Below are 72089 nucleotides of genomic sequence, written 5' to 3' on the forward strand. Positions count from 1 at the left end.
GACAAGGGACGGGGGCACCTCAGCCGGGAAATGAAACAAGACCACTGGTTCTAAAGGGGGCAACATGCCTTGTGCTTGGTCCTGGGGAATGCACGGCCAAAGTCTCTGGAGTGGGTGACTTGCCCACATGCTCTGGAGGGGGCAACATGCCCTGTGCCTGATCCTGGGGAGTGCAAGGCCACAGTCTCACAGGTGGGTGACTTGCCTACATGCTCTGTAGGGGGCAACGTGCCCTGTGCTTGATCCTGGGGAGTACAAGGATACAGTCTCTCAGGTGGGTGACTTGCCCACATGCTAAGGAGGGGGCAACATGACCTGAGCTTGGTCCTGGGGAGTGCAAGGCCACAGTCTCTCAAGTGGGTGCTATGCCCACTGGTTCTGGAGGGGGCATTGCGCCCTGTGCTTTTGATCCTGGGGAGGCTTGGGTACGTGGGTGTCTCACCCACTGGTTCTGGAGGGGGCATCGTGCCCTGTGCTCTTGATCCTGGGGAGGCTGGGGTAGGTAGATGTCTTACCCACTGGTTCTGGAGGGGACATCGTGCCCTGTGCTCTTGATCCTTGGGAGTGCAAGGTCACAGTCTCTCAAATGGGTGTCATACCCACTGGATTTGCAGGGGGCAGGTCGCATGGCAGCCCATGGAGGCAGGACTACATACCGTCTGCCGGCAGTGATGGCTGCTCAGTGGTGGTAGTGGTGCTGCTACTGCTGTTGCAGGGAGGCTCCAGTACATTCCCTGCAGCCTCAGATGGCTGCCCACTGGTGGTGGTGGTGGTGGTGCTGCTGGTGGTGGGAGGCTCCAGCCCATCCCCTACAGCCTCAGATGGCTGCACAACCATGGTTGGTGGTGGGGGCTCCATCAGAGTTCCTGCCCCAGGCCCCTTGCCCTTCCTTCCTGCTAGTGCTGGCTCCTTGGCCTTCCTAGAAGCAGCTGGGGCAGTCTCCTTGGTCTTCCTGGCAGGAGCTGGGGCAGGCTCCTTGGTCTTCCTGGCAACAACTGGGCCAGACTCCTTGGTCTTCCTGGCAGCAGCTGGGGCAGGCTCCTTACCCTTGAGGCTGCCTGATGCAGGCTCCTTCACCCTCAGTACATGTGCACTGGATCCTTTCCCACCACAAGTGGGTGTGGTGACTACTGTGCCTGTGCCCTGGGTGGCTGAGGTGCTTAGCTGGGTATTTGCCACCCTGGCCAGATGTGCAGGATGGGGGGGTAGGGAAGAGGTCAATGGTGGATAGGAAAAGATTTTTAGGGACATTGGGGCAGGAAGAGGGAGAAAGCTTGGAAGTGGAGGAAGAGGGAGTGGTTGTAGGAGGTGACTGTCTGCTGATTTTGGGTGCTGTAGGATGCAGCTCCCTCCGTCGCCGGTGCCTCTGCTCCTCCGCCAAATTATGTTAATGCACTTAAGTACAGGGTGACAAAACAAAAAGGGGGGAGAGACAAAGGATACACTTGGTCAATGGCTGCATCAACACCACCGTTGGCGTACACAGCACACTCACACTCAGGGCACAGGCCTATGCACTATGCATTGCACTACCAGTAATATTGCTAGGCACCAAGGCATGGGGAGGGGTACACACGGCAAATGCAGCACACCTGGGCCCCACCCAGCCCTGACCAGTAGTGGATGCCTACGAGCTAGGTAGCAGGATTATCTCTTCAGAACCCTTGCCGCCAGGGGACCTACGCTGCAATGTCAGGCCTGCCCTAGGGGCACCCACTGACACACATCCCCCACCCTGATACCACCCTAACATGTGCAAGCTGTAATGATGGGCACTGTACTCACCCCCTTGTGGCTGGTGTGATGCACTCAAGTGCCCATCCAGCTGATGAGACAGGCCACTGCCAGCATGTGGGGCATCAGGGGGGTCAGGGTTCGACGGGCACCCCTTCCTTGTTGGGAGGCCATCCCCAGCTGAGCCTCAGCCATCTTCCCTGCCCAGCATCTCAGGTCCTCCCACCGTTTCTGACAGTGGGTGCTCTGCCTGCCATAGACCCTCAGGGTCCACACGTCCCTGGCGATGGCACGCTATATACCCTTCTTTTGATGGGCACCGACCTGCAGAGGAAATACACACAGGAAAATTGTATTACACTTATGGTCCACCATAGCCCTTCGCATCACCATTTCCACACACATGGCCCAGCACACAACCAATACGCCACCCAGTGGACATCCACCCACCCCCTTACATGAGGCCTTCACACACCCACTCCATGCATTCAAGCCACATGCATTGTGTCCACAGTGTACTCACCTGTTGGTCTGGAGGCCCATACAGCAGTCTGTACTGGAGTAGGACCCCATCCACCAGTCTCGACAATTCTGCCGAAGTGAAGGCAGGGGCCCTTTCCCCAGTCACATGGGCCATGGTAGGTTCCAGACACAGGTCACAGCAGCACATGCAGTGTAGGTCCTCTACTGTTGAAGGTCAGGTCGCAAGTGAGGAATCAGATAGAAAACGGCAGTTATGTCCGCAGCGGTGCATACTGTCAACGCCTGCGTACATCACCATTGGCCACTGTAACCCACAGGGCCCAATGTCAATCAATGAGGATTTGCCTGGCATTCCCGACCGCCTCCTACAACAGCGCACAACATCAGCAGAATTACCTCACTTCCACCTGTCCCTCCACACAGGGCAGGTGGACCCCATTTTGGGGGTGGGGGTGGCAGGCCCTGGATAATTACTGCATCACTGTTTAAATTTAAACATACAGGACAATTCTCAGTGACCCATTACAATTTGACTGCATGCACTGTACTGTTGTTGCCCCATTGTTCAGTTTGTGACCGGCTCCTCACTCTTTTGTCCCTTAGATTGCCACCGCTGCAGATGAGTAGGTGATGGAGACATACCCCCATGTACAGACCCCTGGTGGACTTGGCAACAATGGAGGGCAGGCACATCATCCTCACCTATAGACTGGACGGGGCCACAATCACAGAGCTCTGTGCCCCATTGGAGTCTGACCTGATATCTGCTATCCGTCACCCCACTGGGATCCCCTTCTTGTGAAAGTTCTATCAGTGCTCCATTTCCTGGCAACTGGTTCTTTCAAAGTGACAGTGGGCTTGGCAGCAGGAATGTCACAGCCAATGTTCTCAATAGTGCTAACCAGAATGTCGTCTGCCCTGATTAAACACATGTGCAGCTACATTGTATTTCCCCAGGTGGAAGATTTGGCCACAGTGAAGGCTGACTTCTATGCAATGGACATATCCGCAATATAATTGCTGCGATTGATGGAACACAAGAGTTTCCACTCAGTGAATGTACAGATGATGTGCTTGGCAGACTAGAACATCTCCCATGTCAATGCTAAGTATCCTGGGTAAGTGCATGATGCCTTTGTCCTGAGGAACAGCAGCATCACAAATGTGATGGCCCAACTACAGAGGCACAGGGTGTGGCTAATAGGTGAGCCCTGGTCCCCACGCAGTCTATGTTGGTGTATGGGTATGGTGTGGGCTATATGGGATAGTGTGTGGTTAAATGTTGTCCCTCAATATTTGCAGGTGACTCCGGTTACCCCAACCTATCATGGCTACTAACCCCTGTGAGGAATGCCAGGACAAGGGCAGAGGAACGTTACAATGAGGCACATGGGTGAACCAGAAGGATCATAGAAAGAACCTTTGGGCTCCGGAAGGCCAGGTTTTGGTGCCTCCATCTAACAGGTGGATCCCTGTGCTACTCACCCAAGAAGGTCTGCCAGATAGTAGTGGCATGCTGCATGTAGCACAACCTTGCATTGAGACGCCATGTACATTTTCTGCAGGAGGAGGGGGGAGGAGATGGCCATGTGGCAGCAGTGGACCCTGGGGACAGAGAGGATGATGAGGAAGAGGATGAGAATGAGGCCAACAGAACAGCAATGATCAGACAATAATTCCAATGACACACAGGTAAGACAGTGTTACTTCACATTTCATTGTCATTATTTTGACAATATTTGGCACTGGCATGCACTCATTTTCCACTTCTATGCCCTCTTACTTTACCTTTTGGAAATTCATTTTACAGATGTTTATGCCTCACAATAGCTCCTGGTTTGATCACAGCAGCCAACTACAGTTCTTTCATATGTGTTCATTTACTGTATAGTTGAATTGCAATGTTGTACATGGTTAAAAATTTTGACATATTCCATACTTCTTTTTTTTTCCAAGGGTGATTATTGAAGTGCTAAGATATTGAGGGGCAGAGCAATGGGATGGGGTGATGAGGGAGGATATTCCAGGGTATAGTTCCAGTCTGTAGCACAGGTGCATTGTCCATGGGGACATAGGAAGGGGAGCAATGGCAGTTCAAGGTGGACAGGGTGACAGAGTGGGACACAAGGGTGACAATCAGGAGAGTCTCATTTCTTGGTGGGGGTCTTGGCAATTGTCTCTGGCTTCTGCCTGGATTTTAGGGAACATTTGCGGGGTGGTTCTCATTCTACAGGGGGAGGGGTGCTGGTGGGCTGTGGGTCCAGTGACGGGGCCTCCTGTCCACTAGCGGCAGGTGGAAGGCAGTTCAGATGTCTGGCTAATGGCAGGGGCACCCTGTTGTGTGACTGCCTCCCTCATAATGTTGGCCATGTCTTCCAGCACCCCTGCTATGGAGACCAAGGTGGTGTTGATGGCCTGCAGGTCCTCCCTGATCTCCTGGTCCTGTCCCTCCTGCATCAATCTGTTCTCCTGCACATTGTCCAGGATCTGGCCCATCGTGTCCTGGGAATGTTGGTAGGCTCCCAGGATCTCTGCAAATGCCTCCTGGAGAGTTGGCTCCCTGGGCCTTTCCTCCCCCTGGCACACAGCAGTCCTCCCAGTGTCACTGTTGCCCAGTGCCTCTGTCCCCTGAACCGTGTGCCCACTGCCACTGACCCCAGTTCCCTGATTGTCAGGGGTATGAGGTGTGCCTTGGGGTCCCTGTAGAGATTGACACACTGCTGATTGACGTGTCCTGGGGACAGAGGTGTGGGTACGCTGGGTGGGTGCTGTGGTGGTGTTTCCAGATGGGGGAAGCTCTGTAGTTGTCTGTGACTGGGCTTGGGTAACCGACTGTCCAGAGGTCCCTGATGGCCCAGGTTGGTCATCCATATCCAGGCGACCAGAGTTGCTGTCATCACTGTGGGCCTCTTCAGTTGGGGTACTGGAAATTGCTGGCACCTCCTCTCCAGTGACATTGACTGGGATACCTGTGGGGATGTAAATGATGTGTTATTGTTTCTGTGTGTGACATATTGTGCATCAGTGGCTTGCCCTCTTTGGTTGTATTTGCCATGGCGGCTTTCACTTGTGTAAGTTGGTATGTTGTGGGCTAGCTGATTCTCTCTAGTGTGCATGCTTTAGTGACAGGTGTCCATGCAGGGCTGTGAGTGATGTTCATGCATTGCTAGATCATGCAGGGCTTGGCATTGGGATGAGTGAGATGTGATGGTGGAGTGTTTCGGAGGTGGTGGAGTGATGGGGGTGAGGGTGAGGTGAGGGGATGTGATGGCATGCAGGGGGGTAGTAGTAATAGGGTGTTGACTTACCAGAGTCCAGTCTTCCTCCTACTCCGGCCAGGCCCTCAGGATGCATGATTGTCAAGACTTGCTCCTCCCATGTTGTTAGTGGTGGGGGAGGAAGTTGATGTTCATGCATTGCTGGATCATGCAGGGCTTGGCATTGGGATGAGTGAAATGTGATGGTGGGGTGTTTGGGAGGTGGTGGAGTGATGGGAGTGAGGTTGAGGGGATGTTATGGCATGCAGAGGGGTAGTAGTAGTAGAGAGTTGACTTACCAGAGTCCAGTCTTCCTCCTACTCGGGCCAGGGCCTCAGGATGCATAATTGCCAAGACTTGCTCCTCCCATGTTGTTAGTTGTGAGGGAGAAAGTGGGGGTCCCCCGTCAGTCCTCTGGATCACGAGCTGGTGTCTTGCTGCAATGGAACATACCTTCCCCCGTAGGTCGTTCTACCTCTTCCTGATGTCATCCTAGTTCTTGGGTGCTGTCCTACGGTGGTGACCCTGTCTGCGATCCTCCCCCATAGCTCCATCTTCCTAGCTATCGATATCTGCTGTACCTGTACTCCAAAAAGCTGGATACCACCAGTTTATCACTGACCTTTGATGTGGCGGAATTGTGTATGTGGCTGAATAGTGACGTATTGGTGTGTGTGTGTGTCATAATATGGTGAACGGATATCTGAAGCGGCGGCAGTATGTTGGCAGCAGTCAGCGTGGTGGTAAGTGGGATTCACTGCTAATGTCATAATGAGGGCCTATGTGTGTTATGTATGCAGGCAAACACACACATTTCTTTAACTTCTTTCAGGTATGCCTTAGGTACTGTTGACCATTGCTTTACACATGTATGCTCAACATATATGTGTTGTTGCACATATTGTACATGGAGTAAGGCATATAACACCTCAACACCTCAACATGCAAACTTTCATGTTTAGACAGAAAATTACTAGGATCAGATTATCTTGCAGACATTTTGAACTACATCGGTAGTGACAGTGCCAACATGTTTGACACTCACACACACATTTGTCCTATTTTCACCTATTATGTCCTTGCTTGGCTACATAACAGTTGGACGGCCTTAGATTAGTTGTCATAATTTAGCATGTCTGTTTGCTTAATAAATCTTACCAATTTTCAACATGTAACATTGATATTTTAATTGGCTTTATTCATGAGTCAGCTAATGCTTTTTGTATGGCATATGGTTATATTGCTGATCTTAGATTGAGATATAGGTATGGCAATATAGTCCTTTTTCGTATGGGACAACACAATACAGATATAAGTGACTATGTACTACAGACCTGCACACCACACTTTCTGTATTCACATAAATGTATGTGACTTTGCCTTGTAGGTGATTCTATACTTAAATGCCTTGATTCTTCCGTCATTTCTTTAGCATAAGACAGTTCAGATTTTGATTGTGAGGGTACTGTGATAACTTACCTTGGTTACGTTTTACCTAGGTTATTTCCTTGTGTATAACATCTTTCACAGCCTTTTTATTCACTGTGACAGTTTTACATTGATGGACTGAGATGCAGAAAAAGTATGCAACTTAAGGCACTAAATTGTTCATCTATCACATTGTTGAGGTATGTGAATTAGACTCATTAGCTATGTATATATTTGGACGTATGTTGGAATGCCTGAAAATTAGGTGCACTTTGAAATTTGGTGTCACAAATGTACCTGAAGTTGAAATTTAGACAAGATTTGATAGAAGACTTTTAGTGTGTGAAATATGTGGAATTAGAAGTTCTTTCTCCATTTGTGCTCCTGATACCTTAATCAGCCTACAGATATACCTCCATGTGTGACACATGTGCTCAGGATCACATGATTTGTTCAATGACCGTTATTTTATTGGAACATTGACAAATAATACAGAATTGCTATTCCATTGCACATACACACAGTTACCACTTTTCAAAGATTTACCCATTGTTCTTATAATTTACAAAATCGTTTACCAAATGATTTGTCAGTTGATGTCTTGGACTTTGCAGAAAGTGTGCTCTATTCACTCACATAGTGTGAGATGACACTGTACTTCTCACTGTAGAATCGTATTCTTCCATGGCAGAATCAGTGAGGGAATCACATAATGTGACATCACTGGCTACATGTTAGAGTAAGGTACTACCACTATGTGCACATGACTCAATATCCAGACACAAACACCAAGATGGCTATTATGTCATCCGTTACAACTTATTGGTATTATATATTGAATAGTACTGCTTTCCTTTCCAACGAGTAGGCCATTCCTATATCTCTCTCTCTGAAACCCCTCATTGATGGTATTGTGGTGGAAGACGCACACATCATGTGCACTTCCTGAAAAATGTACAAGGACATTGATGAACATTCCATGATGATCTATTACCCATACATTTATCAAGTAGTTGCGCTCGTGGTTTCGGTAGAGTTGCAATGTTGTTGCAGGGGGCACACATTGAACATGTGTGCAATCTATGGCACCAAACACATGTGGAATTTCAGCATTGGTGTTGAAGCCTTGCTTGGTTTTCATTTGTTGTTGGTTAGTTTTGTGAAGAGAAGGTACTGGGTGTGAGTTTTATGATGGGATCCAACACAGATTGGAGAAAAGGAGAAAATGTTCCCTGTGAAATACCAGCCAATCTGGCCGGTATGATTTAGAAGGATCCTAATTCCAACATATGTAGCACAGCCATCAATTTTACGTGTGTTGGGATGGCAGTGGTCCTTGCAGTAGCTGGCTGGAGACTTGGTGCTATCTTCTCCAGCAGTTCCAGATGGACTTTGTCTTCAGTCTGTAGAACTATATAACCTCCTCCTCCCTGAGGACAATGAGGGATATGTGCTGCTGGAAAACACGGTCCTTCCTCCTTCACTGCCTACATGGTTGTCTCTTAGCTACTCTCAGTTGCAGTATAAAGACCTCCATGGTGTAGTTTAGCTCGCCAGATTAAATTGTGATGGTAGGAATTTTGTGCCACTGCTTCTGCATAGTTTCCTACACCTGGGTTGCCGATAAGTAGCATTTTTGATGTATTTCTATTGTTGCGTTGCGCTACTCCATGATACTTGATGCAGTGATCTAATATTAAATACCACTGTATTACGTTTGCATAGGATTTTGCACAGGAGCTGTATTCAGTGCATCATTTACACCACACAATAATTAGAAAACAACACTTTTGTGCTTTTGCGTCACTTTACAAATATGATTTACTGATTGCTCCGGCCTTGTGTCACACTATGTGATGAAAGGCTAGCTTAAAACCTTGATAAATATACGAGCTCTACTCCATCATCATTCATTACTTTATTCGGTACAAAAAGACCATAAAAGTCATCCAATAAATACAGCATACAAATTTCTTAGTCATAAAATTACTAAAAAGCGTTATTAATACATTTTCCGAATACCATGAGCAGCATATATAAAATTTAACACAGCCTGAATTATATCCACATTTCCCAGGTTATGTAAATATAAATAAGCAAGCTGGATAGTTCTAATACTTTTAGATAAAAATAGCGGACGTAAAAACCTTTTTCTCGGAACAAAATATAAAGTGCAAAAGAGCATAAAGTGCAATGTACTCTGAGGTGTCTTTCCATCACAGCGACAAGGAGGAAGGTTCTTAAACCAGGTTCCACATGCTGGGAATGCTACCAGGTAATGTAAAGTATTTAAACGTAGCCTCGTAAGTAAAAACCTTTGTCGCTCGTGATTAATAATAGTCAAATATAGCTTTAGTTGGAGTTGTTGTGTCTCGTGCCTCATCAATAATCTAATTGCACCCAAGGCTGGCTCCATGGCCTGGTTTTTCAGCCAATATATGTCTTTAACCTTTTAAATGTCCTGTTTTGTTAAAATATCCGGTTTAAGAAAAAATTCTCCTAGTCCTAAAGATAGGAGGGAGAGATGAACGTATCTAAGCCAGGGTATATCCAAAGATCCTGATAAGAGGAGACAGTCCTATATCACCTTTCTACATAAAAACGCTTCTGGCTTAGTCCAAATTTTTAACCACAATAGTACGGGTTGAAGCTTTATATAGCTAGATATGTATCTCAAACCTACTTCTTTATGACAAAATGTTACTGGTGTAGATTGGGGGACTGCTAATAGCCTTCTTAGAAATTTATTTTCTACAATCTGGAGGCCTGAGCATTCTGCATACCCCCAGACCCCGGCACCAAATGTCGCAATAGAAAGACATTTGGAGGAAAAAACAGTCATCATTTCTTTAACGGATTTGTGTCGGAGTCTTTTCGCAAACCTAAAAACTGCTTCTTTGGCTTTTTGAAATTGTATTGAACGTATGTTTACTAAAAATTTCCAATTAAAATCTACGTCAATGGGGACCCCCAGGTACGTGAAATGTGGGACCTTGAGTATCTCATGCCCATCTAGAGCAAATCTTTTCGTTTTTGCTAATTTGGGTCCGGTCTTCATCACAAATGACTTAGTTCTATTAATTTTAAGACCAAGGTTCCCCATAAAAGTATTAAAAGCTTTCAATAGAATCTGGAGGCCATTTGCTGTCCTTGAGATGAGTACAGCATCGTCCGCATACAAGAGTACAGGAATTGGAGAATTATTGATGACTGGGGAGTCCTTCCCCGATTCACAGAGAAATTTCTCTAACCCATTTATATATAAAAGAAAAAGAAAAGGGGCCAGGACACAGCCCTGTGTAACCCCCTTTAATGAGGAAAATTTCTCTGTCAGGCCTCCCTCCCGGGAATAGCGGACCCGAGCCTCTGTACAGGCGTGAAGTTTATTAAGTAAGATGATTATATCTTTATCCACGCCCATATCCAGCATCACCATCCACAGTTTCTCCCTGTTAACCGAGTCGAAGGCGCAGGACAGATCCATAAATACTAGATGTATACACCCCCTTTTGACTTTGGTATATTTCTGGCCTATGAGGGTCAAGTTAAGAGTTTGTTCTACTGTGCCCACACCGGGCCGAAAGCCAAATTGGATTTCTGAAAGGGAGTGAGATTCGGTCGCCCAGTTTTCTAACTTATTTAGGATCACTTGGCCTAGGATTTTAACTGAGCTATCCAATAAAGAGATTGGGCGATAGCACAAAGGATCTGCCCTGTCTCCCTTCTTGAAAATCGGGACAATGATCGCCTCTTTCCAGGTATCTACTAAAGGGCCTGTCACAGCCAATCTCAGGACATTAGTAAGCAATGGCCCCCAGAAATCTGGAAGCGCTTTATATAAATCAGCAGGGATTCTATCTGGGCCAGGAGCTTTCTCAGAAGGGCAATCTTGAATGGCTTGTTTAACATCATCCACGCTTATAATATTGCTGAAAGCCAGACTTGACTGATTGTTTCCCATTAACTTCAAACAATTTGACTTTTCTAGTTGAACATTTTTCTCTATAGCAAAAGTTTTTTTGAAATAATCCACCCAAGTTTTGGCTGGAATGACAGTATCCATGGACATCTCATGTTTGTCATTCAGCAGTGAAGAGTTAACCACACGCCAGAATGCAGTTGTATCTTTAGTTTTGCTTGCTTCCATCAATTCCTCCCACGCAGACTCACTTAATTCGGCTTTCCTCTTGGCAAGTGCTTTCTTATAATTTTTCCTAGCAATTTTGACTGCTTGTCGGTCTTGGGGAGATGCGCTAGTTATTTTCTTTAGATAACTTAAAGATGTGGTACATGTGTGGTTAAACCATCTTGGACTATATACCTTATTAGTGCCAGAGGGCTGTAGTTTCTCAGCCATATACTTTGTCAGGGAGTAAAATGCACGGACAGTTTCATGGGGAGCCCTATCTTCATCCAAGGATATCATAACATCTGACCGTTTGTTCAACATTAAGGGGGTTATTACAACTTTGGAGGAGGTGTTAATCCGTCCCAAAAGTGACGGTAAAGTGACGGATATACCACCAGCCGTATTACGAGTCCATTATATCCTATGGAACTCGTAATACGGCTGGTGGTATATCCGTCACATTTGGGACGGATTAACACCTCCTCCAAAGTTGTAATAACCCCCTAAGTCTTTAAAAAAGCTATTGCTATCTATCTTCCCCCATTTAATTGTGAGTCCTTTTTGGGTTGAAAACTTCATAACAGGGTGTCGCTTCCCTCTTCTTGAATCACTCGTCAAGTCCAAATTAATCACAATAGATAAGGGATTGTGATTGCTAATGCAGGTCGGGGTCACCCTAAATTGCCCTGCAATAGAGGATAGTTCTCTAGAATAGATAATATAATCAATAGTAGTATGGGTGTCTCCCCTTATAAATGTTGGTGCCCCTCTAATAGCTGGTATGGGGAAAAGTAGAGAATTAGCTGTTATCAAAGAGTTAAGAGCATTCCCATATGGAGAGTGTTTAAAATGCTGAGTGGGGTTATAATTTTCATCCAAGAGTCCGCAGCAGTCCAAATACTCTCGCTCACACAAGTGGGCATTAAAATCGCCGACCCAGATTATTCCTAGGTCCTTTCTACTAATGGTTGTTGCCTTATATATTAACGTCTCCAAGCTGTCAACCACACTTGTGTCAGAATTATCAAAGGTATTATTATAATAATTGATCAATAATATGTCAAATGGCTCTACTAATTTCAGAAATAAAGCCAGAAAAAAAGGGGATATGCCCACAAAACGTGCTTCCATCCCCCCGGCCTTTACAGATAGAAAGGTGGCCAGGCCACCCTTAGCCCTGCCTGCAGAGGCCTTAATTGCAGGAACACTATAGGGGTCATTACGACCTCGGCGGTCTTTTTGCAAGACCGCCGAGGGACCGCTGTGCGGAAGACCGCATGTGCAGGCTGTTTGCCGCTCTGCGTATTATGACTGTTGGCTGCTCTCCGTCGTTATTCCGACAGAGAGCCGCCAACAGCCATACTTGCGGGCGGCGGGGAAGTGGAGGTTGCTCCACCTCCAGCGCCACGCCAACAGAACACCGCCATGCGAATCACGTCGCTGTTCTGTTGGCGTGGCGGTGTCGGCGGAGCTGCCCCCATGGCTCCCGTCCCCTCCCAGAGGATTGACGGAACAGTTAAGTCGATTGCCCGTTAGGGGAGGGGGGTGGGGGGTGTTGTGTGTTGTGTGCATGCATGGGGGTGTGTGTGTGTGCATGTAGAGGGGGTGTGTGAGTGCGTGTATGCTTGCGGGGGTGTTGTGTGTATGGGAATGAGTGCGTGTATGGCTGTGGGTATGTCTGTATGGATGTGTGCGTGTATGTTTGAATGTGGGTGTGCGTGCCTGACTGTGTGTGTGGCTGTGGGCATGTATGTCGGGGTGTGTGCGTGTGTGTGTTGGTGGTGCCTGCATGTGTGTTGGGTGTGTGTCAGTAATGTTATGTTGGGGGTCGGGTGGGGAGGGGGGCCCTGCCACCTTTGGGGGGTGGCAGGGGTGGTGGGGGGCATAGGGGAGGGAGTCGGGGTGGGGGTGGGGGAGACCCCTATCAGTGCCCGGGATAGGAAATCCCTGGCATTGATAGTGCTTACCGCCATGGATTTCATGGCGGTTCAAACCGCTGGAAATCCACGGCGGTAAGCCGGGTCCAAATACCGCCGGCGGTATACTGACGGCCGCAGGGCTGGAGACCCAGGTCTCCAGCCCGGCGGGCGGGACGGAGAACCGGCGGATGACCATGGCGGTAACCGCCATGGTAATAATTCACCTAGGTAAGACCGCCAGCCTGTTGGCGATCTTACCGCCGGTTCTCCGCCATCAGCCAGGGTTGTAATGACCCCCTATATGTGGTGTAGCCATTAATATGCGGGGATTCTTCAAGCCAGGTCTCCTGGCAGCAGATAAAAAAGGTTTTCCGTCACTAATTTTAACCAGTCAGGGTTTCCAATTTTTGATTTTAAGCCTGCAACATTCCAGGAAATAATCCCTAAGGCTACCGTACCTTGAATATCATGTATGTCAGAAGCTCCCTTAGATTGCGAGAGGGACTGTAGCGATATGTTTATCTCCAAGGGGCCTTGTAATAAAGGCTCTACTATTCAGAAGTAAATACTGCAGTGCTAAAAAGTTTCACTTACTGTCACTGTCTTTACCTGTACCTGTCTCACTGCATCTCTGCCCCACTGCGACATCCTCTCAAATGAAATAACCTATCTACAGAAATTCATATTTTGGAGACCTGATCAAGAGTTTGCTTCTAGTAGTGTTTGATTCCATTTTGACTTCACTAAACTGAGCATTGCAGTCATGCACATATTACGTTTTACAAACCACATGAGGCAATGTCTGTGAAAAGGAACTAAGCATTCTTTCTTACTGCAAAGAAATGTTTTAGTCTGTTTAAGTGGTAGGTCCAACCTGCACTCTGGCTAAGCTATTATTTGGGGTCCTAATCAAAAGATCCACTTAGATGTTTGCAATTGTTATGGACTATTTTGCAACAGGGATATGCTTTATTCAGTGTGCATCAGAGGCCAATAAAAAATATTTGCGCAATTATGTTCATTGGCTCCATAAAAATTACTTATGTTTGTCATACAAAAAGTTTTGTTTGCTAGTGCTTTAGTCAACTGTATCGAGCAAAATATTAGATGATGGATATTTGCTTCAACAGTCACTTCTTAATTTAACTGGCCAGCCTAGAATATTGGACAAAAGTATCAGCAAAGTTGTTCCTGAACCCAACGAGGGCATGCATGTTTCACTATCATTAAGTTATGTGCCAAGACTGAAACAAGTTTAGTGGAAGGTAAGCTTTTACTGAAGGTTTTCCAGCTATTCAGCATATGTTGCATCCCTCAAAATGTTGAAAGTTCTCCATCCTCACTCTTAAGCCTGAGGAGGACATAATAATATTTTTTAGTTTTTATGCGTTGTGTTTCACAGAGTCAAGCTATGGAGTATGCTCCAGACACCATGTCAACCCAATACACTAATGCCCTTTTGAGTTTGTCACCTTAGACGCTCACCACTCCTGCCATCAAACATGATGACTAGGTGTAGCAAATGTGTAAGATGAGTGTATACTTCACAGAGTACTGATGCAATACCAAAATGTAGTTGGTGAGAACAATCAACATGCCACTGGCATATATAGCAAAAGCAATTCAAATGCCTTGGTAAAACTGTCATTAGTTTGGCCACCAATCCAAGCTTGTATGGGGAAATACATTTTAAGTTATTATCATTGGACAGGACCAAATGTGAGCATGACTTTCTGACATGCTCTGCTCACACAAATTCCAGTTCGAGGTAATGAAAGTATTGTAGCTAAACCAGTATGTTTCATCCTTTTGAAGATATTGCAATTAAATAGTGAGCATGATCCATGGAATCTTGGGATGTTGCAGCCAATGACAGGGTAGGAATTCTTGCATGACCATTGTTTGTTTACCTGCATTGAATTGAATTTGGTGGGCAGCCTAATTGCCGTTTTGTACCATGATCGCTGGTAACTGTTATCTCCCCTCACAATGCAGCCCTTGTACTTTATTAGTGGGCAGTCATTTGGCTGAAAGTAGCCCTCTAACAGAAGATGCTGGTAACTTAGGGACTTATTTACAAGCCCCTTTCGCCGCCGGTGCATCACTATTTCCCATATAAAGACGGATGTACCAGCGGCTCATGGGGCTTGTAACTAGGACCCTTAATGAGAAGTGTGTGATCATGACAGATTGATTTGACTCTTCGCTATTAAATTCAACCCATTCAGGTCCCTTGCCACGCAATAAGAAACCCTGAGCCACAGTTTAACACTGCTTAGGAAAAAGCTAAGAGTTTGCTACCACTTCTTGTAATTTTAAGATTTATTTTATCACAATTCTTCACATTTTGGGGCAGATTTATCTGAATTCTGCAATGCTGCAGCACTCATGTAAAGCAATCACAAATATTGAAAGGTTATTTACTGGTGCTTCGCCCTGTTTTGTGCAACTTTGTATCAAAGGGACATTAGATGGGTTGTACTTGGGTGTTCCAGGGCAAACACTCATGTTTTATGCAAATCCCTATCTACTAAAATTGTCTGACTGGGTCTTACATTAAAAAATAATGCCTCTTTGAGGCAAATGCAAAAGTTGGAGAAATACACTTATATCTTGAAACAATTTACACATTTCACATGTGCTAGTCTGAACAGTACACATCCCAATGTGTCAATTGCTTAAAAAATTGACTTGACGTAGAATTTTATACTGAAAAGGTATAATTCCAGTCCAAAACCTACGCAAGACATCATGCACACTTTGCACCTTGGTGCAAAGATGTGTGTGCATGGGGCTAGGCAACCGGTTTGTGCAGAACCACAGGACATGGGAGCAGTCATATTTAGTACACTTTAGTAAACCTGCCCCTTTATAACTTAACAGCACCGTTCAGAAATGCAGTCGTAGGTACTTAGTTGGTGTGTGTTTCAGGTTCTATGGAAAATGGGCCTAGGGCCACCTCCTGTGCTTACCACAGAATGGAATCATGATATGCCCCCAAGAACCTCTGCATATATCTATTTAAACTATGGACTCTGCCTTTTATAAACAGGATGCACATGCCATTTTTCTTGGGCCTCTTAATGCGTGACGACTAACCAGTAATGGAAAGGGATCAAATGAGTTGTTCATCAGCTCAATCTTCTGCTGCTCTCAAATCCGAGAGCTACTCAGATGTTCCCCAATGTATGAGCAACCCGTCCTTAAACTAAGCAGATGCGTTTTCCATGTAAATTCCCAAATGTGGTGCTTGTGATGTGGTTCCAGGGGTTCTTGGAGTGAGCTTTATATTCCTGGCTGCATCTCAGCACTGTACAAGCCAAACGACTTTAAAAAATTCAATTTAATTTCCAAATACTGTACTTCTCATAATGCATTAGCATCAGAATAACAATGTTTGTGGTTTGGCTGGGGTGAAAGGAGCAATCTATAAAAATGCCAAAACACAGTTGTAATGAGTTTCAAAATAAACCCTTCTAACGTTTTCATCTCAATGTTATTTTATTTTAGGATTTTAGAACCAGTGAAAGAAACGTGGTCTTTCCTACATTTCTGTCTTCGTGAGAAAGAAAATATTTAAGGTAACTTTATTCATGATAGCTGTTAAAATGTTTCTGCTGCGAAGAGGTCAACAGGAGGAGAAACTGTGGCTAGGAGATGTCCTTATCGTCTGCATTTCATACTGCCATGTTTCTGTCAACTACACGTTGTGCATACCAGTTTTATTTGGCAGCAGCTGGGTGAACTTTGCTTCAAAGCAGTAACTTTTTCAATCTTTGAACAAATTGACGATTTTGATTTATGAGCGAATATTTTCCTTTTTTGCTTCCGGTCAACTCCACGAAGTTTGTAATTTAAAAAACAATCCCCGGACCACCTACTCACCTCTCCTCTGCAACCACCTGCAGAAGAAGAACGAGCACATCGTATATGTACGATGGATGTACCATACACTACCACTGACAACATTGCCACCAACATGTAGAAAAAAAGGGGGTATACCCTGGGAACCAATTATCAAACAGAACAATCATAAGGTGAGAACCGCAATTTATCATCGGTACAATGGTATATTTATCACCACAAGCAATTGTTTACATTTCTGTACACAGCTCAAAACCCTGTAGTCCCATACTTACAAATAATGTATAAATCAACACAGAAATAAAACAGAAAAATTGCAGAAAACAATAAACATATTGTCATATATATATATATATATACATATATATATATACATATAACACTGACAAAATAGAAAAATTAGAAGCAACAAATCACATTACTATGACATAAATACATCAAATGGCACAATAAAGAAAAGTTTGTGGTTTCAATTCACTCTTCCCTTTACACTGAACATGAGGTCCACAGTTGGAGGTAGTACAGCACATGGTACACAAACCGACAACACCTTTGTCTTCTATTCCTTTGGTCCGTATACTGCAAAGTTTTAGGGAATAATTTTCACAATTCTAGAGACTCCTACAAATTGAATGATATAAATAAGCCATTGGAGGTATTTTGAGAGAGCATGGATAGCAGTGAAGAAACGAAACAGCTGCTGAAGGGAGTAAGAAATCTTAAAGAAACCACAGCAGGAGAAAATGCACCACCAGGGACATTCACATTGAGTAACAGCTGCTGCTGCAGCTGCAACATCAACAAATGAAACTTCACCAGCAGCACCCCCACCATCTACCAGAAGAAGATCAGCACTGTCAACTGCAGCAAAAGCACTAGAGGTCCCGCTGAAGAGAAAGAGCCTTTACAATGCAGTCAGAAACACACATGCCTTTACCATGCAGGCTTTACAACGCATGTGTCTTTACCATGCATGTCCATGCAAGCTTTTACCATGCATGCTGATAACGTGAAAATCTAAGGATTTCACATGTTAAGTATCATGTATACATCTACATAATATATATATTTACGATATATTACCTAGTGGCAGACTCCACAAGGTAGATGTAGTTAGGACAATATTTCCATAGAAAGATAGTTTTTTGACTTGCCTATATCTTTGGCACCGTTTGATGAAGCTTCACAAAATTTTCCAAAAAAATGCCCTAGTGATTCATGTTGTACATCGAAAGTTTGGGTTGATCCATCAAGCTGTGGTAGAGAAAAGGGGGGGGGGGTCAAAAACGTTGCATTCCCCATGTTAATTCCCATAGGACATTTGGACAAGACTACAGACCGAACCGTTGGACGGAATGACATGAAATTTGGCAGAAAGCTAGCTTTCGGTATGCAAATTATGCTTTCGCTTCTCTGCTGTAAATTTGTTCAGGACTTTTTGAGATATTAAAAGGAAAATACATTTTCATATCTAGCGATGTGGATCCCTCTCAAATAAAATACAAAAATTTGAGAATTTTCATTAATGCACACACAAATAGAAACGCTGTAATTGGCTGGCCACAACCTAACTAGATAGTTGCAGCCGCCATTTTATGTTATCGGAGAAGGTAACCAGGGCTGAAAATAGAAATAATAGGTGGTACACGGGGTCAGGGTGGAGATACCCTGACCCCAGAGGTGTGATATAGAGGTGTTTTCGGGTCAAATTATGGGTTTAAAATGACTTTTCTTCACCATGCACAATATTCGTGAATATCCTCGAATATCATCAAATATTCAAGGATATTCGAGGATATCCTCTAATATGCAAAACAAGTTTTAAAAAAGAACATTCACAGACTCATTCATACACTAATTCATTCGATCATACATGCACTCAGAGACTTATTTATCCACTCACACACCTACTCAGACACTCATGCAGCCACTGAGGCCCAATCATAGACTCACACACCCGCCTTCAGTCCCACTCAGACACTCATGCGCCCACTCACAGATTCACTCACAGAGTCAGACCCTGTGGCCAACCTCCACTGCGTGGGACTTGGGGAGTTATAAGGGCTTGGATGCAGGGCCATGCATGGCGGGGGTTGGAATAATGTATAGTTGTTAAAATTACTTTATGTTAAAGAAGTTCACAGAAAAAAACAAAGGTTACAGGGACATTATAGTTGGGCTCTGAATTTACTCGTACAAAACCATATAAGTTCAGCAGTTACGGTTAGAGTTATTTCAAGCAACTATAACTGATGTCCTATGGTAACTATGACTCACGCCTTCCCCAGCTAGTTACCTTAGGGCACGAGTTATAGTTACGTGAAAAATATATATATATTTATAGATATATATGCATATATCTATATATATATATTTATATATACACACACACACACAGATAGCTAGATAGATGTAAAAATAAACTTTCTCTCTCTCCCTCTCTCTCTCTCTCTCTATATATATATATATATATATTTACATATAAATATATATACATATATACATACATATATGTGTATAGATATATATTTATATATATAAATATATAATGAAGCAAAGGAAAGAGTTGGTAAGAGTGAGCACTGAACTGGAATATCAACTGCAGTTTATACATGATTATCATTACTTCCCTGGTGCATTATGGTATATGGAGGATCTGTGGACTACAATACTAGTTAGCAGTTCATTTAAATAATTTCAGTGCTGACTTTTACCAATGATTAAGGCTGTTGTTCTGCCGAAACACGTATGGAAGTAATTAAGCTAAACCACTTGTTTACTAATAAAGGGCAAACTCCTTCCATAGTCAGGCTTCAGTTTCCTTCACTTCATTTGATGTTTCAAGCAGATTGCTCTGTTCCTGCTCACTGAAAGCCTCCCTGCCAGGGTTGGGGGCCCCCTGAATCGGAGAGTTTGTGTTGGATTTAATATGAGGGGCATTACCCGCCAGTCTCTAAGAAAGCGTAGCAAAAGGATTTAACCTTATATTTTACACTTTCCTGAGGCGAGCAAGGAATGCTGGAGATATATTCAGATGGACAGGCAGACTATGGTTAAAGGAAGACATCGGACATTATTTGCTATCTGTTTATGCTTAACAAGAGTAATGGCACTTTTTGGAAGTTTAAACATATGGACCACAACTATAACGAACTCTGAATACTGGTGTTAACCTGTTGAATCCAAAAACTGAACGTTTTAACATGTACGATGAAAAGCATAATAATGAGGGATATATCTGCAGGAAGCATGAATGATAAATATCTGTGCCAATGCGAGAATTGGAAGAACTGGAATATCAGAATATCGACTGCAGTTTATACATGATTACCATTACTTCCCTGATGCATTATGGTATATGGAGGATCTGTGGACTACAATACTATTAAGCAGTTCATTTAAATAATTTCAGTGCTGACTCTTACCAATGATTAAGGCTGTTGTTTAGCTGAAACGCGTCTGGAAGTAATTAAGCCAAACCACATGATTAGTAATAAAGGACAAACTCCTTCCGTAGTCAGGCTTCTGTTTCCTTTGCTTCAATTGATGTTTCAAGCAGGTTGCTCTGTTCCTGCTCACTGAAAGCCACCCTTCCAGGATTGGGGGCCCCCCGAATCGGAGAGTTTGTGTTGGATACATATATCTATATATATATATATATATATATATATATATATATATATATATATTTAAAAGCAATGATTACATGGATGTTACAGCTGGGCTCTGGTTTTACTTAAACAAAACCATAGAGACTCAGCAGGTATAGTTATGGTTATCTCAAGTAAATATATCTTGTTCCCCCTCAATGCACAGTTTTCTCATAAAAAATGTGACTGCTATTGTTAAATTGATTTTCTTAATGATGTTATTAAAGATGTCATGAGTGCTGTCATATCTGAGGTAATTAGCAGTGCATGACAAGGGCGAGAGCTATGGTTACCTTAGAACCTTAGAACACGAGTTATAGTTACTTGAGATAATCATAATTATATTGCTGAATTGCTATGGTTTTGTGTGAGCACATTTAGAACATAACTATAACGCCTGGTAACCTTTGTTTTTTTCAGTGAATTTCTATATATTTTTTTAATTCTATTTCTTAACTATAACAACCATGTAGACGTTGGGTTTTCAGGGAATTTTATGTTTTTTCTTTAAGTAATCTTGTTTTAAAAAAAAAGTAAAATATTTATAATTACTTTACATTAATGCAACCCCCACCACCTACTGCAGGCAGAGAAAAAACGGGACTGAGAATAAGGAAAAAGCAGTGAGAATGAGGCAAGCAGAAGCATGCACAAAATAGGGCTGACAGCAAGGAGAGATCGGTGAGAAGGAGGGAAAGGAAGCAGCAGGCACCCACAAAATGGACTGAGAACATGGAGACAGCAGTGAGAATGAGGGAAAGGCAAGCAGCAGCCACACACAAAATGGGGCTGAGACCACAGAGAAAGCAGTGAGAAGGAGGGAAAGGCAAGCAGAAGGCATGTAAAAAATGGGGCTGGGCATGGAGAAAACAGTGAGAGGGAGCAAAAGAGCAAAAGACAAGCAGCAGGCAAGCACAAACCAGGCACGAGATAAAGGAGAAAGCAGTGAGAACAAGAGAAAGACACGCATCAGGCACGGACAAAATGGGGCTGAGAGGACGGAGAAAGCAATGAGAATGAGGGTAAGGCAAGCAGCAGGCATGGACAAAGCAGGGCTCAGAGCAAGGAGTAAGCAGTGAGAAGGAGGGTAAGCCAAGTATCAGGCACCCACAAAAGGGGGGGTAAGCATTGAGAATGAGGCTTAGACCGAAGAGAAAGGAGTAAGTACGAGGGGAAAGGCAAGCAACAGGTACACACAAAATGGTTGTGAGAACAAGGAGAAAGCACAGACAATGAGGGAAAGGCAAGCAGAAGGCATGGACAAAGAATGAGAGCAAGGTGAAAGCATTGAGAATGAGGGAAAGACAACCAGCAGGCTGGCAGAAAAACGGCTGACAGCAAGGGAAAACAGTGGGAAGGAGGGAAAGGCAAGCAGCAGGAATGCACAAAATGGGTCAGGGAGCATGGAGAAAGCAGTGAGAAGGTGCGAAAGGCAAACATCATGTACGCACAAAATAGGGCTGAGAACACGGAGAAAGCAGTGTGAAAGAAGGAAAGGCAAGTAGCAGGCATGTACAAAACCAGGCTGAGAGCCCAGAGAAAGCAGTGAGAAGGAGAGAAAGGGAAGCATCAGGCATGCACAAAATGGGATTGAGAGCACGTAGAGAGCAGTGAGAAGGAGGGAAAGTCAAGGAGCAGACACACATGATGGGTCTGAGAGCACCAAGAAAACAGAGATATGGAGTGAACGGCAAGCAGCAGGCACACACAAAATGGGCCATATAGCATGGAGAAAGCAGTGAGAAGGTGGCAAAAGCAAACAGCAAGCATGCACAAAATGGGGCAGAAAGCACACAGAAAGCAGTGAGAATGAGGGTAAGGAAGGCAAAAGTCATGTACAAAATGGAGCTGAGAGCAAGGAGAAAGCACTGAGAAGGAGGGCAGGACAAGCAACAGGCAGGATAAATTGGGCTGACCGAAAGGAGAAAGCATTGAGATGGAGCAAAAACTCAAAGAGCGGGCACTTACAAATTGGGGCTGAGAGCACGAAGAAAGCAGTGAGATGGAAGGAATGGTAAGCAGCGGACATGTGCAAAAGGGGCTGACAGCACAGAGAAAGCACTGAGAAGGAGGGGACGGCAAGCAGCACATATTCACAAAATGGGGGTGAGAGCACGGAGAAACCAGTAGGAAGGAGGGAAAGGCAAGCTTCAGGCCTGCACAAACCAGGGCTGAAAGCACACAGAAAGAAGTGAGAAGGAGGGAAAGTCAGGGCACAGGCACATAAAAATCTGAATGGGGGTAGCTTGGAGAAGCAGTGAGAACAAGCAAAAGGGAAGCAACAGGCAGCTGAAAATGGGTCTGAGAGCAAGGAGAAAGCAGTGAGAAAGAGTGAAACTGAAGCAGCAGGCATGCATAAAACTGGTCTGAGAGCCCAGAGAACGCAGTGAGAAAGAGGGAAAGGGAAAGGGAAGCAACAGGCACAAAATGTAACTGAGAGCATGGAGAGAGAAGTGATGAGGAGTGAACGGCAAGCAGCAGGCACATACGAAATGGGGCAGAGAGCCCAGAGAAAGCAGTGAGAAGGAGGGAAAGGCGAGCAAAAGGCACGCACAAAACGGATCTGAGAGCTTGGAGAAAGCAGTGAGAAGTAGGGAAAGGTAAGTGGCAGGCATGCACAAAACAGGGCTGACAACATGAAGAATGCAGAGAGAAGGAGAGGAGGAAAAGGCAAGCAGCAGGCAGCAGAAAACAGGGCTGAGAGCAAGGGCAAAGCAATGAGAAGGAGTGAAAGTCAAGCTGCAGGCAGCACAAAACGGGGCTGAGAACAAGGAGAAAGCATTGTGAAGGAGGAAAAGTTAAGCAGCAAACATGCACGGGCAGTGAGCCTAAAGAAAGCAGTGAGAAAGAGTGAAAGGCAGGCAGCAGGCACACACAAAACAGGGCTGATAGCACAGAGAAAGCAGTGAGAAGGAGGGAAATGCAAGCTGCAGGTACACTCAAAAGGGTCTGAGAGCAAAGAGAAATCAGTGAGAAGGAGTAAAAGCAAGCAGCAGGCATGCACAATACGGGGATAAAATGAAGAAGAAAAGATTGAAAAGGAGGGGACTCAAGGAGAAGGCACGCAGAAAACAGGGCTGAAAGCAAGGAGAAAGCAGTGAGAAGGAGCGAAAGTCCTGGAGCAGGCACACAAAAATTTGGGAGCTGGGAATCAAGAGGAAAGCAGTGAGAACTAGAGAAAGGAAAGCAACAGGCAGCACAAAATAGGGCTGAGAGCAAGGAGAAAGCAGTGAGAATGAGGGAAAGTGCAGCTTGAATGGACACAATCGGACTTGAGAGCACAGAGAAAGCAGTGAGAAGAAGGAAAAGCAAAGAGCAGGTATGCAAAAATCTGTGGGAAGCAGTGAGAACGAAAGAAAATCAAGCACCAGGCAGCACAAGACGGGGTTGGGAGGAAAGGGAAAGCATTTAGAAGGAGGGAAAGTTAAGCAGCAGTCACACACAGAATAGGGCAGATAGCACGAAGAAAGCAGTGAGAAGGAGGGAAGTGCAAGCAGCAGGCATGCACAAAACAGGACTGATCAATGAGAAGGAGTGAGAAGCAAGCAGTTGACATGCACAAAAGGGGTCTGAGAGCATGGAGAGAGCAGTGAGTAGTAGGGAAAGGCATGCAAAACACTGAGGGGAAGAAGTTAAGGATAACGCAGTGAGAATGTGAGAAAGGCAAGCAACAGACATAGACAAAATGGGGATGAAAGCAAAAAGAAAACAGTGAGAATAAGGAAATGTCAATGGCAAGCCAAAGTGGGGCTGAGGGCTAGGAGTTGGAGGGAATGTCAAGGAGTAGACACACAAAAATCTAGGTGATGGGAAGAAAGGAGAAAGCAGTGACAATGAGAGAAAGGCAAGGCACAGGTAGCACAAAATGGGGCTGAGAGGAAGAAGAAAGCAGTAAGACGGTGAGAAAGTCAAGAGGCAGGCATGCACAAAAAAGGGCTGACAGCATGTAGAAAACAGTGAGGAGGAGCATAAGGAAAGGCAAGCAGCAGGCACATACAAATCGGTCTGAGAGCAAAGAGGAAACAGTGAAAATATCTAGAAAGGCAAGCAACAAGCAGCGCAAAATGGGTCTGAGAGCAAGGAGAAAGCAGTTAGGCGAGAGAAAGCCAAGGAGTAGGCATATACAAAATGGGGCTGAGAGGATGGAGAAAGCTGTGAGAGAGAGGAAAAGGCAAGCTGCAGGCATTAACAAAGTGGGGCTGAGTGCACAGTGAAAGCAGTGAGAAGAGGCAAAAGCCAAGCAGCCGGCAGACTCAAAACGGTGCTGGGAGCACTGAGAAAACAGAGAGGAGTCTAAGATCATGGAGAAAGCAGTGATAAGGAGCGAAAGGCAAGCAGCAGGCATGCACAAAACAGGACTGAGAGCAAGGAGAAAGCATTGTGAAAGAGGGAATGTCAAGCAGCAGGCACACACAAAAAGGGGCTGAGAGCACAGAGAAATCAGTGAGAAGGGGCAAAAGGCCAGCATCAGATATGCACAAAATAGGTCTGAGAGCAGAGATAGGTCAGTTCTTGGGGGAAATTCAAGGAGAAGGCACCCAAAAAAATAAGGGGGGCAAGAAGCAAGGAGAAAATAGTGAGAACAAGAGTAAGACACACAACAGGCAGCACAAAACAGGGCTAGGAGCAAGGACAAAGCAGGGAAAGGAAGGGATAGTCAATGAGCAGGCATGCACAAAACAGGGCTGAGAGTTTGGAGAAAGCAGTGAGAAGGAGGAAAACAAAAGCAGCAGTTGTGCACAATTTGGGCTGAGAGCAAAAAGAAAGCTGTTAGAAGGAGGAAAAGGCAAGCATCAGGCATTAACAAAGTGGGGCTGGGAGCTCATCGAAAGCAGTGAGAAGGTGCAAAATGCTGGCTGCCAGCACACACAAAACGGTGCTGAGACTACTGAGAAAACAGTGAGAAGGAGGGAAAGGCAAGAAGCCGGGCCCAGCCTCTGCCTCTGGCCACCGCCAGCTGTCCTGTCGTCCCAGAGCCGAGCGGGGGGAGGAGAACCAAAACACCCCAGCTCCCCACTGTATCACTGCTTTGCTGCCGAGGCCCAAGCGTGCCCTACGCGGTGCCCATTATCTTGGGGTCAGGCGGGCCCTTCATACAGGTCCTGCCTGCCTTCCCATCCATTTCGACAGGCTCTTCCTTGCCCTCCAGTCTCCTGCGCTATGTCGTGACCCCCAGGACACCCAGGGGACCACACAGTCAGGTAGGATTGGGTCGGATGGCTTGTGGGCAGCTGAGTTCCACTAGAGCACACCCGCCATGCTGGCCGGCTTAGCTACGCCCTTCCATAAAGGTCTTAATATTACAGGTGGACCCTATACTGTATATTTACAGACTCAAACTGGATGGACAGAGTGCAATGATAGCAGTTTGCAATTTTAAAAAAAAAGTACCTTTCAAACTTCCTAATCCTTACCTATTGTTCTTCAGTCAAAATTCTAAGAAGGATTTGTGGAAAAAATATGAGACTTAGGGGGTCATAATGACCCTGGCGGCGAGTGTTAATGTGGCGGTTGTACCACCAACAGGCTGGCGGTACATACCACCATATTATGAGAATGGCAGGTTGGCGGCAGCCAACCCGCCTCTTCTCCACTCATAGTGCCATGGCGGTATCAGCCGCCAGGCCGGAGATGTCAATCTCCAGGCTGGCAGCCAGCATAGTACAGTTGGGGGGATTTTAAGCCTGCGTACCTCCATGGTTTTCGTGGCATTACCAACCCCACAAAAACCATAGTGGTAAGCCCTACTGGTGACAGGGAATTTATTTCCTGTCACCAGTAGTCCACTCCCCCTCTCCCCGAATACTCACCTGACACCCCCTACCCCCCTCCATCAATCTCCTCCCACCCCCTCCGATCTTCTCACTCCCCTCCATCCCCTTATACACACACACCCGCAGACACGCACCACGCATACACCCATTCACTCACACTGGCATACATGCATTCATACCCACATACTTCCAGACATGTTCACACAAAATCTTGCACACAGTGACACTGACATGCAGACACCCACTCACACATACACCACTCATACCCTTACGTAGACACACACAGACCCACTCATATACCTATTTACCTACTCATGCAGGAACTAATACACCCTGTAAGTTACCTACAAAATTTCTAATAGATCCACTTATTCACCAAAGGAGGCACTCCTACACCCAGTCATTATGCATATATCCACTGATTCACCCTATCGCTCATCCACAGAGTTACTCTTGCATCCATTCACTCACCCATACACCTACTCAGGCACCAATTCACTTGCCCATACAGACACTCATGCACCCACTCACTTACTCAATCAACCAATTGATCACTCAGTCACTCACCCATAGAGACACTAATGAATCCATTCACTTATCCACACAACCCATGATGCACCTATTTACTCACCCGTACAACCACTTATGCACCCATTCACTCATTCCTACAGCCACTTATGCACCCAGTCACTCACCCATACCTCATACAGCCAGTCATGCACGCTATCAGTCACCCATGCAGCTAGTAATACACCCACTCACTCACCCGCACAACCACTTATGCACCCAGTCACTCACCCATACAGCTAGACAAGTATCCACTCACGCACCCATACACCTACTCAGACAGCAATTCACTTGCCCATACAGTTTCTCATGCACCCATTCACACACACATACAGTTACTCACGCACTCACTCATTTACCCACACAACCAATTATGCTCACAGTCACTCACCCATACAGGCACTCATGCATCCATTCAGTTACCCATACAGCCCCTCAAACATTCACTCCCTTAACCATACAGACACTCATGCACCCATTCACTCAGCCATACAGCCACTCATGCACCCAACCAGTCATCTATACAGCTACTCATACACACACTCACTCACCTGTACAACCACTTATGCACCCACTCACTCACCCTTACAGTCACTCATGCATCCTATTGCTTATCTATATTGTCACTCAAGCACCCATTTACTCATGCATACAGCCACTCATGCATACAAACAACTATGCACCTAGTCATTCACCCATACAGCCACACATGTACCCATTAATGCATCTATACAGCCAACTCACGCACGCACGCACCCACTCACTCACCCATACAATCAATTATGCACCCAGTCACTCACCAATACAGACACTAATGCATCCATTCACTCACCCATACAGCCCCTCATATGCCCATTCACTCATCCATATAGCCACTTATGCACCAAGTCACTCACCCATACAGCCAGTAATGCACCCTATCAGTTATCCATACAGCCACTAATACAACCACTCACTCACCCACACAACCACTTATTCACCCAGTCACTCACCCATATAAGCACTCATGCATACATTTAGTTACCCATACACCTACTCAGACAGCAATTCACTCATCCATTCAGCCAGAGATGTATCCACTCACTCACCCATACACCTACTCAGGCAGCAATTCACTTGCCCAATACAGTCACTCATGCACCCATTCACACACACATACCGCCATTCACCCACCCACTCATTCACCCATACAACCAATTACGCTTTCATGCACTCACCCATAGAGGCACTCATGCATCCATCCAGTTGCCCATACAGCCCCTCATGCACCCATACAGTCACTCAGTCAGCCATTCACTCACCAATAGAGACACTTATGCACCCATACAGTCACTCATGCATCTATTTACTCACCCATACAGCCCCTCATACGCCCATTCACTCAACCATACAGACACATGTGCACCCATTCACTCAGCCATACAACCACATATGCAACCACTCACTCACCCATACAGCAACTCATGCATCCTATCATTCACCCATACATCGATTCATGCAATGCATCTTATCACTCACCCATATAACCATTGACAAACACACTCACTTACTTATTCAGACTCTCACAGAGGCACACACTCACCCATACAGCCATTTATGCACCCAATAACTCACCCATTTAGCACTTATGCACCCTATCACTCATCCATTTGGGCATTCAAGTACCCATTCACTCACCTACTCAGGCACCAATTCACTTTCCCATATATTCACTCATGTACTCACTCACTCACCCATTCAGCCACTTATGAATCCCATCTCTCATACATAAACTTACTCATGCACCCATTCACTCTTGCATACACCCACTCACACGCCCACACACTCATGAATACATCCAAGTAAGGCACCCAGTCATTCACCCATACAGGCACACATGCATACATTCAATCACCCATTCAGCCCCTCCTGCACCCATTCACTCACCTGTACCGCCACTCCTGCACCCTACCGGTCATCCATACAGCCATTCATATGGCCACTTACTCACCTACACAACTGCTTATGCGCCCAGTCACTCACCCATTCAAGCACTCATGCATCCATTCAGTTACCCATACAGCCCTTCCTACACCCATTCACTCAACCATACAGGCGCTCACTCATCCATTCACTCACCTATAAAGACACACATGCTCCCATTCACCCAGCCATGCAGCCACTTATGCACCCACTCATTCACCCATACAGCTCATGCATCCTATCACTCACCCATACTGCCAATCATGTACTGATTTACACGACCATACAGACACTCAATCACCCATTCATTCCCCTATAAAGCCACGCATGCACCTATCAGTCAATAGTATTATTGACATACATAATACATATAACATTTCACTCTTTACTAGAACTTTTTTTAATACGTTTTTTTTTTCTTTTTTTTTCCGCTGCTTTGGCTCGGCAGCAGACTTCTTCCACATGGTGTGGTCCTGTCCATCTATAGCATCTTATTGGAGGGCTGTGGTGGGAGAGGTTTCGAAGATCCTGGGTAGTGAGATCAAACTGGCTCCGACAACACTTGTATTGGGGGCATTGGAAGATGTGGGGCTCAGGAGGGTGGACCGAACCTTCCTGGGTCTGACATGCCTAGTAGCTAAGAGAGACATAATGACGCACTGGAAGGCAGCTGAGGCACCAGCACTGGCCAGATGGCGACAAGGAATGGACTGGTGTGCCCGGCGTGAAAAACTTGTATACGAAGCCAGAGGTTGCCCAAATAAATACTATAAGATATAGGGGAAGTGGGAGCCCGCAGGATATTCTTGAGCAGTGGGCACTGGGTCGAACCGACCAGAACTGAGGGTGTCCCGTATTCCTGGGCTGTCACTCACTAGGAGTCTAGTATATAAACTTATATAAACTTTTATATAAACTTTTGTCTACAATGTTTTACAAAGCTGCAAGTGTAACTTTAGCTTTAACTGTTACTATTGTCTGGGCTTGTTTGAATCTGGAAGAATATTAGTCTCTAATGCATCAATTCAATGCCTCTTATTGTTTATCTTTTTATGCGTGTTATTTTCTTTCACCTGTCCTCAAAATCAATAATGTTCTTTATTAAAAAAAAAAAGACGTTTTTTTTTTACTATTTTGAATTTTGTTTGGTGTTTTACAGAAAAAAAGATAATCTATTTTTCAACAACAAACTATAAAAACAACAATCTCAGCTTGTTTTTAAAACAAAAATAATAACAATAGTGTGCATTTATTATCTGCACAGGTGTAGGGACTGCTTGCTCTCCTACACTGAGAGTAGCACTACATTTTGAGCAAAATATTTCAACCTTGGAAAATTCTGGAATGGTAGGTGGGTTGATCAGTACTGGATGATGCTCCTGGCTTGTTGCTAGAAAATGACATCCTTCTTTGTTCTATCTCCAGCCATTTCATTTCCATTCTCGCCAATTGAGTTGAATGGGTTATACATAGATGTTTGTACATACTCGATATACCGAAGTTTTATTTATTCTAACTGCCTCTTTTTGGCATATACTGCAGGTTACCTTCCAGGCATTGTCCTTTTTTCACTCTCTGGGATAATGAAGATATCCCAAATTATGCTTTCTTTCTTTTCTTAGGAGACTCTTCTTCTTCCACCAAGATGTTGTCCTCTTCATCATGCACATCTTCAGATGATGCTTTCTTTTTTTTTTTTAGGAGCCTCTTCTTCTTCCACCAAATTGTTGTCCTCTTCCTCATTCAGATTTTCAGTAGAAGAAGCAGTTTTTTCCATTAAAAAAATCAAAAAAGACAACTGGCCAAATCCAAACTGCAAGACTCCTAGTAAAAGTGTGTACATGTGCAGTCACACTCAAAATGATGGGGAAAATGTGTGGGACCTTCTTGTATTTATCATAGAAAAGTGTTCTACCTATCAGAATAATTTTTTCTTATGTCACATGGGATGCGCAACCCCTACGTGGCTCTGTCGTACATAGTTTGCGGCTCCCTAAATTATATTAAAATTACTTTACAAATAAGTAATTTTGTTATATATAGTACTTTTTTATTACTATTACTAAAGCTCCTTACATTAAATCAAGCCTGAGCAGAGTTCACGGAGTTCCACTCTGCAGATTTTCACAGAGTTGGTTTAAAACTCAGTGCAATTACACAGAGGTGGAGTTCCGTGATCTGCGGAGTCCTTAATGTGCCCAATCTTGGAAGCACTAAGCACATTCAGGCTTGGTTAGCCAAGCTCAGCCTTGCATAGCGCTTCTGAGACTGGGTGCATTCAGGAGAGGGCCGTAGGCAGTGAAAGCTGCTGTTTCAGGCCTCCTGTTCACCTGCACACAGGACAGGCCGGTGTACAAGAGGCCTGAAACTGAGGCTTTCTTTCGCTGCCTAAGGCCCTGGCCTAAATTCAGGCTAGGGCAGTAGGCAGCAAAAGCTACTGTTTCAGTCCTTGTTTATGCACCAGTGTGCGCAAACAAGGAAAAAGAAAAGAAGAGACAAGGACTTACCCGGGCCTTCCAAGGGGTCCTCTCCTCATCGTCCTCCGAGTCCCCAGCAGCCTGGCTCTCTGCCTCCCTCAGCCCCCTGCTCCGAGGCTCTGGTACTCACTGCACAGACTGTCTGCACTTGCACTGTGTAACCCATAAATGGGCTGCAGTAAGCACCGGGTGAACTCCGCTCCTCTGGCTGGGCTAGCGGAGTTTTTGGACAAACCCACAAAAAGTCTGTGAGCTCTGCTAGCAGATCAGAGGTCCCTGCACACCCATACTTAAAATAAACTTTAGAAGTGCCTGTGTCATGCTAGTTTGATTTTTTTTTTAACCGTAGGAGTAGCATGCCCGCCGCAACTCCAGAAATATGAGCTGGCAAGATACATGGCGGTGGCGTGACTCCTCAATTTCCTCTAAAACTATCAAAAACCTCTTCTTTTTCTGGTTTCCCGATAAAGTCACAAACTTGTTAGAAAACCTCTTCTCTAACAGGAAACTTTTCAAAACATCTATATTTTAGTTGCACTAAAACTATGTTGGAGTCTCATACCCACCACGGAGGTTCATGATGGAAGCGCGACCCCCAAATATTTTAAAAAATAAATATGTTTCATTGTTCTCTAATATAAATATATACTCTTTACAGTAATGATTTAAAATGCTTTAGCTCTTCCCAGTATTGAGAGTAGTAGTTGTACAAAGGAGGTTCTGCAATTGCTATCTATCACAATCTCTATTTTTCCTTTCACTGTACAAAAAGACGACAAAGTTGTTCTTTCTTACTTCTATGACCCTCTCCTAACATATATATTTTTTAAATATTATTTTAACACCTATCTCACACAAAATATTTAATGCACAAAATATTTTCAAATATTACATAAAGAAAATAATTTTTTTATTTACTTTAAATCACTGAAGTTAGTAAGAAACAAATATCTATGTTTCTTCAACAAGTAATTGTACTTTTTCTTTTATATATAATATATATATGTATGAAGTTATTTAAACAACCAGAAAAGAAGTTACTTGATACAGTACGCTACAAAATAAGGCTTCCTATACTGCTATAGTAACCAAATGAATCTTTAAAAACTACAGAAATTCACTGAAACAAAGGTTACTGGGATGTTACAGTTAGGCTTATATTTTATACATATCAAACCATAGAAAATTCCGTTATAGTTATCTGAGCTAATTATAAACCTTGCCCTGTAATGCACTACCTTTGACCTCAAGTATTGCATCACTCATGACAATGTCAGTGTCATCACTGATGACATCTCAAATGACATCACTGATGACATCAACCACAAAACCACTCACTCACCAACTCATATTTCCATACAAACTCTTGAACATCCATACAAACAATTACTCACACACTCATTCTCAGACTGATAAAACTACTCATACACACCAACAAACTCACTCACACAGCCACTAACAGAACCACTGACTCACCCACACAGAAGTAACTCAGCTATTGACACTCATACACTAAATCAAGAATCCATAGATCCACTGACAAACCCACTCACTCACCCATACAACTAGTCACACACACACATACAGCAACCATGCACTCGCTAGCACAGACATTCATGACTGATACAGTCACTTACACACCCAGTCACGCCCCATCCAACCACTGACACATGCACTCATTCATGAGTAGAGGTACTCAGAAACTCACTCATACATCCACCGACACAAGCACTCACACACCCATACAATACTAACTCAGCCATTTTACACTCATACAACTACTCACACACCCACTTACAGATCAATACAGCCACTCACATACACACCGATACACCCATACAACCACTTACATACCCCTAACACACCCACACAGGCACTGATACACCTTCTCCCTCACCCACACAACCACTCACACAGTTATAGACTTAACTGTAAAGTCACTGACACACCCACTCACTCATCGGTACAGTCACATACACACCCAGTCACTTACTGACACAGCAACTCACAAACACACTCACTCACAAATACAGGCACTCACAGACTAACTTACTCACCAATGCGGTCACTCACACCTCCACCAATTTATCGGTGCAGATACTGACATATTCACTCACTCTCCCATACATCAACTGATACACCCATTCACTTATGCATACAGCCACTCATACACCCACACACTCATACAGTCACTAACATAGACATTCACACACCAACATACTCACCAAAACACTTAGTCAGTAGCTCATACAAGCATTCATACACCCAGTCATCCACTTGTGCAGCCAATCAAACACCCACACACTGTACCAATGCAAGCCCTCAAACACCACTTGCTCACCCATACATCGACTTAGACATCTAGTCACTCTCCCATACAGTAACTGACTCAACCACTCACTTGCCGATATTCCCACTCATACATCCACTCACACATCCATAGAACCACTTACACTCGCTGGATTATGTCATCAGTGATACTTTTTGAGATGTCATGAGTGATGTCACTGACCATGTCATAAGTGATGTAATGTGAGGTCATAAGCCATGCATTATGGGGTGCAAGTTATAGTTAACCCATTTCCTAACTATAACGTCGCTGTAATTTTGTTTTTTTCAGTGGCACTAGAGAGAGGGACTCATAAAGAGAAAAAGAAAGAAGAGAGAAAGAAAGAGAAAGAAAAGATTGCGAGTGACAATTAGAGAGATGTATTATTTGACAGAAAGTGGGAGCAAAAAACTGGGAGAGTAAGAAAGAGAAGGAGAGAAAGATTATTTGAAAAACAGGGCTGTGTTCTTTTTGCTACAGCACACCATTGGTCAGTAATGTATGTGTCTAGCAATGCCACATCTATTTCTCAAAGGTTACACATTTGTTTTTTCAGTAAATGCTACGAGTGTAACTGAAAAACAAACCGGAAGCTGAAAAACATTTTCAAAGGCCTCGATGTATGACTCGGTTCTAAATTTCTAAGGAAATCTAGCAGAGCAACGTTGGCTAATTTGTTCCATTTCACCCAGGTAAATACAGCTGTGTTCTGCTGAGATTTTTTACTATTTATTAGTAGACCTTTTATTTAATTATTTTTTGCCTTCCAGACGTGCCTTTTGTATACAGCACAACATCTCATTACGCCGTACATAGTCTTAACAAATATTAGTTCTAGAAATCACACACTTGTGTTCCTTTCCAGGAAAAAGGTGACTCCTTCTACTCAAAATAACCAAATTATATGCCTGAAATGGGCCGAAATTTATCATATGTGCTTGTCATCAGCCAAAGACGTCCAATAAGAGATGCTTATACTTTCATAAATTTAGTTCATTACAAATAACATTTCATCTTGACATTTGAGAGACTCCTTTTCAACTCACATTAATCTCTTAAATCTTTTTATCATTAATATCCCTTAAGCTTCAAAGTAGTATTTTCCCCCATCAGGCTGAACACTAATCAGGCGCTTGGACTTGTCTAATCATATCTGCAAGTAGGCAAATATTGGCGAAAACCAATAAAGCTTTATAATTCCCTTTAGACAGATGATGTCAATTGCACAGGGCACCGTTGCCATTTATGAATGTGAGACATAAATGTACATTGCCTTAAGATATCATAAATAGACTAACCTAAGCTGTAAGTCAAAAAGCTCTGGCTTGCAGTGAAGGGTAGCACTTGCAATAAAGTAAAATCATATGAGGGTCTGTAGAGAAAAAATATTAAAATTGATTTTTCTGGTGGTTTGAGATAAGAAAACCCATTACAATTTGCACATTAACATTCCAATGAACCACTAGAGAATGAACAAAATATTAGTGATACAGAAACAATATATACTACACTGATGCTGTACTAAAAGTATAGTAAAAGATCTTCACTTTGTTTTTCAGTGGATAGAAGACATGCAGTGCTTCATACAACATACTATTATAGAATAGACGTGTTTATAGAAAACTAAACTAAGTGGTGTGTCAGAGCTAGTTTAAGGGACATTTGGCAATGGACTAGGACACCACCATACACAGTGCCATTTAGGGAGTGATCTTTCTCTCCCACACCTCTGCCTTTATTTATTTTCTACAACTTTTTTGTCCCTATGTTAGCGTGAGGGCCCTATTTATGAAGTAGTTATGTCACTTTTGCCACCCAACCGGGTGGAAGCGCAACACAATTACTAAATGCAATTTATAAAGCCATGCAAGGACACCTTGCTTGGTCCTGAGTAACTTGATAAATACAGAGTAATGCAACGCAGTGGAAATCACTGTGTTGCGTTACTCTGCCCCAAGGAGGTGTTACTTATTCATCTATGCCTTCTCACCAGAGGCGTTACAAGGGGAAATATCTTTACTTCTCCTCATTTTTTCCTATTACTTTGTGGGCTGCAGAACGAGGAAAATACCTCAGGGGATTGTTTCTGTGCAGGAAGGTGCTCCTTTCTGCACAGAACAATCCTACGTCCAACGGAGGCACCCTTACACGATTGTGCAAGAGTGCCTGCATTGGTGGTAGGCAGGACATTGTGTGCCAGCACTGGAAAAAGGAAGGAATGTGCCTTATAATTTTCAATACGGTGCAGCCCTGTCCTTTCCCTGTCATGCAGCGCAGCACAACACTGAAGGCTCACTTGCAAAGTACCATGTTAATAAAGAAGTGTTGGTGGCATAGAGCTTTTACATGTAGAGAACAACTATCATAATATTATATCAAGAGTAGAGTAGAATGCAATTGGAAAAGTCACAGGTTCTGAGAGAATATGTATCATAGCTAAGAACATTGGTGAGAAGTTCCTGAGGAAATTATCTTTATCCCATGACAAAATGTGCTGTGCTCACAGAGAGTGTCTGATCTTGTCTAATGATTGTATTTGATTGACCTCATTATAAGAACTATACCTAAATTATTGTGAAAGACATGGATGTTGGGATGCAACATTTAGGAACTTCACAATATCATGACCATAGTCTTAAAACAGATTCCTTTATCAGTTGTTTGAAAACAATGTTTGGGCAATATGTAACTCAAAGAATCCAGCAGAATCTTGCTGAACTATGACTTGCTACTTAGAAAACAGCTGGAAGAATGCCTCAATGAAGAGCACACTTACCAGTGAGCTATAGTTATATGAAGATCACAAGTTCGAAATCCTTTACTGTATACTCAACAATCCATTCTTCTTAGGACAGCAAAGTGAATACTATTAAATTGGGCAATAATAACATGATTTCCTCACAAGAGATATGCTCATTGTGATGGTACATATGCTACCTTCAACGAAAGGAACACTGAACAAACAGCACACATCTTTCAGTTTATTGATAAAAAAACTACCTTTAAACGTCTTGGATAATTGTACCTAAAACCAAATCAAAATGTTGATTAAGGAGTCAGTCTTTATTTTCTGCCAATAAAACTGTTTCTTTAATTTCTGTTACCTCTGTCTTCTTTAACAAAGACGATAGAACATGTGTGTCCTCTTGACTGAACTATCAAATCCTTTAAAAGTCTAGGGAGTAACCCATGACATATTATGAGAAACAACATAGAGAGTTAGGTAAATAACAATAAAGAAATCAGATTTTGCCAGTAAGCACAAGAACCGTGGAGTAGATGCCTGGTGCCCCAGCTGCATCAGGTCTACTCTCCTGCCTGCCTCATGATGTCTGCTACATTTTAATTTAATTGTAATTTAATTAAGATTTAACTTTTTCACTTTATTACTTTGTCTTCTCACTATAGTTGGGTGCTGATCATAATGCCGCTTCCTGCTATTTCTTATCCCCATCTCCCAAACTCCACCTCCCCAGACCTACTTAATGGGGGCTGCAGCATGACTGCACAGAGGATGCATGCAGTGGGCGCACCACTAGTTCAATGAAGGTGCACTTTAGCTGCACCTGTCTGCGCCTTGACCTCGCCCAGATCCACCCACAGCTGCTCCTTCCCAGAACTCCATCGCCTGACCCCCAGATGCAGAGTATACCGGGTGCAGAGTATACCATGTGCTAAAAGCAAGTCCATATGTGCCTGTATGTGCCTGGACCACGCCCAGCACCAGAAACCCTGGCACCAACACCACCCACAGCTACTCCCCAGATGCAGAGAAGACCACTGCTTCCACAGAGAACCCAATACCATAGTTGGGCCCTGTGACAAAGGGCCCCTTTTGACATGGTAGCCCCCATTTACCTGGAAAACCTAAGTGCTCCGAGCCCCTGTAAAACATTTTCCCAGGGCAAGTGTATGACAAGGTGTATTTAAAAGTTGCATACTTAACATGGTACCCACCAAGAGTGCCCTGTCCACTAACATGAAATGCACTTTAGGTAAGTCACCCCTCTGGCAGGCCTTACAGCCCTAAGGCAGGGAGCACTATAATGCATGTGAGGGCATATGTTTGCATGAGCATATATGCCCCCTCTGTGTCGTTACAAAACCTTAAGACATAGGCCCTCATTACAACATTGGCACTAAATCCCACCTATCGCCATGCAGAAGACCGCCAACACACCGCTGCGGCCGCGGAAATCCGCCACAGCTATTATGACCCACAGCACGGAACTCGCCAAAATTCAGACACCCACAAAAGTCCGCCACACCAAAGTTCAGTGATAAACTGGCGAAAACAAAAGCTCCACCGTCACGCCAACAGAAATACGCCCACACTATCATGACACACAAATCCACGCGGTGGTCTTTCAACCGCAGTATTCCATTGGCTGTACACACCGTCGCGCTCAAAATACACACACATCTACAAAACACAGCCACATTGGACAATTCAAAATACACACACCTGATACACATACACACACCACTCCCACACACACAATACAATATAAAACACACACCCACAAACCCTTACGACAAAAATTCACGAACGAAAGTCAGAGATAGACAGCACCAGCAACAACACCAGCATCCACAGGCACAAAACACCATCACCCACAGAACTTCCACACACCTCACACAACACCCCATTACATATCAGCACACTTATCACCCCACACTCCACCCCACACATCACCTACACCACCCCATGGCACGACAAAGACACCCCAGGTTCTCGGAGGAGGAGCTCAGGGTCATGGTGGAGGAAATCGTCCGGGTAGAGCCGCAGCTATTCGGATCACAGGTGCAGCACACCTCAATTGCAAGGAAGATGGAGCTATGGCGAAGAATAGTGGACAGGGTCAACGCAGTGGAACAGCACCCAAAAAATCAGGAGGACATCAGGAAGAGGTGGAACGACCTACCGGGGAAGGTGCGTTCCGTGGTCTCAAGACACCACCTGGCGGTTCAGCGGACTGGCGGCGGACTCCCACCTCCTCCCCCACAACTAACAACATGGGAGGAGCAGGTCTTGGCGATTCTGCATCCTGAGGGCCTCGCAGGAGTAGCTGGAGGAATGGCCTCTGGTAAGTCAAATCTTAACTATTACATCCCCCACCCTACCTGCATGCTATCACATACCCCCACCCTCACCCCCAGCACTCCAACTCTTCACAAATGTCCCAACATCACAAACCACACATCCCAACACCAAGCCCTGCATGCAACAACAAAGCATGGACACCCATCACTAAAGCATGCCCACTGCACATACCCAAACATCCCCCTAAACCATCATCACACGAGGTCCCACACAGGAATGCTAGCACTGGGGTACACAGTCACCCACCCTTCGCACACCATGACACACACAGATGTGATAACCATCCTTGTATACCCCTGCAGGACCCCTACCCAATGTCACCGGACAGGAGGGTCCACACCTGTCCACACCACCAACAGAAGAGGCCCACAGTGATGACAGCACCTCTATCCAACTGGATCTAGATGACCAGCCCGGCCCATCGGGGACCTCTGGACAGTCAGTTCCCCTCACACAGTCACAGGCCACTACAGACCTTCCCCCTCTGGAAACACCAGCACAGCACCCACCCAGCGGGCCCATACCTCCGTCCCCAGGACACGTCAATCAGCTGTGTGTCCACCACTACAGGGAACCTAGGATAACCCACCACCCCAACATCAACAGGGACCTGGGGGCAGTGGTAGTGTGCACACAGTCCAGGGGACGGAGGCCCAGGAACACTGGGGAACTGGGAGGGCTGCTGTGCGACAGGGGGCGGACAGGCCAAGGGAACCAACTCCCCACAAGGCCCTCTCCTCCATCATGGGAGCCTACCACCACTCCCAAGAGACGATGGCAACGGTACTGGCCAAGTTTCAGGAGATCCAGCGCCTTCAGGAGGAACAGTATATGGGCTTTAGGGAGGAACTCAGAACCATCAACTCCACCCTGGGCACCATCGTAGGGGTGCTGAAGGAATTCGTGAACACCAGGAGGGACACTGTGGCACTACAAGGGACCCCTGACACTAGCCTGGACGATGAACTGCCCACCACCTCCGCCGGCGCTAATGGACAGGACGCCCCGCCACAGGACCACCACACCAGCACCCCACCCCCTGCAGAGGGAGAACCATCTTGCAAACAGTCCCTGTGATCCAAGAACAAGACAGAGAACGATGCCAAGACCCCGCCAAGAAATGAGACCACCCTGATTGTCATCCTACTGTCCCACTTTGTCACCCTGTCCATACTTAAACTGCCCCAGCTCCACTTCCTATGCCCATATGGGCAATGCACCTGGGAGACTAATAGACTGGACTCTGCCATGGACATGCCTCCACCATCACCCCTCACCATTTTACAACCCCCTCCAATATTGAGCACTTAACTAAACACACTTAAAGCACAAAACAATCTGGAGTCTGTCTGTGATTTCGAAATAGTGTATTAGCAAATACAGTGGCTAAATGTTCATTCAAATGTAATCTCAACATACCTATGTCACACAGCTCTAGTCCATGAGAAACCAAAGCAGATGTCACACAGTGGGACCCACATCTGTGAAATCGTAAGGGAAAGTGACAACTCAGTGACCATACACTGGGTGAAAATGACAGACAGTAGAGAGGCAGTAGTGTTAAAGTACATGTAGTAGGCAGGTCTGTGTGTCTCACTGGAAATATTGCTGGATCACTGAGTCCCTGTTGTTCATGTCTTCTTCCTCTGCTTCCTCGTCTTCACTGTCCACAGGCTCCACAGCTGCAACAACACCGCCATCTGGACCATCCTCCTGCAGAAAAGGTACCTGTCGTCGCAAAGCCAAGTTGTGAAGCATACAGCAGGCCACGATGATCTGGCACACCTTCTTTGGTGAGTCGAATAGGGATCCACCTGTCATATGGAGGCACCGGAATCTGGCCTTCAGGAGGCCAAAGGTCTGCTCGATCACCCTCCTAGTTCACCCATGGGCCTCATTGTAGCATTCCTTTGCCCTTGTCCTGGGATTCCTCACTGGGGACAGTAGCCATGACAGGTTGGGGTAACCAGAGTCACCTGCAAATGGCGAGGGGCAACTGTTAGACACACACTAACCTGGAGGGATATCCCCAGACCTAGACAATCATTCCCACCGTCTTATTTTCAGGTGCTCACCTAATAGCCACACACGGTGCCTCTGGAGTTGACCCATCACATAAGGGATGCTGCTATTCCGCAGGATGTAGGCGTCATGCACTGAGCCAGGGAACATGGCATTCACATGGGAGATGTACTGGTCTGCCAAACACACCATCTGTACATTCATCGAATGATAACTCTTCCGGTTTCTGTACACCTGTTCACTCCTGTGGGGGGGGACCAAAGCCACATGGGTCCCATCAATGGCACCTACGATGTTGGGGATATGTCCCAGGGCATAGAAATCACCTTTCACTGTAGGCAAATCCTCCACCTGAGGGAAAACGATGTAGCTCTGCATGTGATTCAGAAGGGCAGACAACACTGTGGACAACACGTTGAAAAACATAGGCTGGGACATCCCTGATGCTATGGCCACTGTTCTTTGAAATGACCCACTTACAAGGAAATGGAGCACTGACAGCACCTGCACTTGAGGGGGGATTTCTGTGGAATGGCAGATAGCTGACATCAGGTCTGGCTCCAACTGGGTACACAGTTCCTGGATTGTGGCACGGTCAAGCCTGTATGTGATAATCACATGTCGTTCCTCCATTGTCGACAGGTCCACCAACGGTCGGTACACCAGAGGATGCCGCCATCTCCTCACATGTCCCAGCGGACGGTGCCTATGAAGGACAACAGCGAGCACAGAGTCAAACAACTCAGAGGTACGTACCCACAGCTTACACAGAACATGAATCCTAATCTGAAATGTGGCCTGTATTTGTGTTGAGTCTAGGCCTAGGTATGTGTGACGCAGTTGAAAATGAAGCCATGTGGGCCCCTGAAATGGCGGATGCCTGACCTCTAAAGTGGGACAATGGGATGTGAGATAACTGAGCTGGCGTTGTGCACCGTCGCAGTAGGCGGTCGAAGACCGCGGCGCAATGCTGCATTGGTTACCATTGGACCCTATGGGTCCCAGGAGCCAATGATGATGTACGCCGGCGGTGACGGTACGCACCGCCGCAAACGTGACCGCCATTTTCTATCTGTTCAATCACTCGATACCTGATCTTCGACAAGAGAGGACCTACACTGCAAGTGCTGCTGTGACCTCGGTCTGGAAGAGACAATGGCTCGTGCGACTGGGGAGAGAGCCCCTGCCTTCACATCGGAGGAGTTGGAGAAACTCGTGGATGGGGTCCTCCCCCAGTACACGCTACTCTACGATCCTCAAAACAAACAGGTAAGTACACAGGGAACATGATGTATGGGCTATGCCTGTGTGGAGTGCTGCGTGCATGAAAGACCGTGAATGCATGTGCCACAAGGCAAGGGTAGGGATGGGGGCCAATCAGTTTGACGGTGCAGTTGGTAATAACTTCTCTTTTTCCCCTGTACATTTCATGTAGGTCAGCGCCCACCAGAAAAAAGATATTTGGCGTGCCATCGCCAAGGACGTCTGGACCCTGGTGGTCTACCACAGATGGAGCACCCACTGCTGGAAAAGATGGGAGGACATTCGCCGCTGGAGCAAGAAGACGCCGGAGGCTCAGCTGGGGATGGCCTCCCAAAGTGGGAGGGGTGCCCGTCACACCATGACCCCCCTGATGTTCAGGATCCTGGCGGTGGCCTACCCGGAGTTGGATGGGCGCTTGAGGGCATCACAGCAGCCACAAGAGGGTGAGTACACTCTCATTCTGCTGACTTTGCACGCAGTGGAAGTGTCTTGGTGGGGGAGGTGGGCTGTGGGTTTCCCTAGGCTAGGGTGAGTTCCGTAGGCAAGGCCCCTCCGTAAGGCAGGCCATGTGGCACCCCACCCCACCTCTGTAGAGTGACAACTACACCTAGTCATGCCCCTGTGTCATCAATGTGTGCAGATGTCATCTATAGCCTTGTAGGCCAATTCCCAGGAATTGAACAGTGGAACCCAAGAGCGCGGCGTAGTGCAGGGGGCTTCTGTGTCTGTCATGTCCGCCAACAGTAGCGGTAATGCATGCACTCAACATGTCTTTCTTCTGTTGTCCCCCCTTTTTTGTGTTCTCCCTGTTCTTGTGTGCATTAGCATCATCAGGCGGAGGAGCAGTGGCACCGGAGCACCAGGGGGCTGCATCCCACATGGCCTTGGAGGGCCACACTACGGATTTGGACTTCACCAGTGGGACGGAGGGCGAGGGGAGCTCCATGGCGGGGACAGGAGCTAAGACCAGTGACACAGACTCGTCCTCTTATGTTAGCTTCCTTGTGGTGGAGGCAACATCTGTGCCACCCCCATCTACAGGTACAGCTGCCACCCCCCATTCCAGCACCGCCCTCCCAGCAGCCCCTCAGCCTTCGCCCCGTGCCCGCTCACCCGGGATAGTGGGCATCACCTTCACCCCAGGCACCTCAGGCCCTGCCCCAGTCACCCCTGCTGCCTTCAGTGAGTAGGCCATTGACCTCCTCAGGTCCATCACTGTTGGGCAGTCTACCATTTTGAATGCCATCCAGGGTGTAGAAGGGCAGTTGCAACAAACAAATGCATTCCTGGAGGTTATTCATTCTGGTCAGGCGGCCCTTCAGCGAGCATTTCAGACTCTGGCCTCAGCACTGAGGGCAGCCATTGTCCCTTTGTCTAGCCTCCCCCCTCCAACTTCCTCCACCCCAACCCAATCACCTCAGCCTATCCCAAGCACACCTACAGACCAGCATGCACACACCTCAGCAGACAAGGGTGGCTCAGGCAAACATAAGCACCACACATCCCACAGGCACTCACGCAAGCATCACACACATGCAGACACACCAACATCCACTGCCTCCACTGTGTCCCCCTCCTCCTCATCTCCCTCCTCCCTCCCAGTCTCGTCTCCACTCACACCTGCATGCACTACCTCTACAGCCACTACGTCCCTCTCCAGCACACCCACCACCACACTCCGCTCATGTGCAGTCACCACCCCCACTACCATTCACACGTCCCCTGTGTCCTCTCCCAGTGTGTCTGTGACGCCCCCTCCGAAGATACACAAACGCAGGCACACACCCACCCAACAGCCATCCACCTCACGACAGCCTCCAGCGCATGCACCTTCACCCAAAGTCACCAAACGTACACCTCCTACAACCACCACCTCTTCCTCCACTCCCAAACCCCCTCCAGCTACCCGTCCCAGTGGGTCCAAAAAACTTTTCCTGTCCAACCTTGACCTCTTTCCCACACCTCCCCCACCCTGCCCGTCTCATAGGTCCCAAACTAGCACCTCAGCCACTACATCACCGGGACCAGTGGTGCCTGTAGTCACCGGAATCTGAAGTGCACCGGCCACCAGGGCAGCCAGTGTGGCACAGAGCCACAGCACAGACAGTCCCCCACCTGTGAAGCATCAGAAGTTGGCCAGTGCCCGGCGGGAGAGGGGGAAGACTCCAGCCACCAAAGCCGCTCCCAGGGGTCCCGGTGGGAGTGTGGAGTCAGCTGTGACACCTTCCAAGGTGGCGAAGGGCCACAAGAAACCCGGCAAGTCTGGGAAAAGCAGCATGGCGGAGAATACCGCCATCATCCCCGCTGCCCAGGAGGCCACCTCCAGCTCAAGCCCAGCTGCCCAGGACAGGACCACTAGCACATGCCCAGCTGCCCAGGACAGGACCGCCAGCACAAGCCCAGCTGCCCAGGACAGGACCGCTAGCACAGGCCCAGCTGCCCAGGAAGGGCCCGCCAGCACAAGCCCAGCTTCCCAGGACAGGACCGCCAGCACAAGCCCAGATGCCCAGGACAGGACCGCCAGCACAAGCCCAGCTGCCCAGGACAGGACTGCCAGCACAAGCCCAGCTGCCCAGGACAGGACCGCCAGCACAGGCCCACCTGCCCAGGAGAGGCCCGCCAGCACCAGCCCACCTGCCCAGGAGGCCACCGCCAGCACAAGCCCCGCTGGGCCATGAAGGACCGCCAGCACAAGCCCCGCTGGGCCGTGACGGACCACCAGCAAAAGCCCCGCTGGGCCATGAAGGACCGCCAGCAGCTGAGTCCCTGCAATGGAGACCGCCGTCTCAAGCACCGCTGAGCAGGGCACCGCTGTCTCAAGCACCGCTGAACAGGGCACCACCGCCTCAAGCACCGCTGAACAGGGCCCCGCCATCTCAAGCACCGCTGAACAGGGCACCACCGTCTCAAGCACTGCTGCCCAGGACAGGACCGCTAGCACAGGCCCAGCTGCCCAGGAGGGGCCCGCCAGCACAAGCCCAGCTTCCCAGGACAGGACTGCCAGCACAAGCCCAGCTGTCCAGGACAGGACCGCCAGCACAAGCCCAGCTGCCCAGGACAGGACCGCCAGCACAAGCCCAGCTGCCCAGGACAGGACCGCCAGCACAGGCCCACCTGCCCAGGAGAGGCCCGCCAGCACCAGCCCACCTGCCCAGGAGGCCACCGCCAGCACAAGCCCCGCTGGGCCATGAAGGACCGCCAGCACAAGCCCCGCTGGGTCATGACGGACCTCCAGCAAAAGCCCCGCTGGTCCCTGCAATGGAGACCGCCATCTCAAGCACCGCTGAGCAGGGCACCGCCGTCTCAAGCACCGTTGAACAGGGCACAACCGCCTCAAGCACCGCTGAACAGGGCCCCGCCATCTCAAGCACCGCTGAACAGGGCACCGCCGTCTCAAGCACTGCTGAACAGGGCACCGCCATCTCAAACACCGCTGAACAGCTCACCGCTGTCTCAAGCACCACTGGCCCATGAGCGGCAAGGGCACTGACGCAACTGAGTCCGTCATGGGGTGAATGATGCACTCTGGGCACAAAGCCCCCTCCAGAACCAGTGGAGACTGTCATCCACTACCTCTGTCCTTAGCAGGATGAAGCACTCTGGGCACCATGCCCCCTCCAGAACCAGTGGAGACTATTATCGACTTGAGAGACTGTGGTTTTGCACTCCCCAGGATATGGCAGTGGGCAACCCACCCACTGTAGAGACTTGAGAGACTGTGGCTTTGCACTCCCCAGGATTGAACAGTGGGCAACCCACCCACTGTAGAGACTTGGGAGACTGTGGCTTTGCACTCCCCAGGATTGAACAGTGGGCAACCCACCCACTGTAGAGACTTGAGAGACTGTGGCTTTGCACTCCCCAGGATTGAACAGTGGGCATGTGGCCCCCTCGTGGATTTGGCATTGTGCACTCAACCGGCTGAGGTGACCCCCTTAACCTCCACCTGAGGTGCCTGTTTAGTTGTTCTCTGATGCCCCTGCAGTGTTCTCTCCATCGTGGTCGGGGATCTTGTGTGGGTTTCACCCATACCGTGTGGTCCCAGTGTTCCACGGACATTCTTAGAGCAATACCTGGACTACTATGCTTGGTATATATTTTGTACATGGTGTATATATATATATATATATTTCTGCCTACTTGCTTTTAATATATTACAATGGTTACACTCATTTTCTATTGTCTTTGCATTCTTCCGAGGGGTTTGGGGAGTGTAACTGTGATGTATTGATTTGAATTAGTGTGTGTGTTGTAGTGGGTGAGGGTGAGGGTGTTGCGTGTGTATGTCCCTGTTTTGTCCCTCCCCCCTCCCCTGTGTTGTAGATGCTGTACTCACCGTGGTCTTCGCCGCCGGCGTTCGTGCTCCTGGTAGAGGAGCAGGAAGACTATTGCAGGGAGAATTTGGAGTTACGGATCCATGGCGTCCTTGTTCCTCGTGGGGTGTGTAGAGGTGAGCGTTTTCCCTTTGGGATTCCTGTTTCCACCGTGTTTTTATCCGCTGTGAATCCGCCCCGGAAAAGGTGGCAGATTGGCCTGTCATAATAGTGTGGGCGGTACATTGTCTTCCGCCTGTCTGTTGGCGGTGACCGCCGTGCTGTTTGTTTGTACCGCTGTGGCGGTCGGAGTGTTAAAGTGGCTGTCTTTGTTGGTGGTTTCCGCCAAGGTCGTAATTGCAATTTTTTTACTGCCGGCCTGTTGGCCGTCTTACCGCCGCTTTAACACCGTCCGCCAGGGTTTTAATGACATTTCAGACATATGAGACAATGCAATACCATAAGCTATGAATATCAGCATTAATAATGTAGTTCAGCAATTAGGTTCATCAGTCATTTGTCACTGTCAACGCCACCCCTAACAGCCTGCCTAACCAAGAATAGCATTAGCAGGTGGGTCTTCATGCAACAACAATTTAGAGAAAACATTAATTTGGAAAAATCTACCTAAATGAAGATATCTAAAATCAGCGCAGTTGGTACCTAGAAGAAAAGGCACAAAAATCATCAGTCACATTTTCATAGCTACCTATCCAGGATGGATCAGCAATAAGTCAGACTTCATCTTCAGGTCATCAATCAGTCAGCTACGGATCTGGCTCACAGAGTATGAACCCAATATCAGCACCTCGGACAGAGTCTCCTGAAGTCATACATTTTCTCTCTGCAATTCTGATTTCTTGTCCTTTGTCATGACTTTTTATTACGGTCTTGCAGTCCATCCCCCTAATTGCTAATTGGTCAGTCATCAGCAGATATGACTTTAACCTTTAGTTTTTGTTTACCAAATCCACTAATTTTCATATGTTCCTAGTCACAAGAAGCGGATTGGTTCTTAATGCAATGACCTCATCATTCGGCCCTTCAGCTATCAAAATTGTTGCATATGGCTCTCCAGTCAGTGCCTCTATTGTTCAAGTCCTGGGAAAGTACAATTAATTGTATCAAATTGTCTTCATCATCTCCTGTCTGCTGGTACATTGCAGAAAAATCTAGCTAAGTAACTTGAACTTCGAACGGGTCAAGGTTGTGTTCAGCGGTTTCCAGTCCTTTGCATGACGTCCGGTTTCTCCATGTTCAGAGTGTGCGAGGTTCAGGGAAACTAGGCCTTTAGTCCAGCTAACTTAGTAATACAAAACAGAGGTTATGCGTCTCATTATGATATATTACTACATTTTTCTCATATATTTTCATTATTTTGCACATTTCCAGTCGTTTTAGTACACATGGTGACCATACCCCGAGGGTATGCATTTTCTCATTAGCAATAACATATAAATCATTAATAATTTTCTTAATTCGCATATCTGCTTCAACAGTCCCTCCTCTGATGTGTAAATATGTCATCACACCTTTGCTCATCACTAAATTTACATTTGTGTTTTTGATGTCTCTTGACATATCCTTCAATTTTCTCTATAGCTTCTTCTCCTAGGCTGTTCTTCCCTCCTCTGGTCATTTTTGGATTTCCTCAATTTCATCTTTTGCCATAATTTGCATGTACCCCAAAATCCAGATATAGAAACAATCACAATTAATATTCCCTGTACAATTTTCCATTATATCCCATTCCAAATTAGATTAAAATAATCACCCACGGAAGCAAATCCATTTCCAACCTTTTCCCAAACTCCTGGTTCCTTCAATTCTTTCAAATCCTTGCTTTAATGAGTTAAGTTAGTAAGTAAGGGCCACATGTAGCAAAGTCCGAGATTGCGACTCGGAAATTGCGAGTCTGTCCAACTCGCAATTTCCAAGTCGCAATCTCGGAGGCAGAACGGTGTCTCAGACACCGTCTGCGACTCCCTATGGGGTCGCAAAGACCCACCTCATCAATATTAATGAGGTGGGTTGCATTTTGCGACCCCATAGCGAGTCCCTGCACTCATCACAGGGATGGTGGCCTGCTGAAGTCAGCAGACCTCCATGTCTGTGACTGCTTTTTAAATAGTGCAGTTTTTTTTTTCATTTTGCAGCCCGTTTTCCTTAAAGGAAACCATTTGGTTTCGTTTTTTCAGAGCAGGCAGTGGTCCCTAGGACCACTGCCTGCTCTGAAAAAATATTTTTGTCGACATTCACTAAGGAGAAGGGGTCCCATGGGACACTGTGACAGTGTGACACTGGTGGTAACTGCGAGTTGCTTTGCGACCGCATTCACGGTCACAAAGCAATTCTGAATTGCAATGCGAGTCGCAAATAGGAAGGGAACACCCCTTCCTATTTGCGAGTCGCATTCCCAAATTGCGAGTCGGTACCGACTCGCAATTTGGGCATGAGCATCGCGTTAGGCTGTTTGCATGGCGCAAACTGCGATTTTCGCAGTTTGCACCATGCAAACGGCTGCCTACATCTGGCCCCATGTCTCTTATCTACTTATCAATTTTGGGTTTAAACAAACAACAATGCCTAGTATTAATCATTTTACAGACTCTGCTGTCTTTAGCTAAAAGTATATATAAAGCAATCCTATTTTGAAGAGTCATAGCTCTATCCACAGCCAATTCATTATTTAACAGGAGTATTGCCTCTGTAAAGTTTGTCAGCATGTAATTCACAATAGTAGACAACTTTAGTATTTTAATTGCATTCAAAATAACTCCTACAGAGGGAATTACTGCACCAAAAATATCTCCCACAATTGCAGAAGAGGTTTCCCTCCTCTGTCGCTCATGATGTAATTCAGTCACTTTCGGAATTTTCTTTAAATCATCTATCTGATAAATCTTAGGGAAAACTATCACTAAATAACATGTCCCATACCATCGTCTAGGAAGATGGTAATAAGCATTAAGTCCACAAATGTAGTAGATTCTAGGAATCGCAGGGTCCTGACCATTCAGCATAAAAGTCCATTTACTCTGAAAAAAAAACACATGCCTACATTCACTTGTTTCCACAAACAAAGTGTCACTGCGTGATTTCAGCCTATATTAACGAAGCTTCCCTACATGTAATGCATCTAAAGCTAATTTCCCTTGGGTTTTGATAGCAGTGTAAGCATAGTCATTCTTATAAGTCCTTTTCTCCAATCCTTTCTCTAACTTCTCTTTCAATGCCTTCCTTCCATCATCAGTATGCCCTATAAAGATCTTTTCCAGTGGAGTTAGTAAGCAGGTTAGGTTATTCTTGAGTGGATAAGCAGTTCCAAATGTTAGCGTTGGCTCAAAGAATCCCCTAACTAGTACTATATCATGCTCCCTAGCTATTTTACTTAAATATCTAATAGTAGGAACAAAGGAAAACACAACATCATGGTTAGAATAAAAATATTGAATATATTCTTGGTTATAGAATCTGGTTAGTAGCAAACTACAAGTTATGCCATAGGTTAACAGCAGACTATGGTAAGTAACCCCTTCTTCCACAGAGGAAGGAATTTGCGTACACACAAGACAATTCCTTGCATCCATCGTCTCAACATACTCACTCAATAACCGATAGAACACATTAGAAGAAAGCTCTCCTTGTGCATTAGTATAGTCATGAAATTATCTTCCATCTAACTTAAACCTCTCTAAAGCAGTTCGTGTTGTGGTTTGAGGAACAGCGGTAATAGCAGTTTCTTTCATTTCATACAATCATTATTATGAACATTATTCCACACATAATTGCCACTCCCACACTCAAAAACCTACAGTATCTAATATTTCTAATGTGATTATTTAATTCAGCCATGATCTATAGAGAATCAGAAAGTAGAAATAACTCTTAGGTAAAGTGCAACAGAAAAATCAAAAATAAACGAAGAAAACAAATGAATATTTCTTTCTCAAAATTCAGTTTCACACGCAGGAACCCTTTTCTCCTTAGTCAAAAATCAGGTAGCAGCTTGTCACATCCGGGTTTTCAAATGTCATATCAGGTTATCAATGTCTTTTCTAGGTTATTTCAAAAGTCTCTTTTCAGATTTCTTCAGATTAGTTCAACAACTCAGTCTATTGATCCCTTTCAAGTTGCATCAAAGTACTGATTCAGAACTTCTCTGTCAAAACAAAAGGACATGAACTCATTTTGCCATTCACTTGTTGCAGCATATGCATACTCAGGACCTGCGTATCTTCGACTTGCTACTCTCTTTCTTTTAACCTTCGTTCTCCACTTGATTCTCCTTCACTCAGTTGTTCTCTTCTCGTGGTATCAACTTCTTCCTTTATTGGTTCATTTATGACCAATTCTTTCTTTTTTCCCAACTCGTGACTCAGGCCAATTGTCTCCTTTTCTAATCCCTTGAGTCAATATTCACCTTAGAATTGGACTCTTCTCTTTCTCTTTCTATGGTGTTTTCTCTTGATGGACCTGCAATAGGTTCCGGAGGAGTCAGACCAATTTGACTTTGATCCGTCTCAACCCTTTTACCCTCTTGATCTGGCACTTGCTCTGTTTGCTTTTCGGCACCGTCTGCTTCTGGGAGATCCCCTGCTGTGCTCAGTTCTCCTGCTGTATCCGTTGAGTTAGACTCTTGCTCACCCTCCTGAAAATTCTTCACTCTCATCTCTTACAGGGGTGATTTCTCCATCTTTCACAAGCTCAGGATCAATCTCAGGATCAGCTTGCTCTTGTTCTGATTCATTTATGGTCACTTGCTTTGCTGTTGTTGGTGCTCTCAAAAACACTTCTTCATGCTCTTGCAGGCTCACCACTCTTTTTGTATGTCTTGCATGTATCCAGATAGGCAATACTGTCCACTTTACAGCTGTTGTAGTTGTTAGCACCTCCTGTTATGGACCTTTCCAACATGGTTCTAAACAGGTCTTTCGAATGTGCTTTTTGATTACGACCCAATCTCCAGCTCTCAGATTGTGACCTGGGTCATGGATGGGTGGCAGGGTAACAGCCTGCACCTGCTGAGAGAAAGAGCGAACCACATCAGCTAGACTCTTGCAGTAGTCCAACACTGTATCATCTGTAATATTTACAAGTGCATTGGCTGGAATTGCTGGCAATCTCATTGCTCTGCCCATGAGGATCTCATGGGGCGACAGTCCTGTCTTCCTGTCAGCAATATCTTGAATTGACATCAGTACCAAAGGTAAGGCATCTGGCCATTTTAGATTGGTCGTGGCACACATTTTGGCAATTCTCGATTTCAGTGTACCATTCATTTGCTCCACTAGTCCTGATGCTTCAGGGCGATAACTGCAATGGAACTTCTGCTCACATATGCTGCACATAAGAGTTTGTTATTGAAGTGAGTTCCCCTATCTGATTCTAAAGAGATCGGAAATCCGAACCGTGGTATTAACTCTCTAAGCAACAACTTTGCTACTGTGAGACAGTCATTCCTTTGTGTAGGGTCTGCTTCAATACAATGACTAAAGACACACACAATCACCAACACGTACTTCAATCCACCACATGCAGGCATCTCAATGAAATCCAACTCCATTCTGCTGAACGGTCCTCCTTCTCTTCCAATGTGGCTTAAATTTACCTCCGTCCCTTTTCCCACATTTAGTTGCTGACAGATTACACATCAATGACATACTGCCTCTGCTGCTTGTCTAAATTTCGGATTGAACCGATCAACCTTAAACATTCTAACCATGGCATCTCTTCCAATATGTGCTTGGCCATGGTAGTACCTGGCCACCAGGGTCAACAAACTGTTTGGCAATACCATCTGACCTTCCTCAGAAACCCAAATCTCATCAGGTCTTTGAATGCACTTTAGTCTGACCCAAAGTCGTCTCTCCTCCTTATCTGCATTCTCTTGCAATGTTTTTAATTCCTTCAGTGTATCAATTACTTTTAAAGCAAAACTTGCACAATTATTTCTTCAGACATTAGTTCCCACCTGTCTTTAAACGATATACAGTTCAATGCACAAAACCTTGCGACTTGATCTGCAGACTCGTTTCCCAATGAAATGTAATCCTGCATCTTTTGATGTGCACTGCATTTTACCACAGCAATTTCTTCAGGTAACTGTATTGAGTACAACAACTCTTTTATTCGGTTGCCATTTCTCACTGGTGTTCCAGTAGAGGTCATGAAACCTCCCTGTGACCACAACTGGCCAAAATCATGAACAATTCCAAATTCATAATGACTGTCAGTATAAATTGTGACTCTTCATCTTGCAGAAACATAGCAAGCTCTAGTAAGGGCTACTAATTCTGCCACTTGTGCAGAGTATACACCTGGAAGCCATGAAGCTTCTAACGTGCCTGTAATTGTGCATACTGCTTATCCTGCTCTCAGTGTGCCTGTTCCCTATCTGAGACAGGAACGATCATCAAAGATAATTTGGTCATTTTCTTCTAAAAGCGTGTCTCTAATATCAGGTCTCGGTTTTGTACACAGTTCAGTCACCTCAAGAGAATCATGCTCAACGTCTTCTTCTTTTTCAATTTCAACATTACCACTTGGAAGCAATGTTGCTGGATTCAGCACTGTAGATCTCTTTAATGGTACGTTTGGAGCACCCAATATGCTAGTCTCATACCTTGTCAGTCTTGCCCCTGTCAAATATTGCATTTTCGTCCTTGTCTGTAAAATTTCAACAGAATGTGGTACCATTACCGTCAAAGGGTATCCCATGACTACCCCCTCACATTGGGAAAGACTTTGACCAACTGCGACTACTGCGCACAGGCAACCTGGTAAAGCTGCTACGACCGGGTCCAAGGTAGCTGAAAAATAAGATACTGGGCGATAAGCACCTCCATGGACCTGTGTCAAAAAAGACAAAGAACAAGCATCACGTTCATGACAAAACAAAGTGAAAGGCTTTGTGTAATCAGGCATTCCCAGTGATGGAGCTCTGCACAAATTCTCTCCCAATTCAGTGAATGCTTTCATCAGATCTTCATCTAGGGTAATGAGATCTGTAACTTCCTTATGTGTCAACTGCTGCAAGGGCTTAATAATTTCAGCAAAATTCGGAATCCGCTGTCTGCCTTACCCCACCATTCCTAGAAACATTCTAACATCTCTCTGAGAAGTCGGGGACTTATCTCCAGAATCATGGTAATTTTCTCCCTGGAGATTCTCCTTAATCCCTTCTCAGTCTGGTGTCCCAGGTATTTTACAGATTTTTGGCAATACTGCAATTTCACAGGTGAAACTTTATGTCCAAATTCTCCCAAATGGTTCAACAGGAAAATCGAGTCATATTTACACTCGTCCCTTGTTCTGGATGTGATCAACAAATCATCAATGTACTGTACTAGAGTGGATTGGTATGGCAATTCCAATTACTCCTGGTTCTTTTTCAAAATCTGATTAAACAGAGATGGTGACTCGGTATACCCTTGTGGAAGCCTGCACCAGCTGTAGACTCTATTTAGGAATTATAAACTAAAAAGAAACTGACTATCCTCATGAAGAGGCACAGAAAAGAAAGCTTGTGACAGATCTACCACTGTGAGCCACTCCACATCGCAAGGAATCTGAAACAGTATCACTGCTGGATTTGGCACCACTGGACAACATTTAACCAACAAATCATTCATTTTTCGTAAGTCCTGCACAACACGCACTTTCCCACATGGCTTCTTTAAACCCATTATTGGTGAATTACACGGGCTGCTTAACACTTCTTTCAAAACTCCTTGTTTTAGAAAATCTCCAATTATATGTGCCACCTTCATTAGAACATCTTGCGGCATGTTATACTGTGGAAGCTGCGGAAATATTGCATTGGGCTTCAGAGTGATCTAAATCGGCTCTACTCCCTTAATCAGACCTACTTCTTTCCCTGTCAGGTCCCAGATTTCTTCCTTCACTGTTCCCTGCAAGTCTGCATGCAATTCTTTCACAGTAAACATCGGGAAATATTCAATCAACGGGTATTCTACATGGCATTGTTGACCATCATTTCAGTCACCTGTTCTTCCTCATCATCACTATTTGTTTGAACTTCTATTCCAGTGTCTGAATAATTAATGGAGCATCTTGTCTTACACAGTAAAACCATATTTACACTTTTTGACGCAAAACTGCGCCAGCACAGTTTTGAGTCAAAAATATTACCACAAGCTAATGACATTTTGGTGCGCTGCGCGGGCGTCAATTTTATACTTTGCCGCCTGGCGGCGCAACCACAGGTGTAAGTCATTTTTTTTAACGCAAACCGCAGCGTCAAGGAGTAAAGCAAAATGACGTTAACGCGGCGGAAATGACTGTGGGTCGATTTACGACCCCGCACACCGGATATGCGACGTTTACTGACGCAATAGCATCAAAATTCCCCGCAAACACAGCCATTTCAGCAGAGGAGAGCCAAAATAGATCCCAGACCCGAGGAAGATGACAACAGACCAGGAACCAGCCAGGAGGACCCACACAAGACCCAGGACAGTTTTAAGAAGAAAAGAAAGTGCTGCTTCAGTGCAGAGGAACAGGAAATTCTGGTTAAAGAGGTGACGGAACACCAGCACCAACTGTTTGTCACCTCAAAGTTGCCAATCAGTAGGAGAGAGGCAATTTGGCAACAAATTGTTGACAAGATTAAGAGTGTGGCAGAAGTACGCAGAACAGTCATCGAGTGCAAGAAATGCTGACATGACTGCAAGCACAAGACCAAGGAAAAAATGGCCAGGAACAGGAAGGCAGCACTGCAGACTGGAGGTGGGAGTTCAGCACACCAGGAGGCCCTGGACCACATGGAGGAGATGGTCGCAGCCGTCATCCCTGAGGAGATCGTCGCAGGGATTCAAGGACAGGACAGCGCAGACTACCAGGAGACGACGCACATGCAGGGTAAGTCGCATGGGGAATCAAAATGCACTAATGTCAACTGTAAACAGGGGGAATACCGACCACAAAATGCATGGAAGTCATCATATACATGGAGTGGCCTGGGTAAAGGGGTATGGCATGGGGGCATGGCCTGTACAGAGAGAAGCTGGGGCACACCATAACACTACACCATCAACAGTCCCGTGGGGGCATGTTGCCATGCCAACGATGGAGCAAAGGTAAAGCCAAACCAGGAGGGAAGGGCACAACGTCAAACTGACATCCCGTCACACGTCAGCCACTATACCCCCTACATTAACTAGGGCCCAATTAACATCCTCTAGCCATACCGACTACTGGAATGTAACAGTGACAACAGTTGCCACTACCACCTCACACTGTGTGCAGCTCAAGTTGCCGAATGGCAGTAACGTCCCCATGGATCATACACACCTAAAATAGTGGGTTGAGGACAACAGCTTTAACAATCCCCTGAAACAAGATAAATGCTCCAGTCCTTGCAATTGTGAATGCCCATAGTTGCCGCAAACATCAGCCAATGTCATCAACAGTAGGGGCTACACAGCACTAAGGACCCACCCATGCAGCATATGCCAGGGTCCATCCTGTGCCTGGGTCACAATGCAACATCCCAAATGTCATACTGCTCAAACAACAGCATTGAGGGGGTGGACAGATGTAACTGGTCACTGAAATACACCCGCACAGTCAGAGGAGGAAATAGGACACTGTTACGACTATCAGGGCAATCCAATCTCCACACATTCCCAAACATCAGCTGTACACATTGCCAATGCTAACATCCATTTTGTGCCATAACAATACTATGCATAGGATACTCTACATGTCAACTACATATAAGTGGATGTGAAAGACTGGGGCAGGTCCAGATTGTTAAGTGTGCTGCTAGTGCCATCAGAACACCCACAGCCAGTGAAAGGCCTCGCCATTAGAATGGATGTAGAAAGAGTGTTGAGTAGGACAAGAAGGTGGCAATTCACTATTTGCCCTAAAACAACACCAGAGGAGATGATGCCGACAAGTCTAAAAACTTACCACAATACATGTGACATGCAGGTTGGCCATAGGCCTGGGTGAATGCCCATCTGAAAGACTGGAGCAATGAACAGGAAACAAGATCACAATGTGAAAACATCACAAGGCAGGCATGTCACATCAATAATGCCACACCACAGACACACTAATTGTACCCGATTTCATTGCAGAGGACGATGGATCTCCTGCGGATATGCCTGTCCAGGAATACCCTGATGACATGGATGACGAGCTGACAAACAACATCCACCAGACCCTCCAAGATGTCCTTGGAACCCTCCAGACCCCACCTTCTGTCACAAGGAGGAGCTCAGAACAAGAAGCCATCACAGAGGACCCACCCACAACACCAATTGTAAGACCTGCCAGCTCCAATACAGCTGAGGACTCAGACGACACAGGCACCAGCTTTGAGAGAACTGTAGTCGGAGTACAGCGGGAGCTGGCCAATGAGGTGCGGGTGGGGATGCAAACTATGGCAGCCAGCCTAGAGGGGGCGCGTTTGTGCATGATGTCATCTGCAGATCAGGCAGCAGCCATGCAAGCGCTAACATCCATCCTGCAAGGACTACAACAAACTGTCAAGAATTCACCACTGCAGTAAGGGAGATGCCACAACACCTCGTACCCCAAACCTTCCACTGCATGCACGAATGCAATCATGACCCCCTCAGGGCCGACCTGGCTGCCTACCATTGTGATGTGGCTGCTATTCTTAAGAATCAACAGATGCTCTTTGCAGCAGTACTGCCCTTAAGACCTTCACAGGTAGCAGCGACCGGGATATCTGACTCCACGTCTTCTAACACTGAGGTGTGTGTTGCCCCTTCACAACCACCACTACCAAGGACAGAGGAGGCAACACACACATCAGAAGAAGAAGACATGGAACAGATCACCTTCACACAGAAAAGTACCCGGAAGCACTAGTCCCTGCCACATGGCCAACTATTACCATGGTCCAGCGCTTTGTAACATGCCAGTCTTACAACAACTGTACTCAATGACTGTTCTGCAAACCACTGTTTCTCTTGTCATCCTGCCAAGTGATTGTCTCTCACTTACTCATTGGAAAATCCTGTCCCTCTGCACTGTCTGACACATCACCCCAGCATGTCAAATGCAGTTTCCTTTAGCACTTGTGTAGGATCACAATGGAAGATGTCACTATAATGGACTCACAATCATGGACAATGTACATATACCACTACAGCACTTTTCAGTAAATAGCACTTACACAACCACTTTGTCTCTGTGAAATGTGACACATCAACTGTGCAGTAGATAACTGAAATGTGCCTTCTGTCAAATTACATAGCTTGTCAATACAACTGTCCTGAAATTATGTAGTCTGATAACTACGCCCAGTGGCCTGGATTGCACCATACTCTGCCCTTCCTGAGGGTAATATCTGATGAAAAGAGAAACCATACACCAGCATGCTGTGTTGGACAGAATAATGCTTCCTCAAGGGATATCTAAGCCATCAAATAGTGGCAACAAAATGTTGCCACCATGCACTACTAACACATATAACAGTGCCCACAAATCTAAGCAAACAGTCAACGAACTGCAAGAATGAAGGTGTCTGAGTTTACATCCAAATAAGTAATCATGATAAACAGTGTCACAAATGATGTCTGTGAGTCATGAACACGATACTACAAGAGTGCTTACGACCACTCAGCTAATAAGGGTTTCCTTGAACATCACAATGCAGTCAGACATATAACAGTTTCCCCAATACCAAATCTGGAAGCACTGTTTGTGACTTTGAAAACATACATAATTAAAAAAAGATGTTGGGATCCATAGTAACTGTGATTGGTGGTTGCAATGAATGGTGGAATCTTTGTAAGGTAGCTCTGGGGTAGCTGCCAATCTTACAGATCAGTTGGGATTTGTTCGTAGCATAGGACACAAATGTAATAGAACAAAATTCATGTACACTTAGATCAACAAGAACTTTACACATACTGTAAAGGGTTCACTACATATTTATTAAACGTTAATAACAGAAGAGGAAACTGGGGGAAAAGTCTTACCTACCCTAACCCTAACTACTCATTACCCACAACTGGCCCTAACTAACCTAAGCTAAACTTACTTATCACATGTAACGAAATGTTCTAAAAATCAGCCCCCCCACCCTCCTTATGAGATGGGACACATGGAGGACAACAGATACTAACCTAAACACATACTATCCTATGCTAAACATATATATATATATATATATATATATTTTTTTTTTTTAAACACACAAGAACCCCAACATAGCCCCCCCACTCACCCACCCACACACTCAAAAAGAAAAAAATGAAATAATCAGGACCCCCCACCCACTAACACTAACTAAACTAAAAGCCTATACTAACCTAACACTAAGCCCCCTAAGCCCACTAAGTATAAGAACAAGGAAAGAGGAGGGAGAGGAGGGAATCATGTCCATTAACAAAGTCAACAGGTTGGCCCTCCGGAGGGTCCGCTTTATGGACCGCACACGCCTATTCATATGGCGAACATCACGGCTCAGGTGACTAATTTTCCGGAGGACACAGTCCATTTTGCACTGCATGTCCTGAAAAGCAGCAGGGTTAATTGTTGCAGCTGGGGCGGTCTGGGTACCTACTGAGGACATGTGTGGCTGTGTATTGTCAATGCCTGTGGGCTGCCCTGAAGGTGGTCCACTGCTAGGGCCTGGAGCATTTGCAGACGTTGTTGGGACAACAGTCCCATCTGTGGGTGGTGCCACCTGGGTGGAAGTGGTGGTCGTGCTGGTGGTGGCTGAGGTGGGCAAAGTAGGACCACCCTGTGGGAAAGCACTCTAGGCTCCGGAGGCACGTTCGGTCCTGTATCTTCGGGCCATCCGTCTGTACCCCAACTTTACCATCAGGATATGCTGGTAATGCATTGCCCGCCTCTGGAACTCACAGACCTGGATGGGTGTCATGTCAGCAACTGTGAAGCCAAAGGCAAAAAAATACATTAGGAACTGCATTGTGTGAAATGGCACAAGAAGTAAATCAGACAGTACATCTACTGTACTTGTAACAGCTCATATCATCATACAGATCATTGAATGTCCCTGAGGAAGTACATGGCAGGCCATCCTACAAATGTTGTATCACACATAGCACATCCAAACCCTACAAGATGGGTAACAACTGGCATGAATCTGGCATCAGAGTTCTGACAGTTGTCAGCTAACAATCATGCAGCACATCCTCCGCCAATGCCAGGGCTACAAATGTCAGTGTATGGGATGGAAATCTAGGGCCACATGATCTGCAAGTTGTAAATGGACTTGCTAGTATAGTACTCATGTGCTATACCTGAGTGTGTATACTAGGTTCCGACCAAAGATTCACTGATTTACATGTCTGTGTAACATACTTGTATCATCAGGCCTAGGTACACTATTCACATACCCATGCCTGTGTTTGAAGGTGGGGGGTGGAGAGACAACTGACTATTTCAAACAACATGGACACCCAGGAACCTTAGGAAAGCTGGACATGTGTTTGGCTCTACACACACACCACAGGTAAGGTGTATCTACAGATATGAGACAGCAAACCCTTGACTAATCCCAGCGCCACACATGTCTGGTAATGCAGACCTTTGTCCACATCATATACTTCCAGTAAGGCATGACTTACAACAGACACAGAGTTGCAAGAACACCCCTGGCCATTATTTGCATGCACACCTAGGCCATTGTACTCAAGTGCCACATACTTGTAGCACTACATGTGGAGCTACATGCTGCTAGGAAGTTCACCATACAGTTTCATAAGTACATTAGTGAATAGGGAAGCACAAGTCTGTGGGTAAGCATTTTGCAGCCCCATTCTGGGAGAATGTGGGTCTGACAGGCAGACTAAATCTGAGATTAGGTCCAGTGCGACTCTTGTTGATACAAATGTTATCCACATGACTCACCCCAGTTCACATTACGGGGCCTACAGGAATGACCTAGAATCCCTAGATAAGACAATAGGATAAGCATTGGCAAACTCCAAAATGCTGAGAAAATGAAATCTCACTCATGGAACAAGACAAATGATGGGCCAGCGCGTCACACCTTGCTATGTGTTCAACACACAGGAGTCCATGACACATCACCAGCAGACACAACACATAACAGACATATCAACACTTACTGGAGTTGTCGGGGTCCTCAAATGAAGCCACCTCGCCCACAGTGTAGGGTGCCGGTCCACCTGTAAGGCATGGAAAGAAGAAATGTGCTCAAAATCTGTGCACTGACCAACAATTTCAAAGACAAAAACTATGTGTAAGATGACATAAGTAATTAAAGCCACTCAGACATGATGATACTGCATCTGATATAGCACGGCTAACATGTACATAGCATGGGTCTCCAGTGACAATTACACACATATCTACACACATAATTATCATGTGGTGGTAAACATGCTCCTTCATTAGTGAGCAGACAAAGGGGGTGATTCTAACCCTGGCGGTCGGTGATAAAGCGGCGGCCAACCCGCCAACAGGCCGGCGGTCCAAAAAATGGAATTCTGACCCTGGCGGGAACCGCCAACAGAGACCGCCACATTAACACTCCGACCGCCACGGCGGGACCGACAAACAGCGTGTCGGTCACCGGCAACAGCCAGGCGGCAGACAATGTTCCGCCCACACTATCATGACCGGCCAATCCGCCACCTTTTCCGGGGCGGGAGCACCGCCGATAAAAACACGGCGGAAACAGACTACGAATGGGAAAACGCGCACCTCTACGCACTCCACGAGGAAGGAGGACAGCATGGAGCCCGAATTAAACATCCTACCTGCTCTCGTCTACCTGCTCATCTACCACGAGTACGAACGCCGCCGCAGACGACAACGGTGAGTACTGCACCTACGACACAGGGGAGGGGGGAGGACGAAAGGTCACGTGCACACACATACGCGATACACCCATCCCCCCAAACCATGTACACACCAATGCAGAGCAACAAGTCACAGTGAAACCACCCAAACCCCCGTAAAGAAAACAAGGACATAATTAAATAGTGACTCGAAATTTATGGGAAAAAAAACCCACTGATAAGTCACGGTCAAATAGCAATAACAACTCAAAAATCCAAATTCAATATCCAGTGCATACGAAAAACCGAGGCAATAAGTCCTGCACAACTAACGAGATTCAAAGTGTCAGTGGGCCAAAGTGTAGCAACACAAGGGCAAAGCCCACACAGGAGACCTGAGTCCTTTGGAGAGAACACTGCAGGGGCATCTGATGAAATAACTACAGGCACCTCAGGGGGAAGGGAAGGGGGGGGGGCACCACAGCCACATGAGTCCACGACGCCAGATCCACGAAGGGGCCACCATGCCCACTCGGTCATCCTGGGGAGTGCAAAGCCACAGTCTCTCAAGTCTCTACAGTGGGTGGGTTGCCCACTCAGCCATCCTGGGGAGTGCAAAGCCACAGTCTCTCAAGTCTCTACAGTGGGTGGCTTGCCCACTGATCAATCCTGGGGAGTGCAAAGCCACAGTCTCACAAGTCTCTACAGTGGGTGGCTTGCCCACTCGGCCATCCTGGGGAGTGCAAAGCCACAGTCTCTCAAGTCTCTACAGTGGGTGGCTTGCCCACTGATCAATCCTGGGGAGTGCAAAGCCACAGTCCATCAGGTGGATTACAGTCTCCACTGGTCAAGGAGGATGCATGGTGGGCACAGTGAACCGTTAACAGTGCTTGAGATGGCGGGGCCCAGCGGAGCGGTGCTTGAGACGGCGGGGCCCAGCGGAGCGGTGCTTGACATGAAGGGCCCAGCGGAGCGGTGCTTGAGATGAAGGGCCCAGCGGAGCGGTGCTTGGGATGAAGGGCCCAGCGGAGCGGTGCTTGAGATGGCGGGGCCCAGCGGAGCGGTGCTTGAGACGGCGGGGCCCAGCGGAGCGGTGCTTGAGACGGCGGTGCCCAGCGGAGCGGTGCTTGGGATGAAGGGCCCAGCGGAGCGGTGCTTGAGACGGCGGGGCCCAGCGGAGCGGTGCTTGAGACGGCGGTGCCCAGCGGAGCGGTGCTTGGGATGAAGGGCCCAGCGGAGCGGTGCTTGAGATGGCGGGGCCCTGTTCAGCGGTGCTCTTCTGCACGGCGGGGCCCTCTTCAGCGGTGCTCTTCTGCACGGCGGGGCCCTCTTCAGCGGTGCTCTTCTGCACAGCGGGCCCTCTTCAGCGGTGCTCTTCTGCACGGCGGGGCCCTCTTCAGCGGTGCTCTTCTGCACGGCGGGGCCCTCTTCAGCGGTGCTCTTCTGCACTGCGGGGCCCTCTTCAGCGGTGCTCTTCTGCACGGCGGGGCCCTGTTCAGCGGTGCTCTTCTGCACGGCGGGGCCCTGTTCAGCGGTGCTCGTCCAGTAGGTCAAGGGAGCCAGACCTGGCCTGGACTCCCTGCTCAGTCGCCCTCCGACTGTGCTGTTGCTGGACCCTTCGGTGACGGAGTCTTGGGCCCTTTGGTATCCTTCCTAACACCCGGGATGGGGCTTGTGGGCCCCTCCTGCTCCGCGCTCCTGCTGGCTTACTCTTCCGCCCTGCTGCCCTTTCGCTCCTTAGATGGGGCTCTCGGGCCCTTGCCTCCCCTAGCTGTTGTGGCTGGTGAAGTGGGCGAACTTCGCTCCTTGGGGGCAGCCGTGTCAGTCCTCTCACGGCGGCCCTTCAGCTTCCTGGTCTTCTTGCCTGGTGGGGGGCTGGCTGTCCCCTTGCTGCTGATTGAGGTGTCACTGCTGGCAAAGGGTGGGCTCCAGAACCCATGCACCACAGTGACACTCGAAGCTGGGCTGGTGGTGGCTGAGGTGCTCTTGGGACTCTTTGCAGATGGAGGGGGTGGGTCAGTGGAGGGAAAGAGGTCAAGATTAGCAAGGAAAAGTTTCTTAGGACCAAGGTAAAAGGAAGGAGAAGTGGAGATGGAAGTGGAGGAAGAGGATGTGGTTGTAGGAGAGTCAGGTGTGCTGTCTTTGGGTGCAGGTGCATGTGCTGGAGGCTGTCGTGAGGTGGATGTCTGTTGGGTGGGTGGCTGCCTGCGTTTGTGTGTCTTGGAAGAGGGGGTGACAGACACAGTGGGAGAGGACACAGGGGACGTGTAAATGGCAGTGGGGGTGGTGACTGCACGTGTGCGGACAGGACTGGAGGGTGTGCTGGTGATGGAAGCACTGGCTGATGGTGGTGTGCATGCAGGTGTGAGTGTAGACGTCACAGGGAGGGAAGAGGGAGACGAGGAGGAGGGGGACACAGAGGTGGTAGTGACTGTTGGAATGTCTGCATCTGGGTGTTGCTTGCGTGAATGCTTGTGGGTTCTGTGGTGCTTGTGTCTGGATGAGCTGCCCTTGGGTGTTGAGGTGTGTGCAGGCTGGTCTGATGGTGTGGATGGGATAGGCTGAGGAACAGGAGACAGAGACAGGGTGGAGGCAGTCAGAAGAGGGAGGCTGGAAACAGGGACAATGGCTGCTGTCAGTGCTGAGGCCAGAGTATTGAACGATCGTTGATGGGCAGCCTGACCCGAATAAATGCCCTCCAGGTAGGCATTGCTCCGATGCACCTCCCTTTCTACCCCCTGGATGGCATTCAAAAGGGTAGTCTGCCCAACAATGAGTGTCCTGAGGAGATCAATGACCTCCTCACTGAGGGCAGCAGGGGTAACAGGGGCAGGGGCTGAGGTGCCTGGGGCGAAGGAGACGCCCGCCTTCCTGGGCGAGCGGGCACGGAGCGTAGGCTGAGGGGCTGCTGGGAGGGCGGGGCTGGTGCGCTGGGTGGCGGCTGTACCTGTAGAGGCAGGGGGCCCGGATGTTGCCGCCACCGCTAGGGAGCTCCCATCCGAGGACGTGTCGCTGTCGCTGGTGTCACCACCGGTCCCCGTTGCGGTGCTCCCCTCGCCCTCCGGATCACTGGTGACCTCGGTGTCTGTTCCTGGTCCCACCGGGGCCTTGTGAATTGCAGCTCCCTTGTGCTCCGATGCCAAATCTCCTCCGCCTGATGATGCTAATGCACACATGCACAAGAAGACGAAGAAGAAGGGTGGGGGGAGAAAAACGAAGACCAGGTTGAGTGCATGCAATGTCAACACCGTTGGCGGAGAGGACAGACACAGGAGCCTCATGCACTAAGCCGCGCATTCGGGGTACACTACTCAGTACTTCTGACTAGGACAACAGGTCTAGAGACGACAAAGGCGCACATGTGTGATGCTGGACCATCGATAGCTGTACTTGTCACCCTACAGAGGTGGGGGCCGGGAGCACAGGGCCATGCCTAAAGGAGAGGACTACACTACAGAAAGCGCCCTGGCCTAATGTCACCCCCAACCCTCCTCCCCCACCCAGACGCCTCCACTGCGCAGAGAGATAGCAGAATGTGCTGATACCCACCCCCTTGTGTCTGCTGTGATGTCCTCAAGCGCCCATCCAAATCAGGGTAGGCCACCGCCAGGATCCGGGACATCAGGGGGGTCAGGGTACCACTGGCACCCCTCCTAGGTTGGGAGGCCATCCCCAGCAGTGACTCGGCGGTCTTCCTGGTCCCGCGGCGGATGTCCTCCCACCTCTTGCGGTAGTGGCTCCCCCGTCTGTTGTGGACCCCCAGGGTCCGGACTTCCTTGGCGATGGCACGCAATATGTCCACTTTCTGATGGGCGCTGACCTATTTGACATGTACAGGGTGGGAAGGAGAAATCATCATATTCCTGCATGTTAGATGCGATTGGCCCCCCCTCCCCAACCTTGCCATATGGCACATGCTCTCATCTGTCGTGCGTTGCACTCCTCATTCGCCCCCACCCCACCAACTTAGCATCCACCCCACTCCACACAGGCATAGCCCATTCAATGTGCACCCAGTGGACTTACCTGTTGGTCTGGAGGACCGCAGAGTAACGCATACTGGGGGAGGACCCCGTCCACGAGCTTCTCCAACTCTTCGGAACTGAAGGCGGGGGCCCTTTCCCAAGTCGCAGCAGCCATCGTCGCTTCCAGACCGAGGTCACAGCAGCACTTGCAGTATAGGTCCTCTCCTGTGGAAGATCAGGTCTCGAGTGATTAAGCAGATAGAAAATGGCGGTCACGCCCGCGGCGGTGCGTACCGCAGCGGTGCGTACCGCGGCGGTGCGTACCGCGACCGCCGGCGCACCTCATTATTGGCTCTGAAACCCATAGGCTTCAATGTTAGCCAATGCGGCTTCGTATAGCGGTCTTCGACCGCCTACCGCCACGGTGTGCCACGCCAGCGCATTGACCTCACATCCCATTGTCCCACTTCACAGGTCAGGCAGCCGCCATTTCAAGGCCCCACATGGCATAATTTGTACTGCGTCACACAGGCCTAGGCCTTGCATTGCCACACATACACGCCTTTCAATACACAGATAATCGTCTGCTAGGCATGCAGTGGTGAACGTACCTGTGACTTGCTTGACTCTGTGCTCCATGTTGTCCTTCCTAGGCACCGTCCGCTGGGACTTGCGAGGAGAAGGATGAATCCTCGCGTGTACCGACCGCTGGTGGACCTGTCAACAATGGAAGAACGCCACATCATACTACGATACCGACTTGACCGAACCACTATACATGAACTGTGTGCCCAGCTGGAGCCAGCCCTGATGTCCCCCATCCGCCAACCCACAGGAATTCCCCCTCTAGTGCAGGTTCTGTCAGTCCTCCATTTTCTGGCAAGTGGCTCATTCCAGACAACAGTGGCCATGTCATCTGGAATGTCTCAGCCTATGTTTTAAAAAATCTTGTCTAGAGTGTTGTCTGCCCTGACGAAACACATGCGGCGCTACATTGTATTCCCTGAGGAGGTAGATTTGGCCACTGTGAAGGGTGATTTTTATGCCCTTGGACATATCCCCAACATAATTGGTGCCATTGATGGGACCCATGTGGCTTTAGTACCCCCAAAAGACGATGAGCAGGTGTACAGAAACAGGAAAAGTTACCATTCGATGAACGTTCAGGTGGTCTGTTTGGCTGACCAGTACATCTCCCATGTGAATGCCATGTTCCCTGGGTCAGTGCATGACGCGTATGTGATGCGAAATAGCAGCATCCCTTATGTGATGGAACAGCTACAGAGACAACGTGTGTGGCTAATTGGTGACCCTGGTTACCCCAACCTGCCTTGGCTATTGACCCCAGTGAGGAATCCCCGGACCAGGGCAGAGGAACGGTACAATGAGGCCCATGGGCGAACTAGGAGGATCATTGAAAGAACCTTTGGCCTCCTGAAGGCCAGGTTTAGGTGCCTACATATGACAGGGGGATCCCTGATGTACTCACCAAAGAAGGTGTGCCAGATCATCGTGGCCTGCTGTATGCTTCACAATCTGGCATTGCGACGTCAGGTGCCCTTCCTGCAGGAGGATGGTCCATATGGTGGGGTTGAAGCAGCTGTGGAGCCTGCGGAGAGTGAAGAGGAGGAAGACGAAGAGGACGACCCAGACAACAGGGACAGAGTTATCCAACAGTATTTTCAGTAGCACACAGGTAGGAATCACCCACGCCATTTAACTTTTACTGAATGCCCCCTGCATCTTTACTTTGTGTATTTCCCCCCAGTTCTTTTAAACTGAAGTTTACTTTTCCCTTCCCTTTTCAGTGCTGTATGACCCACTGCGTGACTTCAGCTTGGTTAGCCCATGGACTAATGCTTATAGACATCGGTATGTTGTCCACACATAAATTACAGAACATTATTGATAAGTAATGTGTTATACATTTGTAATTAATACAGGCTGACTCCAGAATGATTTATGTGCAATGAGTGATTTATTTTTAGTGCTATATATTGGTACATGGTATTAAAACGGTGAAGGGTGAGGGTGGAGTTATGTCCATGGCAGAGTCCAGTTCTCGGTTGCACAGGTGCATTGTTCATATGGCTGTGGAAGGATGGAGCAGGGGCAGTTCAAGGTTGGACAGGGTGACACTGTGGGACAGTGGAATGACATCCGGGGGGATATTAGGCTGGCGGGGGTCTTGGCATCCTACTCTGTCTTCCTATGAGATCTCAGGTTCCTCTTGCGGGGTGGTTGTTCTTCAGCAGGAGGTGGGGTTCTGGGGGCCCGTCGTTGTGTGGGGGCCTCCTGACCACTAGCGCCGGCAGAGGTGGTAGGCTGTTCCTGGCTAGTGACAGGGGCCCTTTGCGGTGCCACATGGTCCCGCAATGTGGTTTCTATCTGGTTGAGGGCCTGGACTATGGTCCCCATAGCGGTAGCGATGTCCCGGAGTTCATTGCTGAACCCCATGTACCGTTCCTCCTGCTGTGCCTGGATCTCGGTGAACCTGGCCAGTACCGTCGCCATCGTCTCCTGGGAGTGATGGTATGCTCCCATGATGGTGGTGAGGGCCTCTTGGAGAGTCGGTTCCCTGGGCCTGTCCTCCCCCCCCTGTCGCACAGCAGCCCTCCCAGTTGCCCTGTTTCCCCGGGCCTCTGTCCCCTGGCCCCAGGTCCCTGTTGTTGTTGGGGTGTTGGGTCAGCCTGGGTGCCCTGTAGTGGCGGACACACCGCTGATTGACGCGTCCGCGAGACAGAGGCATGGGCCCGCTGGGTGGTAGCTGTGCTGGTGTTCCCAGAGGGGTTTGGGTCTGCTGTGGCCTGTGTCTGTGTGTGGGGAACCGACTGTCCAGAGGTCCCCGATGGTCCGGGCTGGTCGTCAGGTTCTAGGTCGACAGAGCTGCTGTCCTCGCTGGGGGCCTGTTCTGGGGGTGGGATGGACATCTCTGGACCCTCCGTGGCGGTGTGTTGGCGTTCGGGCCCTGCAGGGGTGAAGGAGTATGGTTATTGTTTCTGTGTGTGCCATGGCGTGCATTTTGAGTGCCCTTGTCCCCCAGTGCTGGCATTCCCTTGTGGGAGGTGTTGTGAGGGCTTGGGGGGTGGTGTATGGGTATGTGCAATGGTCATGCTTTGGTGGTGGCTGTCTATGGTTTGTGTTGGCATTCAGGGGTTGGTGTTGTTTAGGGTGGGTTGTGGTGGTGAGACATTGGCAGGGAGGTTATGTGCTGGGGGGTGATATTGGGGGTGAGGGAGGGGGGGGGTTGGCATGCTGGTGGTTGGGGGGGGGTGAAGTAGTTGAGATTCGACTTACCAGAGTCCATTCCTCTGTGTACTCCAGCGAGGCCATCAGGATGCAGGATGTTCACCACCTCTTGCTCCCATGCTGTGAATTGGGGTGGGGTGGGTGGGGGTCCGCCGCCAGTCTTCAGCGATGTTGTGCCTGGAGATCATCGAGCGCACCTTCCCCCGTAGGTCGTTCCATCGCTTTCTGATATCTTCCCGATTTCTGGGATGCTGTCCCACAGCGTTGACCCTGTCTACGATCCTTTGCCATAGCTCACCCTTCCTTGCTGTGGTGATGTGCTGCACCTGTGTGCCGAAGAGCTGGGGCTCAACCCTCATGATTTCCTCCACCATGACCCGGAGTTCTTGATCCGAAAACCTTGGGTGTCTTTGGGGTGCCATGGGGTGGTGTGGATGAGGTGTGGGGTGGTGTTTGTGGTGATGTGCGTGGTGATATGTGGTGATGTGTGCGTAGATGTGGTGTGGGTGATGAAGTTGGGTTCCTGTGTGTGTTGGGGTTTTCTATTGCTGTGCTCGCTATCGCTATCTCTCTCGCTCTCGCCTTCGCTCTGATTTCCAACTAGTGGGGGTTTGTGGGTGATGTGGGTGTGTGTTTTATAGTTGATTGGATGTGTGGGAGCGTTGTTTGTATGTGTCTCAGGTGTGCGTATTTCAGAATGTCCAATGTGGCAGTGTTTTGGAGCTGGGTGTGTATTTTGACCGCGGCGGTGTGTACCGCCAATGGAATACCGCGGTTGAAAGACCGCTGCGTGGATTCGTGGGTCAGAATGGCATGGGCGTGTTTGTGTTGGCGTGACGGTGGAGGTTTGTTCATCTCCAGTTTTCCGCGGCCCGCTGATGTGGCGGCCTTCCTTGGATGTCGGATTTTTGGCGGTTTCAAAGTTGGTGGTCAGAATGACCGTGGCGGTCTACCGCGGCCGCGGCGGTAGGATGGCGGACTTCTGACCGGCGGTAAGGGCCTTTTACCGCCGGGGTCAGAATCACCCCCATAATAATGCCGTGTATTCGTCTCATCATGTGCATCCAAGAGAGACATCCAAAGCCTGTTTACTTGAGTAGTGCATTACCAGTCAAACAGCCATTGTGGCCATGACAAATTTATGACACATAGGCACAATGTACAGAGGGGCAGGGACATTTGTAAGCCCTCATGTTGTTACAGTTTCTTCATTTGATGTGGCCCAGCTATGGTGATTTGCACCAATCATAGAGATATGAACCCATATGCATACCTTTGGCCTGCCAACCCCAAACGAAGGGTGGAACACCAAATACCAGTGTAAGATGTTAGCTGAGGGCACCTTACACTTTTTCCCTATATTTCCAAATCCAGATCTGACATGTATCCAAAATGATGAAGGACCACAATAATCCTTAACATTCATAGAACTTCCGTGAACGCTTTCCTTACACACTCACCAGACACACATGAAACATATGTCTGGGCCACATTGCTAACATCAATTGAAGTGCAGCCTGCACTCATTTTCTGAATCATGTAGTGTTTCTAAAGTCAGTCTAGCTGTTGCGTCAACAAAGGTTGCTAATATTTTGGAAAATCTATAATTCACTGGCAAATGTGACCTATATAGACATGATTGGCTTCTAATTTGTATTGCTGTCTGACACAAAGGTGGCACCAAATTACATTAAGTAAAAGTATTCAGTAAGTTTGCAGAGCACTTGCTTCCTGACAGCTAGCAATTGTGGTCCTTCACATAGTCCATCAATGACCCTGTATGTTTCTGAAGCATTCCACACACTCAACAACTTAGCCGGCAGATATTGTACAAATCATCTGATGTCACTACAGAGCTTTTAATTGTGCACATTTACATGATTTGTAATCACCAACATGGCCCCCAATCACTATTCCCAGGTGGTCCAGCAGGTCTTGCTGCCTGGTGATGAGGTCAGCCCAGCAGTGCTTCAGCTGGTGGTCATTCCTCTGGCTCCGATACACGCGCTGCAAGTGATGCAGGAACTTTCCCCACCGGATTCGATGTGCCTCGATGTGATACCCCTGTATCACCCGGCCCCCTGCCTCAATCATCAGTGGGAGGAAATGGCACACCAGCCATATAAACCCCCCCAAGCTCCTCCTCATCCATCTTGCCAAGACGTGGCCTACCCAACATCTTAGCACCGAAAAAGGGGAATAGGGGATAAAGAAGAACAAAGGAGAAAAGGCAGAAAGTAGAATGACAAAAAAGTAAACCTAACAACTAAAAGAGCCCAACTGTCCTCAAACTAGCACTACTCACAACAGACTCCCACAAAAAAACAAAGACAATACAATACTGGACTATAGTACACAATAAACACTCAGACAGTATACAACAACAATTTTAAATACCAAACTAACAAGTAATGGAGCACACAGGAGACAAAAGCACAATTTCACTGGACAAAACTCAGAACACAACCACACAGTCTAGAGGAATCACAGACTGCAAAGTGAAAGTGAAAGTACCCCCACTGTACATATTCTGTAACCATGATATCCTATCACTTCACTTCCTGCATAAGATGGCCGCCGTTTTTATCGTTATGCGTCATAATTTTTGATGCATACAGTATGTGCATCATTTATTTAGACGCACAGGAGTAAAAATTAGGCCGCATCAATATATTTGGAAATAGTCTGAACAGTTAACCAACTGTAAGGGCATAATGCGTTGTTTTTCGGGCATGAGCGTCATTTTTTTACACTTGTGCGTAATTTTTTTATGCGAATGCATCAAAATTTCAGGGCAGTAACTGGGTTTGGTAATTTTGACATTTTAATGTAATGTTACATTTGTGACACAACTGAGATAGGCTGATTACACCCACTTTGTTGTTGACGATGTATGGGCACATGTGAGACGTCATACTGCTGCGGACCATGATCCGCTACTTCCTTAACATGATTCTCACACTTGGCTGACGCACTAGATGGCCATATGTGTGGCCTACATATATGTATTGCACAAATTGGGCATTTTTGGTGTCAGGAGAGGACAGCAAGGTGACGCACATAAGTACAATACCTCAATGCCTATGGCTCAATGTGTGTGCATTGGCTACTAATGTAGTTGTTTTTTTAGGGGTGTATGTTGTCACAGTTACGTCTAGGTCTCATCATGAGTAAGTTGCACCTATTCCTGTATCTACTGAGTATCCTTCTGAGATCAATGAAAGTAAAGTTGATGAGGATATGAGAACCTACATGGGGATGGTCCCCCCCTGTCACTGCAGATGTGTTATGAGACTGTCAACAGGGCAACCTTGGTGTGCTGAGTAAGATCATATGTCAGGAGTCATGTTCCCTCAGGTGTCATTACAACATTTGTACACAGGTTGGCCTGTAAAGTTCCCACTGCATCTGGGAACATCATAGCCTCTGTGTTGATTATTCTTGCAGCTATTCACCACGCACAGCCCATCAATATGTTGTGAGCAATGTGATTCTGCATGTGAACTGTCGGGGTCCTAACATGTGTGGACTTTTCCTGCACATTATCAGAGGTTGCTGGTTCTGCTGGAGGCACCATACCCAATCTCTGCATACGGCCCAGGTACACTGTCACACCTTGTTGTTCATGCATACATGAGACTCAGACAAGGGATAGGCCATGATGATGGTATTCAAAGACAATTTTACTAATATGGTACAATTAAAAAGCAGATGATGCTATACAATGTATTTGGAGATGCAATGAGGAAGCACCTGACAAAATACCCCCTGAAGAATGTGAGGTTTGGTAACGCAAGTGTGGTACATATGTAGCCACAAG

This window comes from Pleurodeles waltl, chromosome 1_1 (genome assembly GCF_031143425.1).
Source record: "Pleurodeles waltl isolate 20211129_DDA chromosome 1_1, aPleWal1.hap1.20221129, whole genome shotgun sequence".
NCBI lineage: Eukaryota > Metazoa > Chordata > Amphibia > Caudata > Salamandridae > Pleurodeles > Pleurodeles waltl.